At 42.1% G+C, this 60,948-nt stretch overlaps 4 protein-coding genes across 4 annotated transcripts; 2 read left to right on the forward strand and 2 right to left on the reverse strand.

The window, feature by feature from the left end:
• Window positions 1-9,673: 9,673 nt before the first annotated feature.
• On the forward strand, window positions 9,674-10,786 carry LOC310989666 (somatostatin receptor type 2-like; the record flags this gene model as incomplete). Its single annotated transcript, XM_083976802.1, has 1 exon — window positions 9,674-10,786. The coding sequence occupies one exon, from the start codon at window positions 9,674-9,676 to the stop codon at window positions 10,784-10,786; it is 1,113 nt and encodes a 370-aa protein (XP_083832928.1).
• Window positions 10,787-14,334: 3,548 nt separating this feature from the next.
• LOC310989378 (ubiquitin carboxyl-terminal hydrolase 22) lies at window positions 14,335-41,969 on the reverse strand. Its single transcript, XM_083976414.1, has 13 exons — window positions 41,511-41,969; window positions 28,257-28,389; window positions 25,001-25,114; window positions 24,793-24,894; window positions 23,512-23,678; window positions 21,782-21,941; window positions 21,062-21,167; window positions 19,699-19,857; window positions 18,505-18,631; window positions 17,582-17,673; window positions 17,029-17,091; window positions 16,406-16,555; window positions 14,335-16,325 (listed from the first exon to the last, which is right to left on the reverse strand). Exons 1-13 carry the CDS (start codon window positions 41,628-41,630, stop codon window positions 16,283-16,285), a joined length of 1,536 nt encoding a protein of 511 aa, XP_083832540.1. The 5' UTR covers window positions 41,631-41,969; the 3' UTR covers window positions 14,335-16,282.
• Window positions 41,970-48,526: 6,557 nt separating this feature from the next.
• Window positions 48,527-49,328, forward strand: med9 (mediator complex subunit 9). Its single transcript, XM_083976408.1, has 2 exons — window positions 48,527-48,633; window positions 48,857-49,328. The coding sequence occupies exons 1-2, from the start codon at window positions 48,554-48,556 to the stop codon at window positions 49,074-49,076; spliced, it is 300 nt and encodes a 99-aa protein (XP_083832534.1). The 5' UTR covers window positions 48,527-48,553; the 3' UTR covers window positions 49,077-49,328.
• Window positions 49,329-52,154: 2,826 nt separating this feature from the next.
• On the reverse strand, window positions 52,155-53,080 carry LOC310990044 (dexamethasone-induced Ras-related protein 1-like; the record flags this gene model as incomplete). Its single annotated transcript, XM_083977266.1, has 2 exons — window positions 52,155-52,678; window positions 52,810-53,080. The coding sequence occupies 2 exons, from the start codon at window positions 53,078-53,080 to the stop codon at window positions 52,155-52,157; spliced, it is 795 nt and encodes a 264-aa protein (XP_083833392.1).
• Window positions 53,081-60,948: the final 7,868 nt, after the last annotated feature.

Genomic DNA, 60,948 nt, shown 5'->3' on the forward strand with positions numbered 1-60,948 from the left:
TGCAATGCTGGGGAATGACCATGAATATGCGAGAAGCATTAAGGTCTTCAGATTCAGGCAGTGTGACAGCAGCTAATTTAGTCAGTTTATCTCAGCATTTATTATTTTAACGTGAAATTAATCAGGATTTTTATTTTCTCTGTTTAAGTGTGGAGTCAGATCCAACTGCACAAAACATAACCAGTCCCAGTCAGTGCTTTATCATTAATAACATTTACCAAGTTTTAATCCATTTTCAAAGCAATGAACACAATTTAAGAAGTGAGCGTTGTATTATTCACTCCATTACTTTTACCCAAGGCAATTTAAGAATAATGTAGAGTCATACATCTTAATTTTTAGCCCAACAACAGGAAGTTTTCTAAATGCAGCACAAACAAACTCATCACACTGCTGAACTTTGAGAGAAGCCCAGCAGGTACCGGGAGAAAAATGGTTTTACTTTGCGAGACAATTAGCAATCTGTGTCAGAAGAAGAGTTCCCGCTGACAGTCAGAAAGACTGTCAATGAAAATAACTGGAATGTGAGTGTAAAGTGACTTTCCAGCATTCAGTGCATGCTCGTACAGTTGCAAAAGGCCTTTAATGGTCTGTTTTAGATGTGGAAGTGGAGGTGTGAAGCCCAAAGCTGCAATTTTCCATTATTTACTGGAAGCTCCACACAGCTCGTAAATGTGATATTTGGACTCGGCTGAGCTGGGAATCTAAAATGACACGTGAAATAAAAACAAAAAACACAGTCTGAAACAAGGAGGATAATCCACAATGAGTCTTGAGTGTAACATTACAACTCCTGCCTGGGGGGGGGTGTTGTTGCTAGACACTGGGCGCAGAGTCACAGATGGCCGAGCGAGGTGGTCAGTGCCACCAACGGCTCATTCAGAGAGAGAGCACCTGAGAAGTCTGAGACGACGCCTCCCTCCCTCCCTCCATGAGCTGTTTTATCTATCATCTCCAGGCTCTGAAAAGGAGACTGAAAACCAATTTTGCCTTCATGAGATTAGAGAGCAGCTCATAGTGACCAGGAGCTCCACAACTCATCTTGTGCTCTTAATTCTCATTTCACATGTCATTGCCGTGTACAGTAGACTTGATATCTGCTACGTTTGTGCATTTACATGTCACAGGCTAAAGAAGACTTGGAGGCGCGAGCCCTACAGAAACTTAACTGAATGATGTTCATTTAGTGCAGTGATCCTATAACCCGAACCCTGCAGGGTGATGTTCTGGTCATATCTTATCATCTCATCATCTTATCATCTCATCTTCTCTTGGTGTGAATTTACTTGCAAATACTGGCTGTGGATCAGTGTGCAGATCCTTTACAACAATATTATACTAGCAATGCATGGAAGTGGTAGAGTAGAGATGTTGTTAAGTGTCATATCATATGCCAGTTAAGCTGTAGGAAAGCTGTTAGCTTACAGTAGCTCTGCATGAAGGCTGGACTCAAGGAGAAGCAGCTGGCCTGACTCATATCGCAGATCAATATAGGCTACTATATCTTGACTTTTAAATCTGTACAGAGCCAAAATGTAAAACAGTATCAGTACCATCAGAAAAAAAACTCAAGCTATCAAACATCAAAAGTGTTCATCATGCAGAAGAACGGCCCCTGTGAGGGTTGCATTAACATCTTACATGCAGGGGTGGCGGTCGCTGTAATTAGTGGCAATTCCACTGTGCTGAAAGTATTTATTTAAACTAAGACTTCTTTCTCCCAGTATTTTCTTCTGTGCAGAGTGTCACAATATTTTATGAGAGCACTGTATTTTGCATGGCATTGGCAACTAAAATCCTTTTAAAAGTAACTTGTAAGCTGTGAAATCCATGGAGTAAAATGTATGTCTTACTCTATTGTTACAGTAGGCCTAATATTAAAAAACATCAAGGCACAAGCGTTTTAATGAATAGTTTCATCTTAATAAAAAAAAACATTAATTTCAGTGATTAATGTCTCTACTACAACTAGCCATTAATCCTTGAAAGGGTGTGTGAGTCGGACAGTGTCACAGCTTTTGACTAGGAAGTTTGTAAAACTCTCTCTAAAGCCTGGCATGAGAAGTGGATGAAAACAATTTCAAGGTCTGTTAAATCCATAGCAAGACGAAAAGACAGTGTTGAGTACATTGGAAAGGAAAATGTGGTTCAGTGCTCTATACTGCTGTTAACCTTGGAGACACACTGCAGTAAAGACTTTGTGATGCCAATCCGCATACATCTGAAGGTTGTGAGCTGGCTGCCAAGCTCAGACATGGCACCGATGCTGAAGTCTGAAAATAGTCCAGAGCATTCAAAAGGCTTCATTTACATTTTAATTAGTATGTTCTAGTGGAAATAAAAACATGTGTATCCATAACAAAAAGGAAAATCAAATTAACATAGCAGGAATTGAAACTCAAATAGAAAAGCACAAAGTGCCACCCAAAATAGAAATGCAGCGTCCACAAGGTACCAAACAGCACAATAAACATTGATTTCATGTCATGTCTTTAGATGTTCGGGTCTCTAATGTGTCTTACTCATAAAGCGCATTCTTCTGTTTGATCTTTAATGCTGTGAGGATGGATGTGATGAAAAGAGATTTGCTGCCTGCCGCTGTTACAAAAAGAGAATTAAAGAAAGCTTGGGATTGAATCTGAGAGCCTGAAACAGTCAAATGGCTCAACCTGCAGCAAACACAATCAATCACACTTAACTGCCTTGGAACAAGCAGTTGTTTGAGCTCCCCTGCGTCGTAAACAACATATACAACAACAACAACAAAATGCTGTGAGCAACCACCACTTTGCATGCCCGATAACAGGTTCTGACGTGGCCTCTGAGGCTCTGAGAGCACGGATCCAGCCGGGGACAGGAACTGACCAGCTGTCAGCTGTTATACACAAACAGGCGACAAGAGGTAGAGCAGCAGCTCTGTACGTGTGTGTGTGTGTGTACATGTTGCAGAATTTAGCTCTCCTCCTCACTGTGAAGTGTTTGTGTTATTGCTCACAGCATGATCAGGAACAGAAACATGTGTTCAATTACACTCGAGATGCAGCTGTGACACGAAACCCCTGTTCAGGATAATTAGCCATTTTGAAGTTTGCGCTGTCACTTCAACTTTGCCCACGAATTCAATCACAAGCTCGTTTCTAATCCAATTCTACATGAAGTGCAACCACCATACAGATTAAATGTGCAATTCATTTGGATTAAACACGCCAATTTGATGAATGTCATTGGCACATCTATTATGGGAAACACAAAATTAGTATTTCTATCAAACACTCTTTATTCCAGTGAATCTAAAACAGATTCCTCAACATCTCTGCTCGTCTGAAAAGGCACAGACCCACACCGATTGATCCCAGTGTGGTCATCATCTCCTTCACTTTCACATCGGCACCTGCTAGAGACAACAACAGCAGCAAGCCTGTGCTTCATGAACTGCTTCAGGAAATCACCACAGCACAAATTCCCAATCTTTTGAACTGACTTTTGACCACAAAGTAAGCACTCATGGTGAATGACATTTAGCAAAATCAGATTATTCTAAATGGGGAGTGAAATAGTTGCAAAATTCACAATATGGCCAAAACAAAATGTGAAATTAGACGAATTACAAAACCACAGACTATATATAAAGATGGACGTAGCCTCTGTGGCGTCAGCTATGTGTTTCTGAGGAGGGGCTCAGAGTCATCATCCATTGCCGCCTTGTGCCCATTTTTAGATTAGCTGGGAGCTTGGCAAAGAATAATATGTGTGTCTGAGACTTCTGCTATTTCAGCCCCAGGAGGTTGCTGTTTGCTAAAAACTCACCATAAAATCCAAACAACACTGTAACACAGCCTTGACAGAAACAGTGCACCATGAACATCTCACATCTGGCGTTATCGTAGATCGTAGTTGTTTGAGAAACTACAGGAAGTTATGTCAGGACGAACAAGGCAAAAAAACATCTAATTATGATTCACCTACAGATCAAGAGAGATATGTAAAGGGAAGGTTTTCAAGGGGCATGTAACAACAACAAATATATGAGGACCGTACCTCCCTTCTTGCCTTTTGTTTGGGCCATCTGGGGAAAAACACCAACAGAGTATCCTGATCAACATCCTCTAGAATCACCCAGTCACCACAACTGTGTTTCCTAGGAGCCTCAGCAGGCTTTATCACAGCAGCCAGCCTCATTTTATGTAAATAAACAGCAATGTGTAAAGAGTACACATAGGGAGGCTGAGGCTTATGACGATGAGACTGCTTTTATTTCTTCTTTTTCTTGATAACAGTCACAATGAAGCAGCAAGAATGTGGGTTGTTGTTTTTGCACCGTTTCTGGCTGGGTGACAAATTCAAATTCAACTTGGATATTCTTCAAACATATTTCTGGAAGTTTTGCTTTCCTGAATTACTGTGCAAAATATATCAACCTGCAGGTAAACATAGCAACATGAATGCTCCTGAACTATTCTTGACTTTAGCAAGATATTTTTAAGGTATTGGAAAGTTGGACAGGCAAGTTACAACGAGATGTCACCTCAGACAATACATCATATACTGTATATAATAATTTACATACAAATCAATGAATTCAATCCATGACAACTGCAAGCCTTTAAACCAAGACAATCCCTACACCTATGGTAGCATGAAACAGAAAAGACATATTGCTTTGATCCACCGAAGCAATATCCCCAACATCAAGTTTTATTCCTCTTGATTAATCTGAAAATAAGAAAAAGTTCCCTTGAAGCCACAGAAGGAACTACTTTTTCTTTTGTGCTTGCATATTGCGGCAATATCTCCCAATACCTCTGCCTGGTTCATTTCTCTCTTGGAAGAATCATTACAAAGAAGCCAAAAGCATCAGTGGGAACTACTGAATATTTTTTTTGCAACCACCTCAGGCTACTAATTGTCAATTTAGTCCTGACAGGATGTGTAATCAATGCTTTCAATTCAGGGCCTTGAACCAAATTGGTGCTTGATCGTGCCTCGGTAATTAGAAAGCAAAATACAGACCTGAGCTTCGAGCCCTTTCCTGTATTACATCATCACTAATAAACAACCCAGGGCACCATCATGATTCCACTCATCATCATTCAATGCCAGTGTGTATTGGCATGCTTGTTCCACTCTGGGGGAATCCTGATACAGTATGGCTCTTTTTTTTCTTTATCTAAAAACTGCATCAACATTCCATCATGCCAAATGAAAACACACAAGTCTAGGTAAAATGTCAATGTTAAAATGTCACGTTTAAATCATTATATCGCTTTAGATTAGCCATATTGTACTCAACACAGAAATCAAGTTAATGGGATATTGATTGCTCCTCGTGGCAAAGGAACTTCTAATAAATGACTGTTTTCCCTACTTGATCTGTTTAATTTCCCTTGTGACCTTTTCACCTGCTGCACGCAGGGTTCATGTAAACACCACACCTCCACACGATGGACCAGAGAAGCAAACACAAGCTCCCATCAGCGCATGCAATTGCTTCTCTTCGGCAGTTAAGATGTACTTAAAAATATAACGTGGAACTAATCACTGTTTATTTGGCCCAAATCAGTTATTAAATTGAATAAGGATATACAGGTCCAGGGTGACACTTTTTCTAGACATATTTTAAAAAGCAACTCTTCTGTCTGCTAACTTACTGTACATCAAGGCTTTACTGCCTGACTTTGTACAAAAAACTAACTTGATCCCAACTAAGGTGACGAATCGTGTGAGGAAACTTTACACTTTTGATGCTAATCTGGAGTTTGTAGCAAGGGCTAAGCAGCAGCTGCCATGATCTGAAACATTCTGCATCAGTGGACTCATCACCAAGCTTGAATTCTCACGTACGGAGCAGGTACTGCTCTGCTTTTAGTTCAGCAGAACTCAGAAGACATTTGTATAGCTCATTTACAGTACTTTACTAACAGTTTGTCTCACAGGGCTTTACACTGCATGATTACAACATCATCTGCCCTTGAGACCCCCATATCGACTGAGGAAAAACGCCCAAGAAAACAAGGAGAAAAGAAACGTGACTTTATGCAAGTCATGGCGTGGTCCCGGTTTACATTACATCAAGTTGTATTTGAAGAAACCTACAGTGAGCGTATCAATTGTGAAGGTGAAACCATGACTTAGAATTGACAATTTACTAATTTAAAAAGATGTATCCCCCTCTTGTATAAATAAAGTATATATCTATTTACCTATCAAAGGTCATAGCAAACATTATCTGGTCAATGTGAAGTCAAAAACCAGTTGGAGTAAGACAACAACAGAAGGGAAGACATGAGGCCTCTGAGGCCTGTTGGCTCACCCACCCTCCAACTTTATGCAACCATTAAAAAGCTTGCCTTGCAGTTTATTATCATAGCCATTTGTTGAGCTACCAAGGGGTTTGACAATTAGGACAATAGCTGTTAAAATTAATCAAAAAGATCTCTATCCATCAACATTAACACAGCAGTAACACAGCATGGCCGTCCGTCGTGCAACAGGGAACAACATAGCACATAAGCCATCATCCATTGATTCCATCCAATGAACTTTGCATGCATGTAACTGTCAATGCATCAGACTGGAGGAAGGGAATTTAACTGACCTCGCCACAGGTGTTCTAGAGAGGAGGAAGCTGCAGCCTGCAGGTAAGCCGCTCCTGGGCGAATGGCTTGAGGTCTGGTTTGGTTCGTCTGTTGCCATCTTTATTAGCTGTCTGAAGAAAATCTGTAAAAATCCAACTCTTGGATGAAGCTGGCGTGGAGAGAGTGGCAGCCCCCACAACTCAGTCTGGCAGATGGAGAGACTGAACGGACTCTCAGAAAGTTATTTATATAGGCTACTTCTTCTTGCTGACACGACTCAGATGGCGAGGGGAAAGTTTCATTTGGTGCTTAATTTGAGTAACTCTTCGTGCCAGGGCGCTAGGTGGTGCCTCTAGTGGCGTGAGGAAGATTTAAAGCGTGACCGTGCAATACAGCTCCTCACCACCTGTAGCAGAGAGGTGGGCCTGGCGTCGGAGTCCAGGAAAGGCCGCCAAAGACACTTGAATGCAAAATAGTCCTGTTCTTACTTGGATTAGTTTTATACAGGCGCAAAACTGGGAGATGTTTCGCACATCCAAAGAAAAGGCATCATTTTTGTCATGTGTGAACAATTGGTCAGTTCAACACATTTTGATGGAAGGGAAAATGAGTCTTGGGAGCTAATTACAGCGACACGTTCATCAAGTCAGTGTGAAATTTGCCAGACCAAATCAATTCTTCTCTAAGACCTGCTCTGGCGTTAATTTGTTATTTGGTCTGTCAGCTTGAATTTGGCTCTTTAAAAAGAAAAAAGGAAAAGAAAGACTTGGTGCCGACTTAATTGTCACCTAATCAAACTGTTCTGATGTAAAGGGTCTTCTTATCCTTCTCCTTGGGCTTTCACTGAGCTTCAGTAAATATTAAGGTGCCATGTAAGTGCACGCTCCATGTAAATCCACTCTTATCTGTATGCAGAAGTGGATCATGCATCGGAGGAGACAGCCTCTGTTTTCGTTCAGAGGTGAGCCTGCAGCACCTCCTCAGCGCAGTTCATGTGAGTCCTTTAACATCCTCGCGCTCTCTCCAGCTGGAGTCAGTCAGAGCGCGCGTCTCGGCGCCGGCGCGTCAGTAGCGGCTTTACCCAGACCCCAGCGAGAGGCGAGTGTGATTGTATTCACTTGTCCGGGCTTTTTGTTCTCTTCTCCTCGCGCGCAGTTCACATGGTGGAATTATTAATAGAAAATGGAGAATTCACATTATAAGAGAGCTTTGCCACTTCGATGCCGGGGAAACAAAGTTGGGAAGAGGAATATTTGAAGATGGAGAAGAAGGAGCTCCTATAAATGCTGAAATACTTCAATCCGCACAGAACTGGCGTCTTTGGAAAATAGTGAGATGCAGCAATTACAACAGGTAAAATGATTAGTTAAGTTGACTCTCATCAAAGTGAATGGAAAACTGTCAGAGACACACAATGTTAATGTGATTATTAAATTTCTAGTAATTTGATCATCATATTCTCTGCAGTGTCTATAGTGTCCAAAATGATAAAGGTCGTGCATGTGTATTGAAATGTGATGCCATAAAACGCAGACAACAATTCTCAGCTGGATCTCTGAATTTGTGCTCAGTAACGAGAAGCTTGACCTCAGTCTGACTTTATTTTCAGTGGGCTCAGCTGGATTTGCATGACTAACAATGAGCAGGTAATGATTTATTTATTCAGCTGAAGATCCATCTTCTGCCCTGAAAGCAAAAGTTAGAGCAGAATCCATGGCCTTGAGTTCTGAGAGCACAGGAGAAAAATGTTTCAGGAAAAAAATAGCCCAAGTAAAAGTGGCTCAGTGGGTTTTTTATAGTGAGGCTACCTGTTGCACAGTCACAAAATAATATTGCATGATGGAAAATAAAATGTCATACCTACCAACTCGGATTTCTGACAGATTATATGTATGCTTCACTTTAGGATAAAAAAGGAGGCATTCTGTTTTGTTTTTTGTTTAGTCTTTTTCTGTTAGGATATTTTAATGATATGCTTGTTTGTCTTATGCAACACAAGCAAAACATGTTTCACCCAATGTGTTTCCAACTGTTACATTATGCAATATTCTGTTCATCCACCTGACTCAGACAATGCAGACAACACAGGCAAGCTCAACCCTTTACTAACATGTATGTAGCTATAGCTACATGTTAGTAAAGGGTTGTAGCTGCCTGTTCACCAGACGGTAGATGGTGAACATGATAATCCGTCATGATAAAACCTCTTCTGTTAAGTTGTCAGGCCATGTTTTTGCCTCCTGTGCATTGGCAATAACAAGCACTTCAATCTGACCGCAGCAAGGCTATTGGCAGTACAGTGATTTCCTTCATTCAATTACTTAGGCTGGGATTAATTTACATCCATGCACACCCCCTAATAAATTACAAAAAAATGTGTCAGCAAAGCATTCCGTGGAACCAGTCACAGCTGATTATTTAGCAGCATGAGAGGGATGAGCATTTCCCCAGGGTGAGCTTATGGCTGCAGGGTTTGTAGAGTTATTTCCCACGACAGCAAATAAACACACAGGGAAGGTCTGGACTGGAAAACACAGTCTTGAATCCTGGGGTGTCTTTGTTAACACATGATATCAGTCAAATTTGTTGTCAGGAGGATCAAGATCTGAGATCTGTAAAAAAAAAAAAAAAAAAAATCTATAAACTCTCCACAGGACCTGGTTTAAAAGTAAAACTGTTATTCTGATTTATGACTCCACGGAGATCATCATTGTGCCTCCTCACCCATGCGCTCTGTGTCATTGCAAACACCATGTGATAGCCACTTGTTACATTTAGACCATTCGGTCCAACACACAACATTCGTTAGCAAGGGGTCTGAACAGACGACAGAAGAGAGATCACAGTCAATATCTGATGAAGCTGATAACTATGGAGCTTGCCTGTCTTCCTCTGGAGAGCATGAAATCAATATCAAAATCAATAATTCAAGAGGTCTGTCTGCTCGACCGTGACTGCCAGGACTGTTAAAATCATTTATAATAGAGAGATCATTTTGAAGTATTTCACTCTGTTACTGACGTGGCTCTTCACATTTGCAGGTGGGATGTCATAACCAGTGAGAGAGAAAGACAGAGAGAGAGAGAGGCCGAGGCATCATGGACTCCTGGATCTTCCCATCATCCCCTCCCAACCTGTCGGACCACCTCATGTATGAAAGCTTCATGCAGGTTAACGAGTCTGACCTCCATGGGAACTACACAGACCACAGCTTCAACAAAATCAGTACAGCGGTCATCACCTGCATGTACTTCCTGGTTTGCACTGTGGGGCTCTGTGGAAACGCCCTGGTCATCTACGTCATCCTGCGCTACGCCAAGATGAAGACGGTCACCAACATCTACATCCTCAACCTGGCCGTGGCCGACGTGCTCTTCATGATGGGCCTGCCGTTCATCGCCATCCAGCTGGCTCTGGTCCACTGGCCCTTTGGTCCCGTGCTCTGCAGGGTGGTGATGACGGTCGACTCCCTGAACCAGTTCACCTCCATCTTCTGCCTGATGGTCATGAGCATCGACCGCTACCTGGCTGTGGTGCATCCGATCAAGTCCACAAAGTGGCGAAAGCCCCGCATGGCCAAGACTATCAACTTGGCAGTGTGGGGGGTGTCGCTGATGGTGAACCTGCCCATTGTTATCTACAGCGGTGTCATCACAAAGCACGATGGCTGCTTCTGCACCATCGTGTGGCCCGAGCCCCAAGAGGCCTACTACACAGCGTTCATGTTCTACACCTTCATCCTGGGCTTCTTCCTGCCCCTCATGGTCATCTGCCTTTGCTACTTGTTCATCATCATCAAGGTGAAGTCCTCGGGCATCCGCGTGGGCTCGTCCAAGAGGAAGCGCTCGGAGAGGAAGGTGACCCGGATGGTGTCCATCGTGGTGGCGGTGTTCGTCTTCTGCTGGCTGCCTTTCTACATCTTCAACGTCACCTCAGTGACGGGCACCATCAGCACCACTCCCTTCCTGAGGAGCACTTTTGCTTTTGTGGTGGTGCTGGGATACGCCAACAGCTGCGCCAACCCCATTCTCTACGCTTTCCTGTCGGAGAACTTCAAGAAGAGCTTCCAGAACGTTCTCTGTCTGAAGAAGGTGGGAGGGCTGGATGAGGTTGATCGCAGCGATAGCCGGCAGGATAAATCTCGTATGATGAATGACCCGACGGAGACCCAAAGTACTCTGCTGAATGGTGACCTGCAGACCAGCATATGAGAAGAAGGTGATTGGACTTGGGCACACACACACACACACACACACACACATGCAGACAGCCATTTCTCTCAAATTGGAAACAGTCACAAATTATGTATCTGTGTGAGGTCACATCAGAGGGGAGATTATTAAATATTAAAACAAGGGGTTAAGGCAGAAACACGTCACTTATTAAAGAGGGCAAAGCACCAACAGATAAAAAATCAAGAGGATGTTGAACTGGACGTTTTCATTCTGCCTTTGGCACATTGTAGGGTCAATTTGCAACTCCATTATCACATAATCCCAGGTTCATACAAATGTTTGCTTTGTGTTGTAAATGAAATGAAAAAGAAATCTGTTTGACTGTTTGTCCTCAGTGTATTGACTTTGCAGTAAGGTAAAATGGACACTAACACCCACTTGCAAATGGTCTCCTGGGTGACCTGGAGACCCAGGATTAGTTTACAGCAGAAGGCCAGTGCCGAGTTTCGCAACGTTGTGCTCGTGTGCTTTTGCCGCCATCTCATCTGCGGGTCATTTAGCCTGGAGGCTGACACGGCTGTAAATAACAGCACAGAGAATGGAGGAAAGAGACTGTGTACAAAGACAGACTTTTATATTTAGTGTCATTTAGTTTTCAAACTCTTGTAAATAAGTAATGATGTTTTCAGACATAGAGCATATTGAATGTCAGTGCCATTGATTCTTACGTTCTGTTTTCTAATTTAACAATTTTTGTTTTTTCATACAAATGGAAATGTGAATAGCAATGTTCAGTCAGTGGTCAAATATCCAGTGCCGTGTCTTTTCTTTTCCCTGTTTCATTATAGCTATATTCATAATTTATATTAAGTCAATGGCTTGGTCAGTATACCAAGCTAGCCACTAACCAAAGTGCTGCTAAGATGTATAGAAACTAATTCTACTATGTTGTACAGTGTTTCATGAAATGTCACAGTATGCCTGTTTCTGCCGGACTGTATTACTTTTCTTTACCATGGTTCATTTAACATTATTTGTGTATGTTATGTAATATTTTTGTCTGTAAGTACTTTTGTCCAAAATGCCAGGCTGCATGATTCTAAATTATTCAGTGTCAATGCTGAGCCGTGGCTCAGCCTCTTGTTTTTATGTCATCTGAGAGCAGACAGCCTGCTCTGATAACATTTCATGATTGATTGTTTAACTCTGATTTCCAGTGCACCAGTCGCCCTCGGGTAATAGTGCGTGCCAGAGGTCAGAGGTCACCTGGTGACTGACACACAGCTGTATTTTGCATAAAGTTGTTATAAGATCCTAGAATTAGCACAGGGGGTCAGTTTTTAACTTAAATCGGATTTAAAGTCATTTTTAAAACAGATTTTGAGTTTGGTGTTGTTTCACTCTGCTGTATAACGCAACACACTATGTGGTAAGTGTCTGTTTGACTTCCTGGTTCCTCCTCTCGAGAATATGAGGGACTCCCCACAGAGAGCTACTCATACACACTTTTCCTGCTGACATTGACCCAACCTCCTCGTCTAATCTGTGGCATTTAGGAGGCCACATTTCGAGGGTGGTGTCTGACAGATGTGAACTTGTGAAGGGCTAGAACACTTATCCTCAAAAGGCTTTGGTGTTCCTTTATCATCCTCGTCATGATCGTCATCATCACTGTGCTGCCGAGTCCACACTTCATCCTGTCATCTTGTGGCTCCCTATGTGTTGCTGTAATCAGATTACTATGTGTATGAGTTATTAAACCTTTACCCGACATGTGCAGATTATCCTTTATATGACAGAGCCAGTGACAAATAATGATTGTGCAAAGTATTCGGAGTGTGTGTGTGTGTTTGGACGAGGTAATACCCATGTTATGAGTATCTAAATCGGTTTGTGGTCACATTACAGACTTGTTCAGGGACACATACATACACACACACATCTCTAATATAATAATTCATAGGACTAGTAGAATACTATTTAATGTATTCAACACACACTAAGAACTCTAGGCATGTTGTTTTAAACATGTGCATATAGTTTCATCATGTAGGACATGTGTATGATGTATGTATAAAGTGCACACACAGAGACACACATTGCCCCCAGCCATGACTAATGAAATTCCATATCCAATTTCTGTCTCTGTTGTGATTTGGCCTGTAACATCTCATTGTCACTGAAAGACATGACACACCTTTAGTGTCCTTTATTTCCATAGCAACAGTGAATAAAGAGTGTTGGTCCAATGGTTAAATTCATTTGCATAATAAAAGAGAGAGGACCCGGGACATGAATTATGAATATAGAAATTATGGGAAAACAATAATACGCACATCAAGACCACTACCTAGCAGTGTAAAGTGTACAGTGAGTGTTAGTGTGCAGTAGAAAATATGAACCAGAGCAAACCAGACACCTTGCTTTAAGTAGCAGATATAGGCTATTAGAGAAAACTGGACAGTGTCAGTGGTTACTGTTAGACTGGATGTAGATGTAGTTGCAGATGTAGTCTTTTTAATTCTGACAAATGCCGCTCCTGTTTTATTTTTCATTTTTAAAATAGCATATTGCAGATTTTCTACCTGTTATTGGTGCAGTGATTTTTTTTTTACACTATGGACCTCTGTTAAAAGGCAACATGTGACAGTCATTGTTTAGACTTGCATTATGCATGTTCTTCCAATTTTGGTTCTGTTACATAACACTGAGACACCGTGTTTTCTGGAGCAAAGATTGTGCGTCGTTGTGTTGATGCTAAATAAAGAATAAGAAGCAAACAGTCAATTTTCTTTTGATGGAATATTGTGGAATGCCCCTATGAAACAAATGTATAATAATAAATGGTTGCACATAAAATCCAATTGAATATATATTTTAAAAAATCTTTTAATTAATTGTAATATATGTTTACAATAAAGTTTGGATTTTTCACATCACAAATAATTCCAAAATAATTACAACTGATTCCAAGTAATAAATGTACAAGTTTAAGCTTGTTCCATGTAATCTTTTGGGTTGAATTACTATGGAAATGTGCTTCTTGTTACACCAATTGTATGATAACATGTTCTAATATGAGGTGGTTTAACTCGAGGAATATAAATTCACATTATTTTGAGTCTGAAATGAAACAATCGTGAAGGTAAGCTAGATATTTTCCCAGACTGTGTTGTGCTTTTTAGTTAGACCACAGGGTGGCGGCATAGTCAAATACATAACTACAGTACATCTTCTCTAGGGGCCAGAAACACACCGAGCCTCGCTGTGTTCAGCCTGTCGGCTCCTGATAAACAGAGGTTGTACTCCCTTTACTGTGCTCATTGTTCCACCATGAGAACACTGTGGCAGCAGTAACACAGCGACTGCACAACAGACATCTTCAAATGCCACTCATGGAGCTGGTATGGCTCAGATACACAACAGGACTTCATGTCTGGGAAGTACACCGTCCCAATGAAGGGAGGGGTAAATGGAGACAAAAAGAAAAAAGCACATACACATTCCAGTTTTGTTCTGAGTTTAATCACTGAAACGGATAATGAAGCTCTCCTCTTCCTTTTCGTTTCAGCTGCGTCCCTGAATGTCCTTGGGTGGCCTTAGCTGCTCCATGATACATCAAAACCATAGTGCGACCATTTTCACAAGTCTTTGATTTTACTGTTCAGAAACCCACTGTTGTCCTCTAGCTGAGGTTCTGCAGCAGACCAAAGGATATGCATGTTTGTTTCCAATTACAGAGCAGCTAAACAACCAGGGGTTGTGGCTTCTTTTCTTTTTTTTTAATGTGGCGTTACTTTGTGATAGGTTAGGGCCCTCATCTTATACATGAGTGAATATTTTTATTCTGTATTCTTTTTAAAATACATACACAATCAGTGATATTCAAACAAAACATACCACAACACCCTGATGTGTATGTGCATTATCTAAAGTCTGACTTAACAGGATACTGATTGAATAGAGCACTGGGTTTACTGCACTGCAGAGGCAAGACACCACGAACCACACCGGTCTACACCAGCCACACAGTTGCCATGGAGAAGATTTACACAGATGGATTCAGAGCCAGGCTGTGGCTGCACAGTGCCCATATGCGTGCAATGTGTTTTACCCTCTATATATCTCAAATGATCGCATTCCCCATCCCCAAAATACAGAACAAGAGTTTGATGGGCAGCAGGCCTTGAGGCATTACCGAGGGCAATTCTTCACATTTTATAAGATCATGAGCCCAGTCGCATGCAGTGTTGTTAAATGGGCTTTTTTTTTCTTCTTTTTTTTTTTGCACAGAGCATTCAAGGTGTTTAATGAGGAGAGACCACAGCATTCTCACATAATGGAGGACCTCATCTGGAGTTCATGTGTTGTATGTTATGTCTTCTCTTCAGAATGCCATACCAAACCCAAAGCTCACATTCAACATACAATTCATAAACAGCAAAGGTGAGCCAATTTAATCACCACCATCATTATACCAACAATTCCACAAGAATGAAAGTATAATACGTCCAAAAAACATTTCCAGTACCAGGACAGCGAGGGACATATGACTGTACTGAAAGTAAAAAAAAAAAAAGACACTGAAAAGAACAGTAAACAAAAACTCAAATTTCAATGAGTTGCTAAAAAAAATAGATATTCCCTGCCCTCAACCAGACTTAAAAATAAAACAATCAACACAGTAAATAATGGAACATGAGCACACTCAGGTCCAAATCTGTTTAGTTTCCATGGCAGCGCTTCCCCAGCAACTGGCAAAGGCAGCGTCTCTAAGCTCTCCCATGTTTTCTTTGCTCTTAAAAATAGATGTATACTAGATTCATACAGTATTTCATAACTAAATTCACAAATGATAAGAATCATAACCATACCTTTAAAAATGTTCTTGCAAAGTTCATAATACGTTGATTTTATTTTGTTTTTTTATTTTGTTTTTTTGATGTTTTTTTTCTTTCTTCTTTTTTTTCTTGCGTTCAGTCCCAAGTGCATATGACAACAACATGTCTTCCATCATGACTAAGTTAAATGCTTGGTCAGTTGAAACGAGAGCACCATGGGAGAGAGGTGGAGTAGGTGTGTGGGGGTGGGTGGGTGGGTTGGTTATAGGGGTTCAGAATACTGTAAGAAAAATCCAGATGTGCCCAATCAACATGACAGTCGGTCACGCTCAGACTGCCCCTGCAGCAGGAAGGGAAAGGAGGGGAAGAGAGTGAGGGGTGTGGGGGCCTCTTCCTTCTGCCTAAGCCTGGAACTGACGATGCCCGACTCTTCCTCCTTCTCTCCTCTTCATTCAGTTTTGTCAAGTAGATGCCAAGAAGTAGCTCAGTGCTTGTTTTTTTTTTTTCTTTTGAAAGGTTGCATGATTTCACACGTCTTTTTTTTTCTTTATTTATGTCCTCCAGAGCTGGAGGAGCAGACTGGTAGTCAAAGAGTTTCAGGTAGGTTTGTGTGTTTGTGTTTCATCCTGTCTCCAGTCCCTTGGCTCTCTCATTAGAAGCAGTGGTTCTTCGTGGTCAGTGGTCACAAAGACTACTCGTACTCGAGGAACTGTTTATGATAGAATAAGAGATACCTGCAGGACAAGAAAAATGCAGTTTAAGTTTCGTACTGTAAAAACCTGCAGTGTTGTTTATGGCTTGACTCTATGCTTACCCTTCACTATCGAGTACATCCTTAATGCTGGCCTTGGTGATTATGGCATCATCACATTTGAACCACTGGTCTTTGTGCTGGCGGATGAAGCTGGTGTAGTGGCCACTCTCTAATGTGCCTTGGTGGTTGACCACTGCAAACAAGGAATACCTGGGGGGAAAAAAAGGAAAAATAAAGAGCCCTGATGAGCTATGTTGATATCCTTGATGTTGGTTTTTTTTTTTATCTTTACTTTCATTTTGACACATATATCTCACAAAGCCCATCGTAGTTCCCTGCTTTTATTTGCATGAAACCCTAAACAGTTGCTCTTTTCAGGATGCCTTGTATTCTGCCTCCTGTCTTTATCACAAGCAACCTGTCACTGGTATTAAGACAGTAAATTCCTGGCAAATGTCCTGGAAAATGAAAGCTATTGTAACAGCCATGGATGAGGAAAACTAAGCAGCTTTTAATAGGCTTCAAACTGATTTAATTTGGGGAAGTCACAGCCGGATGCCTCGGGTCATTAGCATGTGCTGCTGTGCAAGAGTAGAAATCCTGTGATGACAGTGCTGCAGTAAGAAAGTGACAGAATGTTAATAAATCACTTTCCTGTAGTACACATTTCCCAAGGTACTCACTTATTGTCGTTGTTTAATACATCGACCGTCTGTTGATACTGCCCGTTCATTCTGCTCTCTTTACTGCAGGTGACAGAAAAGAGGAAAAGACAAAGACACTTTAAATGCATGTGTGTGTGTGTAAACATGCTACACTGGCACATGCATCCACTAGGTGGCAGAGTTATCCTATCTATGAAAGCAGATCTCTTCCTGCCAGCACCACTAATGATCTTTCTGTCTCTGAAAACAAGTGAATGGATGCTACAGCCAGGGGTGGGGCAAGACTGCTGCTGCATGCTCTACTGACACTAATATATATTTATAGGGAGCATTCAATAACACTGTGTTGACATACATGCAAATGGGCACAACCACTGCAATTATACTCTATGTATATAGCATAAGAGCGTTTATGAACGCAAGCAAATTGTAGAGGTACTGTTAGATACAATTGTGATTTCTGAACTGGTGGTGACACTGGTATGAATACATTTAGTATATGGGAAGATAAGCTGAGGAGCTATTTGAGAGGGGGGAAAAGAAAACAATATGACTTCCAAGGGAGTCTTACCTGGATGCCATGAAAGGCGTCATGTCCAACTCTAGAGGGAAGGAAACGTATGTAGTGATCTTCCTCCGCAATTTAGCAGAGTGCTCAAACCGCTGGAGATGGACAGAGACAGAGGAGAGGAGAGGAGAGGAAGGGAGAGGAGAAGAGAGGAGAGGGGGGAAGGGGCAGCGAAATGGGAAGGAGAAGGGGGGGTGGGGGAGGGGAGAAGAAACATATTTAGAAATAACAGGAATCAGCATTACAACATACAAAATCCAACACATCTAGGTAAAAGATGGAAATGCATGTTTTCCACTCTGGCTGTCACACATTTACGCCTTTGTAACAAGACAATAAAAGGCTTGGATTGATTTAGGACTATCCTCTTGCAGGCTGCTCCTATGAATATCATAAATACATTATAGGCCTCCAATACTGTATGATAAATAAAACATGGACAGTGGCGGACTGTACAAGTCATTAAAATCATAGGTGTCCTGGGACACTGTGTGAAAGGACTACACAGTGGGAGGTAATGCACCAACAACTGAATCATATTATGAACACACCTACGCACAAGCAATGTACCAGACAGCTAAGTCACTGCAAAATCTGAACTTTGCCTCCATCAGATGGAAGGCTGCATACACACAGGGCAAAATGTATTTGCATATTGCATTTGTACATAAGGATGCAACATTACATCAGCATGAAATAGAATAACTGTGAGAAATTAGGAAAGTATCTTGGAGGATAACATAAGACAAAAAAGAAAAAACACACCCTATTTAAAAGACGCTGCTATATCTGCTGAAGTGATGACTGACAAAATTAGATGTGCGAGGGATAAAAGCTTAGTGTGCCCTTAAATAACCAGATTGTCAGATGGTGGCAGACAATGTAACAAGTGATAATTGGCAGCACGTTGTCGATGGCTGACTCACTTTGAGATGGAAACATGCTACAATGGGGAGCTTCTTCATTGTCAGCTGTTTGGTGGATTCCTGGTAACTATGGCAACCGCCACACTTGATTTTGGCACTGCTTCCTAGATGCTCGGGCCGCGTAAACCTGCGGAGAGAGGATTGGAATGAAAAAGAGGAGAGGATGTGTAAGAGCAGAGAACATGTGGGTAAAAGAAAGAAGAGAGGAAGTGAAAACTGGGAGAAAGAGGAAGAACGCCGTTTTGATTTCTGTGTTTTGTTATGGGTTTTTTTATGTCGCACATGTCCTTTAAATTTGCACCCAAACACAACTGTCTAGTTATAGAGCTCTGGCCCGTAATTGGGATACATCTGAGGGTCTTAACATCAAGCCTTCCTGGTTAGTTTTGGTGCAGCTACTCTTTATGTCGGTGCATCCAGCCCAGAGCTCTGCTGGTGATGCCAACGCCTCTATCACCACGGCAACAGCACCAACCAGTCCTGTACCTTTAAGAGACTTGCTGCAGCAACTAGGGGTGTGTGAGGAGCTGCAGTAAAAAAAAAATAAAAAAAAAGTCAGAAGGAAAGGAGGCGAGAGTGAGTGGTGGTGGGGGGTGGAGGGGGCATGAGACGAATGCGAGAGGTAGAGAGGGCACGGGGGAAAAGGAATTAGGTGGAGATGGGAGGGAATGAAATAAGATAAGGAGAGGAGGAAAAGAAATTACAAGAAAGAAGAGGTAGTGAAGGAGGTACGTGGGGTCACACCTGCTCTGCCGATGCGGTGATGGGAGAAGATGAGATCCTGAGATAACAGGGTTGTTGTGCATGAGCAGGCGCCATGTGACCCGATGTACAAGTGAAGGGATGAATGAAATTTATTTGACTACAAGTGGAGATATTCGATACACATGAATTTAAAGAGGCAGGGGAGGGGATGTGGGAAAATAAGCCTGCTGAGGTAAATTGGATAGAAAGTGGAAATACTGCTTTTTATATTTATTCATGAAATATATTCATGTTTTTCCTTTCAGAATGATGAAAATGATTCCTAATTGATTTCTGTGTTATTGTACTTTAGCACAACCATGTTGATTTAATGGTTTTACATTTTCCAAAAAATGGGGATGATGAAGGGGAACACTCTTTTGTTCATTTAGATAAAGGCAGGGAAAAAAAAGGCAACCGTACTGGTGTCAACTGAGAGTAAAGGTGTACCTGCGTAGGCAGTCTGTGAGCGTAGTGGACCCTGACAGGTGGCTTTCTCCATTGACTGTGCTGCCATCCCCTCCTGGGCTGAGGGGCCAGAAAGGCGTGGATGAGCCAGGCAGGTCCAGACTGATGTCCCAGAATGGATCTATCGTTGTGGAAACACCACTGGAGAATAGAAGGCAAAACAGAAGGGAACCCAATTATTACATTTAATAAATGGTGTGTGCTTGTGTGTAGATTTGTGTGTCACCAAGTGCAGGCCATGATGAAAGGATGATGACACAGATGGCAACACACGTGCCTGAATTCGCACAGCCTCTCCAGATTCTGATCATGTTTTTGTTTAAGCCGGCTGGTAGATTGAGTGTGTGCATGTGCATAATATCCACGCTGTTCTGCCGGGCCCATTTGCAATTCAATGAAGTGTTACATCAAAGTAAATTGGCTTTACATAAGGAATTTGTATTATTGGAGTCCGATGACTGTGATGGACTGCAGCCTGGGGAAAATGGAGGCTTCCCGTGTAGAATGCACGCAATACACATAAATATATATGTATACGCAGAGGGAATGGGGCTGTCGCACATTATTACTGTTAATCAGATGAGTCATGGTGCTGAAGTACCCAGTAGTACCAGCAGGTGGCTGTTACGGCAAGTGATCATGCATTTGTGATGGTGAGAGAGCAGCCCTGCAGCAATATAGCACCGTTAAGGTCCCATTAATGTTTTTTTGCCATAGGGGATGCATTTCATGTTGCTTCTTGAAGACCTTACCCATTAGTAATAGGTAGCAAACATGGTATTGTGTAATGATTGTGATGGGATTAAATTTATGGCAGAATGATACAAAAGATACCATCGCTAGGTCCACATCATCAGTCTGTCAGTTTTCTCACTGTGGAGGCAAGAAACGTTGCACTGGGCTGGGCAAGGTGCTTTGCAGTTCAGTGCAGCGTGCTAGTGCTAATGTGACAGGACAGCTCTAGGGGGCAGGCAGGCAACGCCTGGGTTCGCTGCTGTCTAGACAGCCCCTCTTACAGCAGCTCCGCAGGGACCGGGCCTTTAAATAAGAGCAGTGGAGACCAGCGGTTCACTCACTCTGGGACCACGGGTGAAGTCCGCATTGATCAATCCAGTGGTGAGAGGTGACTAGAGCATCAGAGGATGGATGAATGGATGGATTTTGGATGAGTGAGTAAATGTAGAAGAGGAGGAGGAGTGGGGTAGGGGATGTGATGGTCGAATTAAGATCAAAGGACAGCAAACATCTCGGGTGGAACCATCTTTCGGTTGATTTTCCTTTGCTTCTTTGATAAATAATAGTAAAAGTCTCAGTACACAGCAAACTATAGTGACATCCAACTTACTGGCAAACTTGACAGGTAACATCTGATTGCAGGCCACCAGTGAAGATTTGGTCAATGATGCAGTTACAGTGGTTTGGATTGTTGGCCTTCTTCCCATTGTCATCTCCTGTGGATCACGGACAGCAACAAAAATATGAACAGGCGAGTACACAGAGACAGCCCTAACTAGTTTCTAGCACCTCTAAAGGACTCTGTCTGGCCCCTCTTTCTCACTTAACCGTTCCCCTGTAGCGGAGCTTCTCTGCACCCTGCACTCCACTTAACAACCCTGTATAGCCAATCAGAGCAAACCTTACTGGAGGGCGTGTGTGGATGAGTCAGCCTGTCATTGCACTACAGCATTGAAATCACGCTCACACACTGCTTATATGCTCACTGTCCCCTTGGTGCACTCCACTGTCAGACTCCTTCACTACGTTTCCAGAGAAGCAGTGAGACACCGTGCTCGGTGGGTAGATCTAAGGTACAACTCCACATCTGGCATCAGAGACAGTAGGTGGTACACTCCCAGACACACTCCACTCAATCTCTCAACTGACTCTCTGCCTTTTTTTATGCGATTCCTATTCAGAGTGGTACAAGGTGTAATCTCAGCCTGAGTGACAATATTCAAGAATTCACACACCGAAAAAGTACATGCTTCCAAAGACGACTGATGAAATTATATAAATGATTAGGATATCAAATGTGATTGGTTACAGAGAATTAAGTGAATCTTACTGATGGTGTCCCCTTTGCAGTGCCTGTGTAGTACGTCCAGCGCTGCGATGAGGAACTCGTGGGCGTCTTGCTGCTCGTAGCCTGCGAGGTGACGTGCGTGAGTCCACACCAGGTGCAGCAGCCGGAAGGGAATGTGGGGCGAACGATGGCCCGAGTAGAACTGAGAGCACCGTGGAGAGAACAGAGAGGCGGTAGGGGGGCGAAGACGAGAGGTGGTTAGTCCTAGATTTTCCATGTTGTTACTGGGTGCATTATATTGTATCACCTCTTTTTCCAATATTACCGACACATTGCATCATCTATAATTCATCGCTGAGCCTGAACACAGAAGTTCGAGGTGTTTATGTGACTCTTAACTGCTGATTTCTCTAGGCCGCGTCGCATAGGAATGACTTTCATCGCATCACCTAACAGCTCCAGCTCTAATGACAGCACATCCTCCGAGAGAGAGAGAGAGAGGGGATGTGAGGTGCAAAAAGATCCATGTGTAAAGCGCTGCAGAGAACTTTGTGCTGCCATGGGAATCAATGTGAGTGACAAGCCAGGTCAGGGTCATGGAATGTGGGTAAGAAAAGTAAGAGAGTTGAGCGGAGTGCGGGAGTTGGCGCAGTGCAAACGCTACAATGAAGATCCAACCGGAGCTCATTAATGCCGGAGAGGGCTCTCATTTTCCAACACGTAGCTGTCGCTGCACACCTCCACTTTATTCTCCACAGTTCCCTCTGAAGTCTGATTGAGCTGTGAGTGGGGAAAACATGCCACGCTGACGTCTCTTTTGAATCTTACAGACTCTGCTGCTTTTCTGCAGTTTGAAGGTGGTTGACAATCGAAAATGCACTACAAGATGAGGAGGAAACGGGGGAGGGGGAGGGAGGGAGAGAGAGAGGGAAGAGGGGATTCGAGCGGGGGATCAAAGCAGGCCGTGCCGCTCACCTTCAAAACTAAAAAAGCTGTGTGCGTGTGTGTCTGCAGTCGGAACAGAGCTTTTGATGACAATGAGTTGGAAAGAGGCAATGAAAATGAAAAAGTTGGGGGACAAGGTGAGGTGGAAAGTGTCCTGAATTTTCTGTCACAGGCACCGTTTATTACTCAATGACTCCCTCTCTCCGCAGCGACGGTGAATGGCTCTGTCTGTGTCTGTTTGTGTGTGTGTGTGTGTGTGTCGTTTGTTGGAGTGGGTGGGGGTTGGAGGGTGGCTCAACTCATCATAGAACCACTTACCATCTGTAGGCCCGTATATATATTGGGAAGTGAGAGGGTGTAAGAAAACAGCGAGGCAGTGTGGGAGCAGACCAGGCAGCCGTTACATAACATCCAGGGCCGATGAGTTTCTTAGATGTAAAATGCCAAACTTTTGTGTCAAAGAGGTGAGATTAAAAGGCTATAAATGGCTGCACAACATAACTCACACTCACTGATCAGGTTCAATAAAAAAGGTGCAATTACTGCATTCTGCTCATTCATTTTCTATGTGGCTCTGTACATTCCTTTCAGGCAGGATTTTTCCCTCCTCTCTGCCTCCCTCTTTGGACATGATAAGAGAGCGCAACAGTGACTCAGCCTTCTGCAGTCGGTTACAGTGAGAGAACATTCTGTATTATATAGCTGTTAAAAAAAAACAACTCTCAAATTACAGCTCAGCTTTGACCTAAATTATATGCTTTTCTTTGTCTTTGAAGAAGATTAAAGAAATCTATATGACAAGTTCACACAGGCAAACTGCATCATACCTCCTGAAAGAGCTGCGACATCTCACACACCAGACAGGAGTTTGATTGCATCTCGCACTTGTGTCTGTCGGAGAGGAAGAAGTCTCGCAGCAGTGGCGTGTGTGTTAGGGCCTGAACAATACAGTTCATGAAACACGTGTTGCCCAGGTTTATTAACCCTCGTAAACCTGCAGGACAAGAAGAGAGGAAGTGAGGAATGAGAACAACATGGCAAAGATTAAACCTGACAGCGCTTCTGATTCATACTGCTGTCAGTGGAGGCGATCTGAATCACCACCAAAGAATCTGAGTTCTGAGTGTTGGCCGTAGTCAGCTTGCTTATCACAAACAAAAAAGAAAAATCCTTTATCAGTTGCCAACAGAATTAACACATAATTAAAATAGACAATCAATCAGCATTTGTGTGATCAGTTGACCAGTAAAGTCTTTTATCAAGCAAAAATGCCAAATGTTGCCCAGTTACTCAACCTGGGTCACAAAATAACAATTGGCAGCTTAAACGCTGAGGATAATAATTGCTGCAGCTTTATATGGAATCACACATGGGCGATTGTTAAGACATAAAAGCCACTGGTGCTTTCAAATATTCTTTTTTTGTGTGGCTGGAAAGTTAACAATATGGTGTTGGGTTGGATCTGCCAGCAAAACCATGTGTATCCTGGAGCAGACCCCAAAGCTGTGAATGGATTCATTTAGAGTGAGAAAGTAAAGCTACGGCCCTTCCAATGGTGGCCAGTAGAACAGGTGAGACACAGTGAGGACTTGGGTCGAATCCAACTGAGCTAGGTTTGGTTTGGGAAGAGAGGACTCAGTGAGAGCTTAAACACTTCAGAGTGGTTCTCGGTCTACTGCCCAATCAGTGCTACCAACTGAGCCATTTGAAGATATTAAAAAAAAAAAAGGGGGTGAGGGATGGCGGGAGACAGTGGGCAGAGGGGAGGGTGACATCAGCAAAAAAAATGCATGAACCAAATCCGAGACATAAAAGGAGATAACTGGGGAGAAATCAAAGCAACAGACGACTGAGAAAATACAACAAGAGAGTCGACAAGCTCTGTGGAGACGCACAGACAAATTCAGGACCCGCTGTGGTGTGCATCTATCAGAGAGGGAACACTGTGTTCTACCCGCCCAGTGCACTGCCTGTGGGACTGCCTGGTCCTGGGTATCGCACTTCAATGCATGAGCGATCCCCAGTGCACAAGTCGCACACATGTTTATGACACACAAATAAACTGGGGATGGAAGTGTAGTGATTAAGACACGTGGTCTGATGCCCACCTATGGTACAGTTCGTAGTGATTTTCCTCCGCTTTGGATTATGTCGTAATAACTCTAGCTCCCTCTTGGTCGGTTCCCACGTCGTGTATTTCTCTCCTATGCCTGTGGATACAATCACAGACAAATACCATGTTGGGCACTGAGACATTAGATTGGCCTTATTTCAAAAGCTGCATTAAGTTCTCTGACAGAAAACAAAAGGTTATACCTTGCAATTTCCAGGCTTTCCTCTGCTCCTCTTTGGCAATCTGCTCCATGTCTTTGTCGTATATGTAGTCTTGACACACAAAACAATATATTCCACCGTATAATAAGTCTATCGCTGGGAGCAGGAAGGATGGGAAAGAGAGGGAGAAAGATTGCACCATAATTACAAATAGATTTTTGGTTTCCAGCACAGTCACACACAGTGGGTTTTATATTTGACTGTCCAAACTAGCTGGAGCAGTATGGATGCGGTCAAGTGGCCGCCACGCTTTTTTCCACCTGCATTTTTCACTCTCAACAGTATGTTTATATCTGATCCCTTTGTGCTGAGCACCCAGATGTGAGGGGAGCAGTGATGGAATAGGTGTATCTGTCTCCCACCCCCACCTGTGCTTTCAACTAACACACCACCCCTCTTCCATTCTCCAACTCCACGGCAACAATACTTCAGCTCTGTTGCCGTGACAACCTATTTTTAGCTTAACCGGACATTTTTCTGTTTTTGGTTCTACCCACACTGACAAAGTGAGCGAAGACATCATGTAGAAAATCTGACTGGTGTATGTTACCCTGTTGTCACAGTGCTATTTGTCTGTCTGTCTGTGTCTCTGTGTGCGTGTGTGTGTGTGTCCGTGCGTGTGTGCGTGCACAGTCTAGGGAAAAATATTGGGAGCCTCTGAATCATTCAGATTATGTTCAGAAATGAATGCAAATGAACTGATTTCTAATTTTTTTTAAACGTATAACGAGGATTTTAATAAAATGGTTACTGAACAAAAAAAAAACAGCAACTTGCAAAATGGGGAAATAACACAATCACAAAATGTACCATGGACACTTATTACTGATCACCTTCAGTGTTATTTGTTTGCAACAATGACAACATCTAAAAGCTCTTTCTTTCTTTTCTATATCGCAGTACAACTCCTCCAAAGGTTCTCAGTGGGATTTAGGTCAGAGCTCATTGCTGGTCAAGTTTTCTTTTCTTTTTCAGCCATTCATTTGTGCTGCTGTGCGTGCCGTGCACTTAAGGTCATTGTCCTACTGAAAGACCCTAGACTTTCGCCTCAAACCAAGTTTGTGAAATTAGGTAATACATTTTGGCCTGAAAATGCCTTTGTTGTCGTCCTATTCCTATTCTTGGCTTCATGTTGTCACCAATAAAAAAAACTGTTCACAAATCTGCTCACAGAACATTACCCCAGAAGCACTGTGGCTTATAGCAAAGTTTTTGCACTCTTGCCATTTTTTCTTTTGATAATGCTGTTGTTTTTTTTCTATTTAGGATACCACTTCAGCTCTGAACTGAGACGGCTATAGCCAAGGAGGCAGAGCGGGTCGAAGGTGGTTTGATCCCCAGGCTTCTCGGGTCTGCGTACGCAAATGTCCTTGAGCATAACACTAAACCTAAAACTGTCCCATTCTAAAATCGGTGTGTGTGTGTATGTGTGATAGAAAAGTGCTGCATGAATGGTACCTGGACTGCACCTATATACAGGTAATACTCAGAAAATTAGAATATCGTGAAAACGTTCATTCATTTAAGTAATTCAACTTAAAAGGTGAAATGAATATATTATTTAGACTCATAACAGGCATTGCAAGATATTTCAAGCTTTTATTTGTTAGAATTTTGATTATTATGGCTTACAGCTTATGAAAACCCCAAAATCAGAATCTCAAAAAATTTGAATATCGTGAAAAAGTTCAATGTTGTAGCTCAAATTGTCAGCCAATTCATCCAAAACACCTGCAAAGGGTTCCTGAGCCTTTAAAAGCTCTCTGTCTGGTTCAGTACAGTTCGCAATCATGGGGAAGTGAATGACCTTTTTCCATGATATTCTAATTTTCTGAGTATTACCTGTAGTGCCACATTCTCATCCATTCACCATTTCTTGGCCTTTGCCACTAAGTGTTCAGCATGTGGTTACAATCATCCATTGGTTAATTCAGGTCGCATGGCCGCTGAAAATTAAGCAGATCTTATTTGTTTTTCTATTTTTGTTTGAAGAACCAATTTAAATTCAACAAACAGGTGCTAATAATTGTGTCCTCTGAATATTCTGATAAAATTGGTTCATTTGCATTCATTTCTGAAAATTGTTCTGAATAATGTCCTTAATTCTGCCCGGGACTGTGTGTTTGTGCGAGGCAAATCAATTACCCTGAAATAAAATGATCATCTTTTCATGTAATCATCGCTTTTACGGGTAAAGTACGACCAATTTAGGTAACTCTGCAATGAATAGGATGCTACTTTGTGAACAACAGCAACCTGTTAAAGAGAAAAATGAGGGTGACATCCAGAATGAAAAGAAAGATACAGTATGACTATGGCACACGACATTGGTGGGAATTCATGAATCTTGCTCACTTGAGTGAAGGACGACCCGTAGAGTAGGAGGACAAACGTTTGGAAGGAAAAAGGAGAAGATGTGAAAGGGATTCATAGAATGAGAGAGTGAAGTAGCTAGAAAAAAAAAGAACAGGAAGAAAATAGAAAAGGAGGCCTCTGGAGTGAGGTTGTTAAGAAAAAAAGGTGGAGAAAAAAAGAGGCTGAGAAGGGAGCTCTCTATCTGGCTGTCTAGCAGACAGGGGAGTTTGGATTAATTTGATTAGAGGTGGAGAAGAACAGAGTGCCAATGTCAGAGAGGCTCCTGTGGAACACTTAAAGCTAATTAACACTGTAGCCGTGCGCTTGGGGTATGTGCATGTAACCAAACTGTTGAAACACATTACATCACTTAAAGCCATTCAGACAAGTACCAAGCCACCCCGTTTCCTTGCATGTCCCATGTCAAGGTCATATCAAAACCATGCTAATTAGCACCATTGTCTTATTTTTACTTAATTGGCATGCGTGTTTGAGGCTGGGCTCTCTGGTAGCTGTGGATTAGTAGTGTCTGCCCCTCCCCTTGCTGCAGCATAAAGGCGAATGTTGTAGCTTAAACCCATGACATTTGACTGGCTAAGGAGCTCCCACCAGAATGGTAATGTGCTGCGGTTAGTGTGAGGTTCAGCTCCCTGTCTGCTCAGAGGAGGAAGTTGCCCCAAGTAATGCTGTAATCCTTCACTGATAATGGCTGATGCTGCAGTGGACCACAGGGGTGCATGTGAATGGGAAGAATGACGTGATGCGACTGAGCCTTGGACATGATGCAGGACAATAAACTCATAGCTCTGTTGGGGGGGAAAAACAATCTTCTTTTGCACGATAAAGCACTCGCTTAATTTTAACAAGCAGGCGCGTGACTTACCTAGATTGTGTCTCTTGTTTTTCGCGTGCTCGTGGATGTGTTTCTTCGTAAAACAGCCGAAAAAGACGCAGTAGAGACAGGAGTGGAGTCGGTTCAGGTGTGCGCCACACATGTGACAGATACACGACTTGGCCTGGAGAGAAAGACACAAGGAAGGACAGGGGATTGGGTTGGAGGGAGAGAGAAGAGGAGGGTATTGGTGAGCAAAATCCTCTGCAGCAGGACAGAGCCCAGAGCTGTAATGTAGAGTGGCACAGGCTGACAGAGTGGAAGTCCCTGCCAGCTGAGTTAGATTTGTATCTTCCAGTCAGTCACACAAAACACTTTGGAGGATACGGTACTTGAATAGATCTGATATGAAGACAGACTAAAGACTTCTGGGCCTGTTGACAAATCCAATGCAGCTGAATAACAACATATTTCCACACTGAGTCTTCCGCTCTCTAACACATGCAGGGCATGATGGGATTTAATGCTTGGCGGGCAACGCCGAAGACGGAGAGCAGGATCTGTCTGAGGCGCGCGCCAGCAGCAGCTGGAGTGTGCGTGCGATTGGTTTGACAAGAGAACTCAGGGGTGACCGGAGAAATTGTGTTTTAGGATGCCTGACATCTTCAGCAAATCTGCAAAAAAAAAATAAAAAAATCCCACAGGAGCACAGGTCCACACCTTATGCAGAGCAAAAACTTTACAACTGTGGATAAGGGTAGTAGCCCTGAGAACGGTTCATTGTGCATGAGTGCCACTGCCCAAGGTATTAAGACAAGGGAGGGAAAATACAAGTGTGGGCATGGTGTGCAGTGTCAAAGGTTCTGGGAAGACAACAGATAGGGATGAGTCCTGAATTTGGTACTTTTATTGGTGTCGACCGAATTCCCACAGTAATCCCAGAGTATTGATTCATGTAAAATCGAACAGTACCACATTTCAGTACCTGAACGCACCCTGAGACATAGTGTCTGGCTGATGCACAATGCATTGTCCCTCCTTGCCCCGCTCTCTATCTCACAAACACGTTGACAAAGGAGCTGTCTTAATGACCTATTCGACTGGATTCGCTGGTTCGGGCCGAAAATGATTCGGGTCCAGTTGGGCCTTCATCTTCCTCTTTTTTTGGCCGGGTTCGGGCAGGGAATTAATGATAGAGAGTCTGGCTGCGTCGTTTCCGGGCTTCAACACTAGAACTCCACTGTCTGAACAGCCCCTCCTCTCCCTGCACTCTGAAGTTTTAAACAGAGATCCCGCTATTGCACTTAAAGAAGACCCCTCATTATGCAGACTTTGCTTGTTCACACCAAACCATAACAATAAATATTCAAAATTCAGAAGTTTTGACACATTTTTCATAAACAAAATAACGGTCCTACACACAAAAAAGTACCGACAACAGTACCATCGCATACGGGCACGCACTCCCCACCCAGGTACCAGGTATCAGTACCGTACCGTTTTAAATGTGAAAGGTACTCATCCCTAGGTACAGATGCTGCATATTAAGGTACACATGATTTTGAGTCTTTATAGCTGTATTATGAAAGCTTTAAGAGGCATCTTCAAGCTTTCAAGTGATTGCACAGGTTTTCATTGTAAAACTATCCAACACTCATTGAACACGGTAACAATGGGTACCACAGGCATACAGGGGACATGTCAGCCTGCTTTTATATGAGAGTACAACAGGAGAGAGTTTCAACAGCTGCTCTGTTGGTGAAAAGAAGAAACAGCTGCGACAAACGGCAGGAACATCTTAAGATGTGATGAGGTAAAAGAAGCGAGACACTTGATTCTACTTGGGTCATTTAAAAAAAAAAAAGCAGTACATCAGTAAATGCAGGTCTCTTTTGGCAGTGAATACACACCTCTTCAGGCAAAGAGGTGTGTAAGATGAGTGAGAGTGCAGCAGAAAGTTGTCAGTGTGCCTGCGCTGAGAGAGAGAGAGAGTGAATAACAGAAGGGATGGAGTGAGAGGAAACAGATCTAATCAAAGCCTTTCAGGGTGCAGACCTGCTGCAATGAGTCGCCCACTCATAGAGAGAAGACAGAAGGAAAGGAGGTGTGACGCAAAGGTGAATCGACGCAAAATGAGAAAATAACTATTGGCGGGAGAGATTTACCAGTTTTCAGTTTCATGTACACTCCCACATAGCTGAAATCACTGGACATGAACTCTGTGGCCCTGCGCTGCATTGTCTGCCTGTTGCCATCTTTTAACAAGCGATACAATAGTATAACCTGACACCATCTGAACAAAATTTAAGCTCACTGTACCAAAGAAAAAAAGAGGCTATACCAGTCAGTTTCACTTCCTTCTCTTTGGATGACACATAACACAGAACAGTCTGTGTAATAGGATGACTACACAGCTAAAACCGAAACTTCATGTGTTGAATGATAAAGCATTGTTGATCACATTTAACCCATGTAGCTATACACTTTTTTTTTTTCAACACGAAGCTTAGAGGCTACCTCAAATACCAACTCAAATCCAAAAAAAAGAAAAAGTTACCATACACAATCATACACTGACCACTTTTACAAGGTGTACCTAGTGCCTTAATTCCTCATGGCGTTGATTCACATGATCCATATAGACCTGATAGCATCAACATTCCTGCAGATTTGTCAGCTGCACATCCAGGATGTGAATCTACTGGATGAGATCTGGTGACTGTGGAGGACGTTTGAGTGAACTGTGGAAGGAGCCATCAGAAGAGGGGTGAACTGTAAACCATTTGCATCCAAATGTATTGTGAAATAAAGCAAGTATGTTCACATTGACATTAATAGCAACATGCAGTGCAGTATAAGAGCCTGGACACTTCTCAGCCTTGCCATCTCTGCCTTATAGTGGAAGACTAACATTGATAAAGTATGATTCAAACATTTGAAAACAGCGACCGAAAGGAGGACAGGTCGCAGGTACTGACAACGACCTCATTTCCATGTTGCGTGACACGGGAGGCACACACGGGAAATGATGTTCATTAATTTTTAAAGTGAACAAAAGAGCAAGAGTTGACAGGCGGACGACAACCGTGGTCACCTGTTGCGGTCATTTCCGGTGAGTGCACACAGAGACAACACTATTCTGTCTAGATCCATGCACTGTGCTATTGCACACGGTGCAATGTTAGTTTATTAAGTTATGTATCTTATTTATTACAGCAGATCACAGAGCAATGCTATTGTTACAACATTTGGTATCTCTTGCAACAACGATAACATTGTAATACTACTGCCTTAAGCCAATTCTTTTAACTTATAATTACTGCTTAGTAGGTTTCATTTCTACAGATGGTTTAATAAACAGATGACAAAGTGTGTACTGCTTAGAATGTGTCTCATTTTCCTCATGTCCTCAAGTGAGACAGATTTTCAACTGAAGACTTGACTGTGCCGGGACCTGAATCTGCAGAGCTAGAGGTGACAGAACGGCGGGAGTGGACCGAAATGATCAGAAATTCTGATCAAGCATGTGAGTGCAAAGCTGAAATAACAGCCACCAGACAGGAGTGAGTCAGTATTCACTTGTTCATTTGCTCACATCGTGGTGCACTTGGGATGAGCGCTGCACGAAACTCCGGGCCTACGTTTTGGCTGAGCATTAGTGGGCGTGGGCTAGATTGTGATGACACTGCAGTAGTGGGGATATTCAGGGTCGCGGACACTAAGCTCTGTTTTTATTCAAATTGGTCTGTTAGCCAGGCAGCTCCGAAAAAGAGAAGGGACAGCGACCGACGCTGGGACGGAGCCTTTTCCTAAAGGGGGAAAATGTTGAGTGATGGAGAGAGGAGAAGAAACAAAGTGTTGACCGACTCTTAAAGCAATATCAAGACTGACATCTACAGCAGGCTCTTTAAACTTTTAAAGGCAGAGCTCGTTTCACTGGTACCCAAAGAGAACAGGGCACAGAGGAGTTGGAAAGGAATAAAGAGTCAAGCAGATTAAATGAAGTAAAATGTATAAAGAGAGTATAAAATAGAGTAGATATTGTGGAAACTAGGGCTGTAGCCAATATCTGAGTACTCGAGTACTCGCTCAGCTTGGGCAACATCCGAGTGCCATTTCACTACTCGGAGAGCCCCACACCCACACACACACTTGTTGGCCGTCGACAAACAAGTATTTGAGTACTACTTGAATTGTGACCCCGAACATTCGGATATGCCACACGTTGTAGCCCTAGTGGAAACACAGCTGAGTACATCTGAAATCCTAAATGCATGTTTTTTAGTTGCCTCTCTAAGCCTGTCCTACCTAAGCAGTGATGCCATTAATCCCCCTCCTCCTTCATTGCACCAGGACTCCAATTCAAAAACAAGAAACCCTGCCAATGCCACGCCTTGCCCTCTTCCTCACCCCCCACCCCCCTCCACCTCCTCCTCCTGCCTTAACACCCCTTGAGCGGGCAGAAAATCTATCTCTGCTCCAGCACCCACAGTTCACAGGCTGTCTATTCCTCAGTGTCAGCACTCTTGCATCTCGGTGCACCCAGGGCTTTTAATGTTCTATTAGATCAGCTATTGATCAGCCGCTGGCTCAGATGACTGGAACAAGTGTCGGACAGGTAGCAAGCTCGCGCTCGTGCTGCGCTAGGCTGCAACTCCCATCTGGGATGCGCTCTTTGAGGCCAGATAGGCTGGGGCTCCGTGTTCAGAGGGGAATGACCCACCAGTGTTACAAAGCTCTTGATTGATGGAGGAACAGATGCAGAGAGGCATTAGCTAGATGAGCGACCCGCAATACATCTTTAGGTGAACATAAGATGGCTTTACATGCTTTGGGGAGCTGCGTGTGCCTGTCAGCTAACCGTGACCCAGGTGGAACAGTAATGAATCCCCCAATCCTGTGGTAGATATAGCTGCAAACATGTTCATCTAAATGCAGCAACAGCCATTTCTTACACCCCGTCTTCTCTTCTCCCCCCTGCATTCTTTCAATCTGACTGCGTTATCCCTCCTTCGGCATTTAGGTTAATGCATTCACATGTTCAAAACGGAGCCAGTGATGTGATGAGCTGCAACCGAGGAGGAGAGAGAATGACGACGATTATGATGTGGACAAAGGTCTGGCTCGATTGAGCACGCTCTTTGCTGCTGCAAAGAACAGACCGGGGAGGGGACGGGAGGGAGGGAGGGGGGGTGGGGGGAGTCAATAAAGAGTAGAGAGTATGGCTATATGAGAGCAGTGACTCACCATGCTGCCTCACACTCATAAGCCTGTGTGCAGGCCTCAACGCATACATACTCATACACCATCAAAACTAACAATGGCTGACATGCGCACTGCAGACTATAAATAAGCATGGAAAGACACATAATCTCTCAACAAGAAGATACTGTACACACATTGACTTTGGTAGACATTGGCCTTGAATGCTCAGACACATACATACATGCATACAATCCTTTCTGATTCTATATTTAATATGAACAAGCTAGGGGAGGCTGGGGAAGGAGACTGATGGTAATGCTCTGGAACCGCGCTGCCTACTGACCCCGTGGGGCTGCAGCCTGTCAGTGCTTTGGCAGGATGATGTCGTTACCCCCACCCCCCTAAACCCACATCCCCGCTATCTCCACATGACAATGCCTAGCATGCGATATGCAGTCCCAATAAATAGCCCTGGAGACACAGTCACACACACAGACACACACAATGTAAATCTCACTATTCTTTTTTCAGAATTCCAGCTCTTTGTAACCCCTGTTGACAATGACATGCTGTGTGGTCTTTTTTTGTGAGAATGTATTCCCAACTCATCCAAATGAATCTGAGTTATGTGTAGTTTGGCCTCATACTGTCACACACTGCTGTAAGGACATTATAGCTCAACCTGAGCCCCGGCCGATGGAGTGTAGCTTCTTGCAAGGAGGGGAGGGTTTGCTCGACTTGTGTAGGTTGCTAGGATAAAGTGGAGTTTGCAGCGCTTGTGATGGAGCTTTATAGGCACCGTGCATGTGTGGATGTGATGAAGGAATCAATTACAAAGAGAGAGGCTGTGCTTGTGTCTTGATTTCCAGAGATCAAAAGATGTAGGGGGAAAAAAAGCAGAGGCAGTGGAGGGGTTTCCACTCACAAAAACACAATAAAAACCCTGGTTTATGTGTTATGGAAAAGAATCATTTCGCCCAAAACCGACTATAGACACATTTCAGGAAAGGACCAGTCAAATACACACGTGCTTGCTTAAGATGTGGGATCGTAGAATGACCATGGCCACAAAAAAAAAATAATGATATTGACAAAAGTGTAGAGCATGAGGACAGATTGTGCAGATAGATGGTCTGTGTTTGTCTGCACAGATGGTAAACAGTCTAGCAAAACAAGCTAAACAAAAGGCTGTGTGATCGTTTGTCAAACCTTAGAGATACCAGATGCCCACAACCACACTGCTCCAACAAAACGCCACACACACAGATGAAGGACTGTGCATGTGAGTGACTGACAACCACAGCAAACGGAGACTCCCCTTGGACTCAGATCTCATCAGATCACATGTTGATTACTTCTCTTTCCCCGTGGCACCAATCAGGCTCCACAAAGCCTAAAACCTTACCCCCAGGAAAACCAGAAAGCAGTTCTTACAGGAGAAGCACACTGGGGCTATTAGTGTGCAGGTCTTTAAAAGTGAGTAAACCTGAGGGATAATTTAACTTATTTACTAACTACTATTATTTCGCCTTTTTTGGCAGGGACAGAGATTCTTTTCCTGGCAATATGCCTTGTATGACTGAGAATTTATGCAAAAAAAAGGGGGGAAAAAAACTTCTTTTTTTGACAAATTTTGCATAGCCTACAAGTAATTTACTGGCAATTTAAAACAGAAAAAGTAATGCTGTGATTTTTGCCAAGGTCATACAAGAATATTCCTTAACATGCAGAGAATATAATTAGCAGCTCTTGCAATTTGAATTTTACTCCGAACCATACTGTAATTTAAAAAATATTTTAACTCCTAGGACCTAATGTCTAGTCCCAAAGAAAAGCAGTCACATTGATTCAAGGATTTAACAATAGGGAATAATTGAGTGTCGACACTACAAGAGATTGATTACCTCTTGGTTTTGGGCTTGGTCGGCCCCTAGAGAGTGATTGACAGCTCATTAGCCAGATGGTGGTACGAAGGGAGGGCTGGACAGCAGCCTCATTGGCTGGCTCAGGCCATGACCAGCATGCTTTGTAGCAGTGATGTCTTTCCAGAGGCTTTTGGACGGTCAAATGAGTAACATCTCTGGGTGAAGGGACAGCAGCAAGGAGAAATGGTCAGAGGGAGGGAGGGAGGGAGGAAGGGAGGTAGAGATGGAAGAGGGACTCAAAAGAGAACTTGTCTGAGGAGGAGGGGCTGAGATTAGATGGATGGACGGATGGATGAGCATATTCAAAACACAAAGTCAACCTCATTCTAACTCACACACATTTCAACTGTTACCAGGTCTCAGGTAAACTTACATTTTCATTTTACATACTCTATTAAGTTATATTACCCCCCCCCCCCCCCTACTTCAGAGATGAAACAAATGCCACTTTTTGATTAATACACCAGCCTGGTATTCTTCTCTACGTTACTTCTCTGAAGACAAAGTGTAACACTGTTATGCTGCCAATCAACAGTGTCCTGCAGCAACCCCATGCAAATGCCTGTGCATATACCAAGCTCTCAGTCAATAGCAAAAAAAACGCCTGACCAAATCTTTTCATCTTCTTAAGCATCTCTGATAGGAAAATGCAAAGCAAGGATGGAGTAGTAGTCAGAGTAGTCGGAAACTGGGAGGCGATAGCATGTGAAAGGGACACCACAAGGTGACACACCGAGCCCCAGATTACTCTGTGAGGAGGTTGCAGACCTTGTGCCATTTGTTTAGTCTGAGTCACTGAGCCACTGAGCCACAACTGACTGACAAACCAAAAGCCACATTAGACAAAACCTGGGAGTGACAGAAGGCACACAGACATGGAAGAAATAGGCCTGGATGAGAGCCAAAACATCAACGTCTGACATCACCAAACCTACACAGTGTTGGCTAAGAGGCTGTGATATAGGGAGGGAGGAAAAAGGAGGGGAAATGAGAGGATTAGAGGCTAGGCTATACATTTCACAGGATCTAAGAAGTCAGATGCAAACCTCCATGTAAAGGAAATTATATTTCAGTGTGCTAATTTAACACTACAGTGAACAGTTTATGTAATTTTAAAAAATTGTAACAGCAACAGTATTATAAATATCACAAGATAAACAATGCTAGCAATTTTGTACAAATTTAGTGGCATACTCAAAAGGTAACAAGAATCGGAGGCTGAACTAGGTTCATGAATAGAAAAAAAAGGGAAAGCAAGCAAAAAGGAGGAAGAAGCAGCATGGGAGTGAGAGCAGAAGAGGAACAAGTGAGGCCTATGAAAAGGCTGGAGGAATAGATCCCGATGCTACAAACGTATGCTGATGAGTCAGGGAGCAGGCTTGTGATGTGATGGAGGCTGATCTGACAAAGAGATCTGCTCCCAGCACAGGAATCAGGCACTCTCTGGGATGGGCTGTGCCTCGGTGCTGTGTGTGTATGTGTGTGTGCATGAAGTGGGAGAAAAGGGGTGACAGAAGGAAGTATGTGTCATCCTTGAAAATCTTCCTCCCTCTGACATTCCCAACAATATCTGGCAAACGATTTCTCTCTCATCTTCTCTCATCACAGACAGAGAGTGGGGTTTGAACTTGTGGGAACGAGTGGGGGAGGGGGTTGTGGCTCCTCTGATCATATATGATTTATCAAAACTAGAAGATAAAAAAAAAAATAAAAGTTGAGTTCAGTCAGCCCCTCTAATCACGACCCTTACCCTTTTATTCAAAGTGACAGCAAATTCTTCAAAGCAGTTATGGCTGTGAAATTCTACCAACCCCACCCACCCTGCTTTCATCTCATCCAATTTCCACTCCATCCTGAGATAATAGCTCTGGTTTAACTGAATGGCGGATTTCTTCATGGTAGCAGTGTTTAACTGGACACAGAACCTTCCCTTACAAATGCTAAATCGAGTCCATCCTGCTGGATGAAGCGGCACACAAAATAAATAAGCATGACCTTCATGAATATTTACACCATCCCTCCACCACCACCACAGCCATTCACAAAATATAAATTATGAATATGACTGAAGTCAGGGTCAGAGGAGGAATGAATTCAACTGTTAAAAGCAAATGCAGGTTTCTATCCAAGAGTTGTGCTGACATCCTTCTGTGCAAATCTGCTTTAACAGCAACTGGGGATCTAGTGGAACATGAATCTCAATTAAGAGAGGAAACATCCGAAATCTGTTCAGACAGAAGCAAACTAAGGCTCACGTGTCTTCCTCAAACAACGATTCACTAAACTCAGTAAATATCGCTGCAAAGAAATACTTTGGTTTAGAGAAAGGAGTCAAAGTAAGGATTCGGGAAGCTAGAAGGGGAAGTGGAACAGAACAATAGTTTCTCCTCTGACGTGGCGCTGGTTTTTGTGACATGATACAAACTGGCAGTTTATATGGGTGTAGCCCCTCTGGCCAAGTGGCAAAGCCAATCAGATCCTGCCTGCTAAACTGACAGCCCCCGAGATGCGCTACACCTTGACCAGTACAGAATATAATGAAGCACAGAAGCCCGAAAGGGAAAATAGTACAAGTTATTAGCCTGGATCTAATCCCCATTAACACCAAAGAGAAAAACACTATCACATACTTGTTCATGCTTGCCATCTCCCTTAGCGGGACAATTTTAATACACTGCTCAATTTGCATTTAATTGTTTTCTCTGTAGAGCATTTGTGTCATATACAATTATGGAATGATTTAGAGATAATTAGTGTTTGTGCACAGAAGACACGGCGGAATGTTTACACAAAGACCAGAAGGAAAACAATGACAAATTTAACGAGTTAAACCAACAGTTTATGGTTAACGCTAGTGTGCTTTTCATCAAGGACTAACCTGGCAGAGGGATTACTGTCCTAATATCTGAATAAAAAATAACAAGAGGTCCCAAGCCACACTGGGCTGCATTTTCATCTCTGGTAATTTGTAACTACGGCTTTCATTCAGCTATTTGTTACCCATGTGGGTTTCAGTTTGTGCGTGCGTGCGGAGCAGGTGACAGATTTTCCACCAATGTTGCTTCACAATCGCCTAGGAATTGATTTTAGCTTGAGGTAGGGAGTATGACAGCTTGCAGGGAGGCTGCTGAGGACAGACGACGGCAAAGGAGAGAAAGACACAAGGAAAACAAGAGAAGGTGAAGCAATTCAGCATAAAAGGCAATGGCTAATGAAACCAAGACTGACTATAATGCCTGATGACCGTTTCCATCCCTCGTCACTGAATGACAATGTCTTTCAACTCTCCTCTATGCCCAAGGTGCCTCTTTACTACTGTTTTCCCTGTTTTAGTCTGTTAATGCACGACTGAAAGGCGAATATGCAGTAATCTATTCAAATACCCGTTTCAACATGGCAACAAGGTCGGATGCGGGATTTGTAAGAATTTATTTTCCACAATGTAAAGACACGGGGATGTTATAGAAGTCTTAGCGAGTTAAAAATCACGATTCAGAGCTGAACAAAAACCAAGACTGCCTCACCTCATGAGAATACGCTGCCTGTGTACCACTGGAGCAGCACAACACCTGCTCTGCATGTCAGATTAGTTAGGTGGCAGAGAGGCGGAGTGAGGCACAATACTCACACTCCCATATAGACATCCTGGAGGGCAATTAAGGAGCAGAGAGCCACCGCTGTCTCCTTTCTCTCTGTATCAGCTACCTGGTCCATTATTGTCTGGGTAGAGCACAACCACTAAGCACACACACTGTAACAGATGTTAGACAGCTGTTCCACAACAAAATCATGTGCAAAGCTAAAAGGATGGTTCTCGTAAGCAAAACTACCTCTTTGATGCTTACTGTCAAACAATTGCTGTTTGTCCACAACTGAACTGAGAAACACAATAGCACGATATAGGGCACGATCTCTCAAAGCACAGACTGACAAAAGAAATATGAGCAGCTACATTTCTGACAAAAACAAATATATGGTGAGGTTTGCCCTCACTCTTTTTACTTGCACCGCAGCCAAAATAGAGTTATTATTATTCTAAATGGCACAATTTGATAAAGTGCATTATTACACAGCAGTTTTCCCATGACAGAGACTTAGTCAGGCTTATTTTCAGTTATGTAAGATTACTTTAAGATTCTGAGGCCACAGGTGTATTGCGACACAGTGGCATGTGAGAGGAACTAGGTGGTGCTCATTTCTAAGCCAAAAGAAAAAAAAACTGTGGACTGAAGGGAAACAGAGAATTTAAATACAGGCCAGTATAGAACTATATCTTTTAAACCTTCTCATGACAGTATAATCTAAAGGGTTTTGTAAAATGTGTAATGTCTATGAATGTTTTCTAACCTTGAGGACTAAGTAAAACAGGAGAGAGAAAGGTCTGTGTTCCTCTTAGCAAGGCAGAAACCTAACAGGTGTTTGTCAGAGATGAATCTACAGTGAAAAGTGATGGCTGGTGGTCATGTAAGACAAAAACGGTGCTGCTGACACTGTGAGGCTTCCAAAAAACCAATACAGAAATGGTTCAGCCCAAAAGTATCCAGCAAACCGGGTTCACAACAGCTTAACATGCCCAGGAGGCTGGGCAGAACACTGTGAATCATTATGAAATGAGCATTAGAAAGCACCCCACCAGTCTTATCCGTGACAGATTGACTGTGCTCCTGCTGGTTCTATTACTGCGAGGTAGAGAGTGAGAAAAAAAACACACACGACAAATTAATATTCATTCTTGCTGCAGTGTCACCCACTACACTGTCTGATAACCTTTTCAGACTGTCTCGTTGACTTTTAGATGTTCTCAGGCACATTGTTATTCTGATGTACTTCAGGGAAAAAAAGCATCAAATAAGACAATGTGAGCACCATGCTCAAACCGAAGCATGTCACTACAAGACTATGTAAGCGAAAGGGTCAGTGTCTCTTCTGGACAAGCCATTTGCTTTGACGTGTCCTCAGTGTAGCTGAATTATGTTTTTGGCCCGTCTGTTCACACAGTCCTCCCTCCTACCAGGTAGTCTTACTGGCTGTATCACAGCAGATCCGATGTTGGGGCTGAATTGTTCCGCTACATAGTTTTACATCTAAAATTCAGTCCATTAAATGGAAAGGGACTGAGGCACACAGGGAGGTGAGCAAGAGGAGAGAAAGCAAGCCAGTTCTTGTTCATCTGAACTATCTACAGTCAGTATGTCAGTGAAGATGAGGAGGGAATAAGCATCAACTCACCAGCTCTGTCCATCCTGCATCACTCTGACGCACCTATTTTAGCACAACGACATAAAGATGTATGACATGTATAAGAGAGGCATGGATTTCTTGTGACAACAATCAAATTATTGCTAATCCACAGTGAAAATGAAGCTAGTAGTTTCAGATGTTTGATCCAAAAAAGAACATTATAGTAGAAAAAAAACAATTCAAAACAAGTTTAAGTTGACAATAAGGAAGAGAAATGGTGGGAAAGTGAGAGAGACTGCAACACAATCCAGTGATGACTTCACACTGTAAGAGAGCTATTCGGAGCTGTGTAGGCCGAGCAGGTGTGGGATGAGCTAAAAAGGAAATTGGCAATAAAGTAACGCACTGACTTCTCAGCATCCAAACTCCTGAGTGAATGACCAGCGCAAAAAAAAAAAAAAAAAAACACTGACCTGGGATGCCCAGGAGCGAACCGCTCATCTGTGGACCCAGTGTGTGCGAGAGGAGAGACACAATGGGTCCATTTGGTGAGGTAATGTTAGCCCCATGGCCACAACTCTCCTCAAACCCCAACTTTAGCCATCCAGCTAACTGTACAGCATCTACCAAACAGGGCTCAGCTAGCCTAGCCGATTAGCTGGTGACAAGAATCGCCGAAAAGCTTTTTACTACTGGAGACAAATCAAAGGTTGCAGTTTAAAAAATTGCAATGAAGTTCGCACTTCGCGAAGCAGAGTCTTGGCTAGCTAACTTACCGGTGATAACCTAGCTGGCTAGCCCTGGTACTAGCAACACTACTGCTGCTGCTGCTGCAAGAGTAGTTTCACTAAGAGCGTAGTTTTGTTAAACCCCGTTCAGTGATTGTGCTTCATGTGGGACATCATTTGCACCACAGTCCTGTGTCTGTATGTGCCACATTCAAATTATTTGACTGTTGTTTCTACAGCTAACGTTGCAGTTCCTGTGTTTTTACCTTGCGTCTCCTGGTTTCAGCAGTACCACTCCAAACAAAGCATTGGTATATGACTCGAAGATTTTGTTTCCAATTATCCACCTTATAACCGTTCACATGGGAGCACCCGGCCGGACTCATGACAGACAAAACATTCAGTTTGGGTTTTTAGGTGACAATGAGAAGTCTCCTGGATGATTCACTTAGCTAGCTGGCTAGCACGAACTGTCTGTCCAGAAATGGTTTCCGTTTGGAAATGGGACAATCGATGTAGTATCCAAAATGCTCCTCGGGCATCTGACAAACACGGTCTTTGATTAACTAGCTAGAAAACTGTTCATGTAGTCAGCTAACAGAAATACTACTTCACTAAAATTTCTGTTCCCTTTGCTGTTTTGACAGTTGCCTTTTCCTTTAACGTTAGCTCCACTTCCACTCTCACGATTAGTTAGCTTTCTTTCTCTAGTTAGCCTGCTAACACTCAACTACAGCTTCACAATGCCCGCCCAGCGTACACCGTGATTTGCCAACACAAAGAGATTACGTCACTACGTTGATTTTGGAGCACGTTTGGTGCGCTCGGTTTCAGACCCGGCGCGTTCCGAATGGGTGAATTTGGGATTTCAACTACGGGATGCATCGATGACGTTGCCTTGGCAAAAAACACCTCCCGTACAAGCTAGACAGGAATATATAACCCATCCAAAAATTTACAACAACGTTATTCTGAATGGTGCAAAGCTGTGTTTTTTTAAAAACAGGCGTATTGCCGACAGGTACCCCACTGTTATTGCCTTAACCTAATGTCAGTCATTATTTATAGATACTTTTGGGAGATATTCTTCTGCTGTTTCATAGATGCAAGTATTTGATATCACTAGTTATCACGTAAACATTAGTGTCTTTTTTTCCCCTGCAGTTCACTTTTGACACCTAAAGGAACGATCTTAACCAGCAAGAATCTCCCCTACTTAATTGAAGGTAAATTAATAAAAGTGGAATGTCTTTGTATCATCAATGAAAGCCTACCACCTAGTGGTTATATTGTGTAACTCACAAGGCCACCCTTACAGTCAACTTAGCTTAAAGAATATATGGATAGATAGGACACATATGGCAATGAGAAGGCTTGTGTTGGCATCTCTCACCATAGGAGCCTCGCATCTCCACTGTGACTTCAGGTCTTATTAATACCCTACACTGGCATTAAATAGGCTACCACTTGATTAAAGGTGTCAGCCAAATCAGAATGAATAATATCATGATGAAAATAAATGAGGATTGACCTCCTGCTGAATCACAACAATCTCATATCAGTTTAAAATGATACAAGCAAAACAAACTATTTTGAGCTGAACTCTCATCAATGACTGGGTTTACTTGGAAAACAAGCACAGAACAGTTCTTCTAGTAGGCTTAGGCTATATTATGCACTATAGAGTCTCACTGGACTTCTGAACGCAATTTCAGTGTGGCAAAAGGCAGCGACACAGTCTTACACACAATAAAACATTATGTTGGAAAGAACCGTAAGAAAGCTGGTGAGGAAACACAGATGTGTAAAATTACTGACGCTTGTCTAATTTGGATTATAGTCAGTGGACTGTAAATTCATGTGGGGAAATCAAATTCAAATTGGTCAGATTTTGGCTTTGAAAACTAGTGTTAACAGTCTAAATCATCCCTGTTCCCCTACAGGAGCCCCTTCACACTCATCATTGGCTGGTAGGAGGGAAATTGGTGGAAATTTTATAATGGACTAAATCTCCACCTGAGAGGATGATTGCCCAGAGCAAGCAGATGGCACGAGTTTCTTTTCTTTTTTTATGATTCCCAGGCTGATTTCCAGATATTTGTGTCTGGCTAACATGGTTTATGGATTTTCCCTCAGCATTTACTTGCTAAAAAAGAAAGAAAAATTGGTGTTTGGCCTTGTTCATCATGGAATACATTCAATGTGTTAGTGCTTTGTTTTTTCACTTGGGGGCAGTGTAAGTCTGCTTATCTGTGTTTTTGATCTTCCAAGAAGAAACATTTCCAGCAGTTGTAATAATAACAGACAAGGCTAATTTTATCTGTGAAATGACAACTGAGCCGCATATTCTAAATGTACTGTAGGATGTGCTTGTTTTAGCAAGTATGCTACATAAACAGTCAAGTAATTGCTGGCAAGCAGGATACATCTCCATAATCTTCTTTTACCATAATTCAACCTTTGCAGGAAAGGACAAGACCTTTCATCAGTAAGGTCACCTGTTGTTGCAATGAAGAGAGGCACAACATGTCTGTCTTAAGCTCCGGTCCATTAGAATGGATGTGTCTCAGATGATTGTGTTTATTATCACCTGAATGAATGAAGAAAAAAAACACTAGTCTTAGACAGTCAGGGAGGTTTAGGACAAGTTTGTTGGGTTTATCTCATAAAAGTATCTTTCCAGGATGTTCACATATCTTATGTGGAATTAAGAATAATCATAGCACTAAATGAAAATTGTCACATCATTGTAGCTATGACTGTTTCACTGCTCAGAGATCTATGCCATTTAACAATCCCACCATTGTCCCTTATCTGGAATTTCAACCTGCATTCACATAAACATTAATTAATTAATTAAGTACTGTATAGGGCTTTGCCCTTTGTGGTTAATTTCATGATTTGAACAGTCAGTAGTTACACTGTTTGTTCAAAGCATGTGCGACTCCTTTGCAGGGAGTAGTAGCAGCTGTAATGCAATTATGGCACCAGAGAGGTCTAATAAAAACCAGGAGGTTATCAAGGTTCCATGGAAGAGAGCCTCTGCCTTCTTGGAAATGGCCCTGACAGACACTGGTGATGAGTATGAACTAGTTCTATGGTAATATTCTGGAGTAAAATGAATCGCATGCAGTCGTTCAGGTTGGTGGGGAATTATCCCAATATTTGGTTTTCTAATGTTTTTTTTTTTTTCAATAAAACTGACAGAAAGCTGCTGCACAATTGTTAAACCATGCCGCAACTGACCACACTGAAGGTAACGTATGGACACAATGCATATATAGATTTTGAATGTCCAAGACCAGCTGACCCAATTATAACTTGACTCTTAATCCATTTTTCCCACATAAAGGACTTCATGACCAAATGACCCCAACACAGCCTCGTGTCTATGCACTAAATTGTGATTAGCAGCTGACAGGCTTCTTTATCAGTGGTAAGTTTCTTTGAATGTCTGGGCACATGATTGGAAAACTTTCCCTTGTCTTTTGTACAGGCACTCTAATTGATGTTAATTCTTATTATTTATTAGAATAATTTGAGTAAAACTAAATGAATAAAGTTCTTCTCCTGTCAAAAATTATAAATTTTTAATGACATGCAGCTTCAGTGACTGTGTTAGATCATCTTTCATATGCAACACACGCTAAGATTAAACCACAGATCATCAGGCTGGACATCTGCATCCTGCCAGTTCTGTGCTGGAGATGCTAGGAGGTGACACATCTGCTGGAAGCTAGCAGTAGCCCTTTTACGTCATCACAGAGCCTGGGTGGGGCGAGGCCAGCCACTTGGGGAGTGCTATGGAGGGGTTCAAGTGGAAGTGTCCTGAAGTCACGAAGCCCAAAAGCTATCTAGAACTCCCCAGTTAGTCATAAAGGAGAAATTTAGTCTGAGCTTCACACGAGATTGTTTCCAAAAGATGCTGGTATTTAACATCCGAAGTTCATACATGGGAATTTCTGTCCGGAGCCAGGACTTATTGAACTAATTGACCTTTGACCTTTCTCACAGCTTTTACTGTTGCTTAACTTTTTTTTTTCACAAGATCTATACAAAATATCAACAAATAACTGAAAACAGACATGAGTAATATCATTGTGTTAAACAAAACGTATTGATATCAATGACACCTGCAAACTAGATCTGTGCATAGACTTGAATATTATTCCAGTAAAGTTAAATATATATAATCAAGTGCAACAATAATCCAGAAAATCAATTAGACATTATTTAAGCAGAAGTAAGCGATCCGGTCATTTTGGCTAACTTCTTGTCAGCCGATGGAGTTAGCAGTCCCCGCCCTCGTCCCTATGTCACCACATTCACACGCATCCCTTGGCTGCACACACAGAGAGGACCGCCCCTTTATGCCGTTCTCTCTCCTCATTGGATAAAGGTTGTAGGATACAAGGAAAGTTTTCTCCTCGGCTTACAGCAGAGCAGAGTGACTGACAGACCCGTGTTTCGGACCAAACACTCTATATAAGTGATGATTGCTGTCGGAAGATATAACTATTTAAGACTTATATTAACACAAACATTCCGCTTACTTCTGCTTTAAGATTAACAGTTAACTTCAATATTACCATGTAGGTATTTAACAAGACACAAGTATTATATTTATATTTCTATCCAATACAACTACATAATAAGATTTTGGTGAGATATTTTTTGCAAATGATTTCTTCCTTCAAAGGGTCAGTATAGCTGCACAAAGTAAACCAGTCAAAGACATATCAGTGATTCTGAGTAAAACATAAGCAAGTTAACAAGCTTCTTCCTGTCTTGAGGTCAGTTCCCCAGGTAGGCTACCCCAGGTGGAAATGGGTCAAAGTAACCCTGAATGCATCTGGGTGAGACAAAAGGCACGATGAAAAATGTTGAGTGAAACAAAGTCTCATGTGCACATACTAATCGACACTTAGCTTACCTGAACAGGAAATTTTTTACAACATTCAGCCACACACGTCATTTTACTCGGTGACACAGCTGTTATGTTCTAATATCTGTCCAATTACAGTAACAATACGCAAGTTATTCCAGACGAACATGGTCAGCTGTTTGTGTGGGATGAGATTGCTGGGTCATGAAATGACCCACTTTTCCGAACTCATAAATGTGAGGTGTCAGAGCTTTCCTCCTGACCCACATGATAAAACACTTGGGCTACATAATGCCACACAAACTCTCAACTGGGTCACATATACTAACTAGTTTTAGCGTGAACATTGAATGATGATTTACATTTCAGGAAAGATAATGTACAACAGTAGGCTACTTAGCTGGAGGTGTAACCCAAGAAAATATTTGAAAAGCCTCACGTCTCAATGTGTGCTCGAGTCTCATTAAAGCTACTCTTAATTAAGTCTTCACTGGCTGTGTCACGGCTCTGGTGCCTCTGCTGTGATTACTAACCAGAATTTGTCCCTACAGTATTTACCAGGTGTGGGTAACGTGTCTGTGGGAAGCAGAGGGGATTAACTTTCGAATCAATCATTTGATGATTCACATATAGCTGTGAAATATAGGTCAATGGTGTTTAGTTCAATGGATAAAATTGAATCCTTTAAAAAGAAAAGACCATGGCCGTGTACCTTAATTAACATTTACAGATTAATTACCAACATCATAAACATAATGTGTCATCTGTGGCAGCGAGTGACCCTCCATTTGGAGTGAGGTGATAAGCAACTCAATAAAGACTACGCTGAACATGGTCATTACAAATATTACCTTACACTGACTTATCAGTTAAACACTGAGAGAACCTATTGCAAGGTAATTTATGTTGCAGGCTAATGTGGCATGTGAGTGGTAAAAAGATATAAAATGTAGATTATGATATCACAGGATAGTGGGTCGATGAAAAAATGGACCAGGCAAGGTTTATATTTACTTTTCTTATTGGCATTCTGTTGATGCCCAAAGAAAGATAGGCTGATGCATTTGTGCATGTCTGTAGGCTGTTGCTTGGAAAACCAGTATAGGTACAGGAAGCTGCGGTGATGCTCACTCAGCTTTTATCCTGTAGCCCATTGATCTAGTTTCAACAGGAGGCAGTCATGTGTGTAGACAAGGAGAAGGGATAACCAGATAAAAATGCATGACCTGATTACAGCTCTTCACTGATCCATAGACCATGCATTTAGGGTAACTCATTGCGGTCAATTAGACAAGATTTTGTGCCATCACTCCCCCTAATATTTGCACAGCATACACGTGTTGCTCTGCATGCATGCAAGTATTGTGTCACACGAGCAGACGCAGGAGTCTGTACGTAGGTATAGATGCTTAAGGTTGCTAAGTAGTAGGATGTTAAGCATTTATTCTAACCCCACGCAGGTCAGGTTTGTTTGATCTGTGTATTATTAGATTGCCTGTGGCCTATTTCTCAGGAAATATAGGTTATCTGGGGTAAGGGGTTTCTTTAGAAGGAAAATTCATTTGGGAAACCTCCCCAAATAAAAACTACTGAAAAAGATTTTATTTTTTGGTCAAATTATTTGAAAATTGTCATTTAAAGTGAAAAACAAACTTATACTTGTTCTGCCATTTGTTTTGTTTGTTTGTTAATTTGTTTTTGAAAAAGAATGTGGTGGACTACCTCCCCAAATTGGGAACCATTAAAAACTATTGAAAAACTGATATTTTTGGGTCAAAATATTTTAAATACTATAATTTAAAGTGAAAAGGGCTTAACAGAGGTTGAAACATAAGCATTAGCTACTAGGCTACTTGATTTGTTTGTTAATTTATTTTTGAAAGGGGGGGGGGGGATTCAATTCGCTAAATATTTTTGGAGTGCATAACGTAGACCTGTGTTATAGGCTACACGTAAGAGACTACATTCTAATCCAAGTCAACTAAGGTGAAAAAAGTTAACAAACTATAAATTAGTCCTCAGGGCAAAACATTTTTATTTAGGCTATTTATTTTTATTCAAAACTTTGTTTCACAATACAAAAACAGTTTTTCATGGTAAAATGCAATTAATAAAGCATATTTATATTATACGCTAGGGGGAATTTATAAGTTTACAACAACATTTTCAAGTTTTCACATATATTGATAGTCTTGATCGCTTTCTGGTTGTTTGAAAATTTGATGGAGGTTATGTATTGCTTGAGCTCACCGTTAAAAGCAGTAAAGGAAGGTTTTTTTTTTAATGAACTTACATTTGTGAATATGAAATTTTGCCATTAAGATAATAAGGGCAAAACATTATTTTTTCAGTGTCGCTTCCCGTGTCGTCATCGTGTCACTTCTGACGCAAACTATCTGCGCCGTCGTGTCGAGCTGGTTCGTGATGGCGGTGTCTCAACCAAAGCTGGAGAAAGAGAGTGAGGATTGCTCCTTGCTTCCTTTGGTTCATGATATTATCAAATGGTGAGATGGCTGACGTGTGTTAATATTTCATGTTTCCCTGCTGCCCTGTTGCATCTCGTTTACCTCATCTTCTTTCAGTCGTTTTTGGTCGGGTTGCTAAGCTTGTTATGTTAGCTAAAGCTAAAGCTAACGTTAGCTGTTGAATCAATATGCAAGTATAACATGTGCGCTATAACTCACTGTTGTCTTCGTTTTTGTTTTTTGGGTGTTGTTGTTTTTTAAGTATGGACAAGGACAGTCAGGATGTCCACCAAGAACTGGCTAAACTGAAGACGAAGATCCAGGAGGCCCGGGAGCAGATCTCCAACATGCCCGGGATAGACAGCAGTCCGGCGGAGCAGCAGCAGCAGCTGGCCACGCTGCGGGAGCAGGTCCGCACCAAGAACCAGCTGCTGCAGAAATACAAGAGTCTGTGCATGTTTGACGTGCCGAAAGCATCGTGAGACCGAAGGCTGGATTACTGCAGCAAGGACTCTGTTAAGATAATAGCCTACATCCTCACCCAATGGGACAGATAAAGGTGAGAATCAAGAGGACGAGGAGGTTTTAATGGACAAGGACTGATGTTTCTCATCGAAGTGGATGATGTTTCTGACCGTCACCTCCTTTCTATTCTTATTTTTGCATTAGGAGAATGCAGCGTGGCATTTGTATTAATGTAATTTTTTTGGTATGTCATTTTCTTGAATTGTAACACTCCCACTTTGTAATAAAAATGAGTGATTAAGAACACATCAACTTTTTTTTATGATTAGACTTGACTAGAAAATCTTCATGGTCCCAGAGTGGCAGTTTGGTTTATAGCAGTAGGCAACAACACAATTGGTACACATAATAAATTAAGGAATACATGAATGGATAGAGACTGGCAGCTATGGATTTTAACATTATGAATTACGGTAAAATGTGAGGCACCAAAAGTCCATCAGTGTTGATCTGCAATGACATCGGGGCCAGGTCATGCACAGCTTCACTATTTAAACATGTATTTGATACAATTAAAGCAGAAGTGAGTGATCCGGTCGTTTTCGCTAATGCTGCGTTCCAGGCAGGCTTTTGAAATCGTAAATTACAGCTTCAAGTCACAACTTACGACTTTGTAGCGTTCCAGGCAACCCACTCGTGTTTTTCCGACCTGTTTTACCGGTGAAAGTCACTATAACGGCCACTCGTAACTTCCGACCGGTGAACTCGTACCAGATCGAACTGGTACCACTTCACGGTCGGAAAAATACGAGTTTCCTTGAACGCACCATAACAGTCCTCGTCGCTACGTCACCACATTCACGGCGTTCATTGGCTGCACACACAGCCCTGCATGCCGTTCTCTCTCCTCATTGGATAAAAACTGTAGGATACGATAAATGTTTTCTCTTCGGCTCAGAGCAGAGCAGAGGGACTGACAGACCCGTGTTTCAGACCAAACACTCTATGTAAGTGATTGCTGTCGGAAGATATAACTATTTAAGACTTATATTAACACAAATATATCACTCACTTCTGCTTTAAGTTATCAATATTTACATCCATACAGGGGCGTTTCTAGACACTCTGGGGGCCCCAGGCACCTTGGAGGCCACAAACATTAGCCAGTAATTAATAAAAAAAAATCCCAAGCCATGATGAATCAATTTTGCATACTATGCACATAATCTGTGTAAACAGCCATTGGCAACATCATGTTGTCATTGATAGTCATAGATATCATGTGACCGATTTGCCTCGTGGGCTGTGACAACAAGTCTTGCAAAAAGAGTGGCTTAACATTATTTTATAGAGACAAAAAAAAAGGGAATATCCGCACACTGATTTAAGCTCCCATTTATTGGATAGCCTACTTGCTTACAACGTTTCGACCGATGTGGTCTTCCTCAGGCAAATTATCCTGACTGTCCGGCACCTGGCCTAAAATAGGCATTGGATGTGCGCACAACCACCCTGCTTTTTCTTTTAACATTATTTTATGACACGGCTCTTGAATGCTGCATATGATTACACTCTGATTCTACATTTTACAGTCTTTTATTACTGTATAACAGACCATTGCTAAGTAAAACAGCTAGGGACGCCACTCTGATCAGAGCAGAAGAACTGTGCGGGATATTTACCTGGTGTTTCATTTTTACTGTCATTAAACAGCTTATGGGAGAGTGGTGGCTCTCTGCCTTCCACACCGCTGCTGAAAACCAAACCTGCATCAGAGCCTCGGACCTGGTGTCACAGCTCTCGTCTCGGGGGCACTGCAAGTCCGCGACACAAACGTAAACTGTAATCTCTTGTTTGTGACAGATACGACTACAAGAATACACACATCGTAACATGTATATGATAATCCAAAGATCCACTGATTGATTATCAAAGGCTTAATTGAAAACAAATGCACACAACCGAGGAGGGTGAGGAAAACAGCGGAGAACTGACTGGACTTGCTGATTCGCCAAATAATGTAATTTATAAATCGTTAAAAGTCGTATTTTGATCAACATTACGTCTGAAATTAATTATTTCACTCACAAGCTGTGTAATAAGCATAATGTAGAGTTAGTCTGTTGTTATGGAGAAATAAAGACTAGACATCCTTCATCGTGATAGCTGTGCCTATAGGTCCCCGGTAGGCGCTCACAACAAAAACGTCTCGTGACTGAAACCCATGAACAGACCAATATCAGCCGTCTTTGGGGGGCCCCTTTCTAGCTTGGGACCCTATAGGCAATTGCCTGTGTTGCCTGCCCTGTTGCAACACCTCTGCATCCATAATTCAGTGTTTGCTCTTCTAGACCTAAAGAGTGTAGAGTTATTAAAACATGAATTGTTGATAGAATAAAAGTATCCACATTTAACAGCTGGGCTCAGAGGGGCCAGAAATTGTTAATAAATAAATCTGAGTGAAAGTACTTGAACAGTATGAAGAGCGTGTTCAGGATTTGCAGGACTCTCAGTTCAGTATGTTCTGGTTATATAATTGACAGGAGGCATAATGTGATGCACATATAAAAAGAGGCAATGTCCGGTAGAGGATAACTATAATAAAATCTACACTACAGAAAGGTTAAAAGCCAGAAGAGTGATTTGTGTAACTTCCCTGTGTTTTGTTTATAAGGAAAGAGAAGATGAAGACAGATTATGAAAGTAACAAGTCTTTTTTTATTTTATTGTCATTATTTTTTTCTTTTCTGGAAAAAGTTGACATAGATAAAATAAATACACATTCAGAATACAATTTGTTCATAAAGCAACAGACATTCAAGTTCAAGTTTGAGAAAAACAAATAGCAAAATGTAAACATTTTTTCTCAAGTGCTGCTCTTGGTAAACTACTGCAGAGGCTGATTTTTTTACAATCATCTACTGCATCACTACATCACTTATCCCGGGCGTCTCAGCCCAGTATGAATCACAGTGTGCCGCCGTCTTCTCGGAGCTGCACTCTGCAGTCACTGGGCTTGTGTGGATCCTGTATTCAGGACGACTGGCCTCTGTTTCAACTGTGGAAAGTCTCTCAGAAAGTCTCTTGAAAAGCTGTCAGCATATGATGCAGCCTTTCTCTTTGGTCTGGCTGCCTCCTACAGCTTTCTCCTTTATGTACATCAAGTCACTGTGCACGCTGGGTCTCCGTGCAAACGGCGCCACAATCCCATACGCGTTCCCGTCTTTGCACTTCTTACTTCTGAAGGACTTTCTGTGGAGAAGCTCGCAGTACTGCAAAGAAACTTTACAGTGGCGCCCGGGACTCATTTCGTTGGGCAACTTGGCCATGGCAAAGAGAGTCTGAAACATTTGGTCTACGTTGGTGTCCTTCTTTGCCGAGATTTCAAAGTAGGCGCAGTGCTCGTCTCCGCCAACCAACTGTTCGATCTCCTCCTCCTGCACCTCGCGGTAGAAGTCCCTGTCACACTTGTTTCCGCAGATGACCAGCGGGACGTCCACGTTTTCCTTGGTTTTGTTTCTGAGGCAGGACTTGGTCTCAAAGATCTGGCGCTTGAGACGCTGCACCTCCTGGAAGGAGTCTCTGTTATCCAGACTGAACACCAGGATAAACACATCACCTGTAAAAACACAAGAGAAGACACGATTAATACAAGGTCATAACATATTGAAAGCAATCAGTTAACAGCACGCAGTAGGCATTTCTTTTTTCTTTCTTTCTTTCTTTTTTTTTTTTTTTAGCTCAACTTACCGGTAAGAATTGAAAGCCTCCTCATTGCAGGGAAGGGGTGGTTTCCAGATGTGTCCAAAATGTCCAGCTGGTAAACGTCTCCCTTGATGCTGTAGAATTTCCTATGAAAGTCCTCAATAGTCGGCGTGTACTGATCATCAAACCTCTCGTTCAGAAATCGAGAGATGATGGCTGTCTTCCCAACTTTCGTGGAGCCCAGGATCACCATCCTGTGGCAGTTCTTGGCCGGTATGTCGAACTCGTTCTCGGATGGGGACATTTTCTTTATCATGTTTGCAGCGGTTGCACGCGGCGGTGGACGATGCTGTGGGAAAGATGTGGTTTTTAAATCCTGTCAGGAGGGGATGTGTGAGGGGTGTAACCTCGCTACCTCTCTATGGAGCTGGAGGAGAGCAGGCTGGCAATTTATGGGGGCAGATTGCCGCGCCTTCCCCGTGCGTCATGCGTCAATCTCCAGTTTGGAGAGCTGGAGCAAGACCCGAAATCATAATGTTACTATGGCTGTTTTTGTGCGTCAGCCTTGCCCACCCCTCATCAGCAGATAGACGGGCTTGTTTTCAGATATCATGCCTGAGTGTTTAATAATTTCAGCGTTATATTTTCATGCGTATACTGTTTTTAATATGCAGATAATATTGTTAGAAATGTTAAAACCCTAAACCAAACTGGTTCCTTGTTGTGTTTACTTTATACTAAACCCAAGAGTTTAAACGGCATTAGACAAAACCATGCATGCATCTCACATTATACTCTGCAGACATCTTTCCTTTGCATCTAAAACCAGCTGAGGCAACACTCAAATTTCTTATACCAACACAAGCTTCTTTATAAAGTCACTAGTAAGTAAACAGAGCAACTGCAATATCTAATGGGACCGGTAGGGAGCGCGTGTGTACATAGCACATCAGGCATATTGGAGCAGGGGAAGTGTGTGCGTTTTGCTCCCAGAATCCTCACATCACACAGTGTTTACCAACCTGTACTGTATTACTTCATGTGTCTGTTGATTGCTTTATATTCCTAATTGAAGGATATGTTATTATGTAATCCATGCAGGTCTGCAGCAGTTGCAGTGCATAGCTCATTTCTATTTTTAGCTCTCTGATTGCTGATTTTAATCTGTTTCACTCTTCTTATTTTTAGTCCACTCTTATATTTCATTATCAATTTCGTCATCACTGCTGATGCACTTTGAAATGCCCTAACCGTATGAGAGGCACTATAAACATAATGTTTGATTCAATTTGATCCATAATAAGGTTTCCTTGTTACTCTGATCATTATATGCCATATCCATGAAAACATTATCCAGTACAGACGTATGAAGAGGTCTTAAGAAGATATTTAATGAATTCACCCAGTTTACCTTCACTCCCTTTCACTCCTTTCACCCTCTAAAAATAAAAGGTCGGTCAGAATGTCAGATCATCATCAGTGTGATCAGCCTACATCGCACAAACGTCACAAAGAAAAAAAACTAAAAACTACAACTGAAGAGGGGTTGTAACTGTGTAACTAGAGCCTGGAAACCATCCAATCCAATTTGTATCGACACTCTCATACGTGTTAATCGAAGTACCCCACAGATGGTCTAAAGATAGAAGTCGCTGGTTGTGACTCAAACTAGGCTCATCCACTTTGCCACCTTAACCACTTATCACCTTTCTCTTAGCTTCTCACCTGTAAATGGGAATAGAGACGATTGAACCTCTAAGCAGAAAGTTTTGTGTAATTGTGCTCCTGACACCTGAACATGAACTCTATTATCATTTGCAGTAGAAAAGATCTACTACTGTATGCAATTAGATTTTATTAGTTCTGTCTGTTTTCAGATTTGTGACAGAAACCTGACCTGATGTCCACTGAGCCAGTTTTTTTTTAATTATTATAACTGTGCTGTCTACAATTTCCCAAACAAGTTACACGTGTAATAAACATTACAATTTAATATGTATGTAAATCAAGCTTACTTCTGAAAGGACAAAACTACATAATGATAACGTTTCTGATATCTCTCCATTTTTGTTTTCATTTAATTTAGGGTGCAGTAACAGTTAGTTGACTTTGTGCTCTATTTATGGTTTAATTAGCCAAATCATTTTGAAATGTCATATTTTCAACAGTATCCACAACAGGTCATATGTCTTGGTATTTACCTTGGGTTCATGTGAAACCTAAAACTTGCCAGCATGGATGGCCTTTTTCAGCCCTCTGTGGGGCATCCAGGTTGAAACTAGATAGGTGTACTTAAGCCTGGTTGTTCAAGTCCTGAGCATTGGGGTTTGTGTAACCAGGGTGGAGCAAACCGGTGCTATACCTTTGACTATTGGTCAGTAATTAAGCCAGTGTGTTCCCAGGATATGTATAACAGGACACGTGCAGACTGGATCATCCAGCAGGGTTTTGCACTGCTTGCAAGAAAACATGATGGAGGGAAATGTTCCCACCCGCACGACCTGACTTGTCTCTGTCCATTCTAGGTTGTTTATGTTTATGTCAAGAGTTTTGTTGAAGTAACTGCCCAAAGGAACATTTTTTAAAAATCTTCTCATAATTAGGGTGACCAGATCCCCCCCAGAAAAACAAATATGGGACAATGCAATTTTTATGTAGGACAACCATTGCCAGTGAGAGTCTAAAATGTTGATTCTTCTAAAAAAAAAAAAAAAACACACAGGCTGCATTTTCAAAATGATTGCATTGCAAGGTTGAAAATTTCCTTTCCAGAAATTTTGAGAGTGCCATGGAGGGAACTGCCAAAATGGGATCTCTGTCAAAATTGGAATCAAACCCATAACCTTAACATCAGGAGTCACACATTGTACAGACAGAGCTAATCAGACAGACGCATGGTCATCTGTCTGGTCACTGAGCTGTCAACCAGACTGTGTGCATTTGTGCGCATGGCCTTCGCCCGACCCAGACCCCCTTGGAGAGCTGGAGACAGTATGGCCTTGGTCTCCATTCATTTTCATTTTTATTTATTCAGTTTCCACACCTCGGTAACAAAAGCGTTCTGTCTTAAGAGTCAGAGTGAGATTATATAAATATGTCAGTCTTGCAGTGATGTCTTTTGAAACTAGAGCCAATCATGTTCAATGCTCAAAGCTGTTCAGTTCTGCGCAAAGCGGGACACCTGGTCACTGAATCTACCTATGGATACAAATAAAGTTACCTTGACCTTGATTCTACTTATGACGTTAAAGGCCATCAATTAAGATTGAGATACTTTTTACTGACCCCAGGGGGGGGAATTACTGGTAAGTGATTTCAAAGAAACCTGTTCCCATACTGGGAACCTCGGTGAAACACAGTAGTTTGAAGTGCAGTTAAAAATATTACCACAAACAAAACAGATTTTAGATTTTAAATAGAAATTTGAAACATGTTTCAGTTTCACAGTAACAGCTGACGTAGAACAGGTCATGGCGAAAATTCAGCCGGCTTAGTTTTTCTAATGTGTTTGGTCAGATGAAGAGAAACATCAACATTTTCACGACTAATTTACTTGAACTTCGAGGACAAAACCAACAAACCCTGACTGTGCACCTGAGAACTGGCTCAGGGTCAGTCAACACAAACACTCGCAGCATTGTATAATACATCTTTTAAGCATCTTGGTCTGAGAGCGTGTGTGTGTGTGTGTGTGTGTGTGTGTGTGTGTGTGTGTGTGTGTGTGTGTGTGTGTGTGTGTGTGTGTGTGTGTGTGTGTGTGTGTGTGTGTGTTTCTCGACTCATCAGTCTTGAGCCATATTTGTGTCCCAGCCTGTTGTGTTACTTAGCTGAACCCCAGCACATACACTGTCCTGGCAACGTGGCCCTCAAGCAGAGTAAACACACCAGCTGCAGTCCACTCAGGCCACGGCCAATCACACACATTAGACTCATTTCCTTCTCAGCCTTGTTTGCCTTCATCAATTAGTAAAGAGGACAGAAAAGACTGGGGGTAAAAAAAATGTTGTGGCCCTCTGTTAGGACACAGTGGTTCAGTTGATATGAAAACATTTTTTTTCAATCTGGTAATGGTAATGATGTTCCAGTTTTCAGTATAGAAAGTGGGTTTGGCTATATGCACATTGCCGTGGGTGCTGGGCTTCACATTGAGTAACAGTAGAGGGACATAGAGCCCGCACACCAGTATCTGTTTCAGACTTTTATTATTAAGACAAACAACGTTTTGATCAACAACGTGATCTTTGTCAAGTTAAAACAATGTGATGTGGTGGTCTCCTATATATAGAGGATGGTTCCCTCCACCAAGTGCAAGCCATTGGCATGATGAGATGGCCTCAATTGGATGATAGGCAGTGCCATTAACCAATATACATTGAGAAACATTGAAAGACATTTACAGAAGCATATAATATGCATGATACACTACATAGATCCATCTAGAGTCTCGATCATTATAGAATTCTGAAAAACAGGTAAGTTATACTGGATATGGGAAAATACTAAAGTTTCTCAATGTTTATTGGTTAATGGCTCTGCCTGTCAACCAATTGAGGCCATCTCATCATGCCAATTGCACCTAGTGGAGGGAACCATAGTCCACCACATCACATTGTTTGAACTTGACAAAGATCACGCTGTTGATTGAAATGTTGTTTTCATTCTAGCTAAATATTATATTTTTACCATTGAAAATATCATAGAGTCTGATGACGCAGATGTGTCGGACCATGGAGAAGCACTCTAATCTGTAAGCAGAGAAGAGCCATAGACATTTTTATAATGTGTTGTGGGTTAAATTCATTTGCATTTTTACAGCTGAAGCATTATGTGGCCACAGCATGAAAACCAGCTGAAGAAACACACTGACGGATTTCATGAATGGTCCTGACGTTTACTGGCAGTATAGCACATATGCTAGAAACCTGACAGCAGAGAGCAACAGAAACTGTTTTGGTATTGTGTCATCACCACCGTCAATGGCAGCTCGCACATTACCCGCCACGTGTGCGTAACATGCTTGACACTTCATCAGCTCCTGAGAAGTCTAATTAACAGTCGACAAGAACATATGTGCATGCATAGGGATGTGTTGTGAGTGAGTGTGTGTTGGTGGAAGTATGTGGAGCTGATTAATAAGTTTTGTTTGCTGCTTCTTGCTCAATAATTCAAAGATAGATGCCATACACTAAACACTTCAGTACAGTCCTTGTATGTAATACACTTCATTTGTGCAATTGCAACCAAATCTGACAGATGCACAAAAGCACTTCAGAGCTGCACAATTTATAAAACACATGATGAAACATGTTGAATTGAAATGTTCATCCATGATAAAAAAAAATGTTTTTTATTTATTTATGTGCAGTTTCACAAAGAGAGGATTTTGGAATTATTTAAAAAATAAAACACACACACACAATAGCAACAATCACTGAATAGACAATGATGTCAATTACACCTTTTAAAGACTTTTCTATTCATGATATGACCACATACCGTAATTGAAGCAAATCACAGCCATTGACTGTACATGACTTATCTTATCTACATAATTTGATGTCAGGGATTTAAATGCAGTTGAACGTGAGGTTTTACTTCCTCAGGATTTTCTACACTTGCTGATTCCCTGGTATAAACACCAGATAAGGTTAACTGTGGCAAAGAGTTGGGGTTTGTTTTGCTCTCCGTTTCTTTTCTAAAACTCTCATCACACAGTGACAGCTTTCAAAAATCTTTGGCTCCATGTTTACATGCCCCACTTTGTTTGCAGCTAGCTTAAAACTTGATCTTTGCCACCTCTGAGACCAGATATAATTGACTAAATGTGCAATGCCACACTGGCCTGCAAGCCTAATTGACAGTTTTTATTGGAACGTCCAAGAAAAGGGAGTTCTTAGAAATCCAATGCCTTATGTTCCACAGAAGGACAACATGTTTAAACCTCTCGGCAGAGTCATTCATGGTTAGTGGATTGTAAGCGAGATAAGATCTTCCAGTAGCGGACTCCTGGTGTAAGGGAGACCATCTGATCTAGTACGCTGAGGGAAGCAGGGGTCATGCTGTGTTTACATGGCGTGAGACTTGTGGCAGTTGCGTGTCAGGCTGGGCCATGGTGCAGGGAGACTGTTGAATGAAGCATGAGCCATGCAGTTTCCAATACAAAGGCTTCAGGTTTCAGAGCCAATCAGAGTCCCGGCCTAAGCCCAGGTTTCGTTTGCAGACCACTTGTATGTTTTGATAAAGTGACAATCTGTCAACTGTCTTGTTATCTGTGACATGCAACATGATGTTGTGGTCCCTGCATGACGTACAACACAAAGTTGTAAATATGTGACAGAAAACATCACTTCGATATGGGAACCATGTGGCTCAAGTCTTGTGTTTTTAGTATTTCACATCGCTGACCTGTTTTCGTCTATGTGGCTACAATTTCATCTCACAGTGAAGGAAACGGACACAAAATATGATCCATGATGATGTATCAAGGTAACTGTTTCCTTTGCAGACATGATGATGAGGGTGTGATTTTTATGTAGTTGTTAAAACCATCAGCAGAGTATTTTTCAGCCTCTCTTTGCTGCATTAAATGATTTGACACTGTTGATAGCCTCACATACACTCAGCAGATGGTGGTTCAGGGGGCTAACCAGGAATTCTTCAGGTCACATGGTTGTTTTCCTGAGAAGAGCAGAGTACAAACAGGGAAACATGTAAGCTTATGTTGATTCTTGGATCTGAGTTTACCTAACAACCCTACCCAGCATGCAAACAGAGAAAAGACTAACTGTTGGCTACATCTGGAACGCAAAAGTACAGCTGATCTAATCATGTATTACAACAAATGGCACATCAGTCCATGTGAAAGGGCTTGCTAATAGTGACAACCCTACAGAGGACCTGCTGTTCTCCTCTGCTCAACAGAGAGCATCATTATAGCAAAGCTCATTCTATGTTTGTACGTTTTGGACTCGTCTCAGAGATTCTTAGCCTCAACCACTGCACACAACCTTCCTAGCACAAAACAACTGTCTAAAATTAGCATCAAGCTACTAAACATATAGTAGCACTAAACATATAAAAAAAAAGACTATATAGACTACAAGCTAAAATATCTATATTTTTTGGTGAAGGTTTTTGCAACATGTTCGCCATATTTACACCATAACATATTGTAGCTAGTTGTACTGCCCCCAAGTGGCCAAAAGTCAGTCAAGAAAGTTTTCATGATACACTTCCTGTTTTGTTGTACTTGTAGCACCTGTGTTGAGTTTCAAAATAACAACAGATCAAGAAGTGACAAGCCCCAAAATTTAGCAATGTGGTTAAAAAAAAAAAAAAAAAGGTACTAAAATTACAGAAAATGTAAAACAAAAATTTCTAGTAGATGAATATGAACATTATTCTGTGAGCTTGAGTTTCTCCCCAAATAAGGTGCTATACCTCAGTTAACCTGTATGAGAGTGGTGGATAACAGCAGTAAATGTTGTTTTTTGTGGATTGCTGTGTCCACAGATGGGGCACTCTCACTAACATGCGCCACCCTCCAAATGCAGACCGGATCAGACCTGTATGTCACAGATGTAATATAAGATCATTTGTTTCCGTGAGAGTCTGAAGACAAAAGAGCCCAGTGAAAAGCACTTTTGGAAAATTGGCCTTGGGTGCGTTACCATGTTTCCATGAGGCATTCGACTTGTATCTGCGGCATGTGCATGGTCAGTTCCAAACCTGTGTTACTTCCCTGAGCTGTAGTATAGTTGGTAAATGTGACCACCACTGAGTGATCTTATAAATGCTTAACCTTAGACGTCAGTGGGCTGCTGCCCTTTGCAGCACTGTTTACGTAACTCTAATAGCTTCACGCAGAGACAAAAAAGAACGGGAGGGGGAAGAAAGGAGAGAGGGAAAGGTAGCAAGTCTTTTGGCTAGGATTGATAGTCTAAATTCCAGCTCTCTCACACACACACACACACACACACACACACACACACACACACACACACACACACACACACACACACACACACACACATACACACCTTTAATAGCAAATATTAATAACATCAGCCAAGCCACCCTCCAGGCTGTTATGTCAACATTTACTCTCCCCACCAACCTCTTGTCCCTCCTTGCCAACAAATATTACATAAAATCCCCACCTGGTACCTGAGGTATAAACAATTT

This window comes from Trachurus trachurus (genome assembly GCF_905171665.1).
Source record: "Trachurus trachurus genome assembly, chromosome: 8".
Lineage (NCBI taxonomy): Eukaryota > Metazoa > Chordata > Actinopteri > Carangiformes > Carangidae > Trachurus > Trachurus trachurus.

Excerpts from the sequence above, each read along its gene's own strand:
- med9 (XM_083976408.1), top strand. The coding sequence starts at position 48,554 with ATGGCGGTGTCTCAACCAAAGCTGGAGAAAGAGAGTGAGGATTGCTCC. Across the intron at positions 48,634-48,856 it reads GTTCATGATATTATCAAATG|TATGGACAAGGACAGTCAGG; the intron begins GTGAGATGGCTG and ends TTGTTTTTTAAG.
- LOC310989378 (XM_083976414.1), bottom strand. The coding sequence starts at position 41,630 with ATGAGTCCGGCCGGGTGCTCCCATGTGAACGGTTATAAGGTGGATAAT. Across the intron at positions 25,115-28,256 it reads AAACAAGAGACACAATCTAG|CGATAGACTTATTATACGGT; the intron begins GTAAGTCACGCG and ends TCCTGCTCCCAG. Across the intron at positions 17,674-18,504 it reads TAGCATGTTTCCATCTCAAA|CGGTTTGAGCACTCTGCTAA; the intron begins GTGAGTCAGCCA and ends GTCCATCTCCAG.